This window comes from Python bivittatus, unplaced genomic scaffold, assembly GCF_059951505.1.
Source record: "Python bivittatus isolate LINGU-HERP-01145 unplaced genomic scaffold, Pbiv_v1 ctg000810_np1212, whole genome shotgun sequence".
NCBI classification, from domain to species: domain Eukaryota; kingdom Metazoa; phylum Chordata; class Lepidosauria; order Squamata; family Pythonidae; genus Python; species Python bivittatus.
Window position 1 is genome coordinate 2963555 of NW_028277111.1, and position 57667 is coordinate 3021221.

Here is a 57667-nt window from a genome sequence, read left to right on the forward strand (position 1 = left end):
CAGGCCCAGATTATCAAGAGGAAATGGGATGCGATTCCACGATATAATCAGGGATGGAAGATCTACCTGGAAGAGGAATGCATTGAGTGGCTGGAGAAGTACCTGTCCTACGGGAAGGAGATGCTGATGAGGAAAGGTGAGCATCTGGGCCCAGGCTGAACTTTCCTCCTTTATGGCCGGACACCTTGCACACATTCGGCCCTCTTTGGGTCCCTGCTCTGCAGCCTGGTGCCCGGGAGGGAATCCCCCTCCTCCCCTTCCTGCCTCTCCAGGACGCGGGAAGCCCTGCTTAGTTCCCATTGCCAGGCAGCCATTACATGGACCAGGAACCGCAGCCTCTGCCCTCCCAGGCCGTAGGTGTGGCTGGCCAGAATCGAGGGCCTGGAGGGTGTCTGTGTGGGTCAGGCAGCAAAAGCACTTGGGGTGTCCCTTGCACATCCCACGAGGAGGCAACAGGGCCACTTGGGGTTCTTCAGGGAAGCCACCATTAGCCAAAACATGGCCAAGTGTGATGCGCGGCCTTGACTTCCTCCCAGCAACTGTCCTTCCCTCCCCATCCCACAGGGGGCTCCCTCCCTCCCTCCCTCCCTGCCTTGCACCCCCCACCCCCCGGCTCTCCCCCTCTGGAGGTTTTGGTGTCCCTTGAAAGGGGCCTGGAGCAGCCCAAGATTTGGGGGAGCGGAAGAGGACCCAAAAAGTAGGGAGAAACCTCTGTGTGGTTTTTTTGAAAGGGAACTTATAAGAGCAGCTCCAGTTGCTATGGGGATGTTTGTGATAAGGGGTTCACAATCAGCCCAGTCATACCAACTTCAAGGGTGCTGCACATTCCTTTATGTGTCAATTTTATTAAGGCGATCCCATTCATCTGAGGCCTCTAGAAACGTGCTTCTTTTACCCAAAGATTCACCCAAAGATATCTTTTCCTCATTTTCCTCACATTTTTTTGAAAGGGAACTTAAAAGAGCAGCTCCGGTACCCTCCCCTGAAGGGAACAGCCCAAGATCAGTCAGAGTTCAAAGCAGTCCATGAGGAATTTCCTCGGACCCTCAATTTGCTGGCAGAGATTTTTCAGACTGAGTCACTGGGAAGGACTCAAAATCAGGAGTCCTTGTGGCTGAGCCTTTTCCAGATTTGGAGCATTTCCCAAAATTATTGGAGAGGCTGCAGGTCTGGAGTGTTAATTCCCTGCGTTAAGACTAAGTAGTGGGAGCCTTTCCTGCCCGTCAAGTTTCTCGTCCCCCTTCCGGGCTCTGGAGGGGCTCAGAGTTAATTCCGGGGGTGCCGTTTCTGCAGATGCCCCAGTGGTGACACTGAGCAGCAGGACGGAGGCCGATGATGGGATGGAAACTCACTTCTGCCGCGTGGATGGCTTCTACCCCAAAGAGATCGATGCCTCCTGGAGGAGGGACGGGGAGGTCTGGCTGCAGGACACCTTCCGTGGGTCTGTGGCCCCCAATGCAGACGGGACCTACCACTACTGGCTCAGCCTCCGGATTGATCCTCAAGAGAGGGACCGCTATCGGTGCCACGTGGAGCACAACGGCCTGCAGGAGCCTGTGGACATGTCCGTGAAGGGTGAGAGGCTGCAGGGAGGGAAAGGCTGGACTCTTTTTCAGGCTGGAGGATCGTGGGAGGAAATTTGACCCCAGCTGTGTCCAGATGTAAGCATCCTTAAGCTTTAATCCAGTGGTTTTCCCATGTTTGAGGTTTGTGGACCTGCAGGGAACAGTCCGTAGAATCGGCTTCTGGTTCTTGAAAGGAAGCAGCGGAGTCCCACCCCAATGGTTGGCCCATCCTGAGGAAATGCACCCAGATCCTCCCTTAGCTGCTCTCCTCTCCTGTTTGCTGCCTCAAGCAGAGCAGGAGCAGTTATGTTGTGCTCCAGAAAGAGGTTTCCTTTTGTTTAGAATTCCTAAACTGCAGGAGGAGTCGTGTAGCCCCTTTTCTGAATACCAAATTGCATTAAAATTTGTGAACTGCAGCCTGGTGAGAGAGAGTAACAGAAGGAAAGGATGGTTGAAGGTGAATTTTCACCCTGAGGAGGAAGAGGAAGGACAGAGTTCAATGGGCCCTTCTTAGGCCAGCCAGAGTTGGGGAAAGTAAAATGACGTCATCACGTATACAGTCGTAGGACTGCGCTGCTTTCACTGCTAATTTCGGGGGGTGAGAGATGATGGGAAAGGTAATTCGTCATGGCAACTAGTGCATTCATGCAATAATTGAACAACAGCAGGGAAAGAATACAGACTTCTTGGGTTCTATTAAGGAGGGTGTCATAGTGACCATCTAAGCTTTGGGGCAGTTTTCTTGTAACGTTCAATGATAAGCAGTAGCAGCCTTTTGTCTGTAGAGGAGTTTTGGATTTGTGCCACAGATGAGGGCTGGGAAGTAGGTCAAATGCTGCTCTAAAGTCTATAACGGCTGTACAGAGTGAAGCCTGTGGTTTGGAACTGCTTTTGGAACTGGATGTTGTGGAACTGGAGCACAATCAAAGAGGGAGTGGCCAGTTTTAAATCCAGTTTGTTCCAGTATGTTGTTCTCTGAATCCAGCCAGTCCAGGAGCCTAACAGCAAAATGCTTAGTGTGTATCTCGCTGGTGAGGCTGAGGGGTTGATGGGTCAGGAATTAGCTGGAGGATTCCAAGGGCCTTTTTTTAATAAATGGAGACTATTAGGGCAAAACCCCAATCATTGCTTTGCACTCAATACATGTAAACAAAGAAGTGAGTGCTGTTGCCAAATACATTTTAATATTTTCCATTCTGTTGGCTGCCATGATTTTCTCTCAATAGGTATGGTTTCTCTTCAGTTATCTGCTCTTTCTCCCAATTCAGTTCCAGAATCCAACCTGGGGCTCATCATCGGCTGCGTTGTGGGTGCTGTTGTCCTTGTGATTGCTGTGACTGCTGGGATCTTGGTATATCACAGTAAGTGTCCTATAACTACCTTTGCTGGGTGGTTGTGAAGGAAGGTGGGGAGATTCCTACCAAGCCTCTCCCTTTGGGAGCTCCTTCTGGGCTTCCTTCTTCCCGGTTTTCTCAGCCCTCTTTGGGAGCATCTGAAATGTCGGACTCTTGCTGGACTCCAGTCTTGACTCAGCGGAGTCTGAGGTCCGGACAGTCCCGTCTTCTTCTTAGCTGGGAGGAGGCATCGTGGTTCTGTCCCTTCCAAAGGCTTTGGTCAAAGACCAGCAGAGGAGGATTTCAATGAAAATCTTCCTCCTCTCGCAGCTGCTGCTGCTTTCCCCATTTCCCTCCATCCATCTCAGAGGCAGAAGGTCTCTCTTGGAGCAAATCTGGTGGTGTCTTTGCAGTCTGAAGGTCTTCCTGTGTCTGTTAATAGTAGTTGCTGGGAGAGGTTGTGACTAAACAAATGTGAAAATACCTCCTGGGGCTCTTCCTCCTACAGAGGGAGAGATTGGATGATCTCTGATCTTTTTAGCTTTGACTTATTTTTGTCCTTGCAGAGAAACATCAAGAAGGCTACGAGGCAACATCAAGTGAGTGATTTGTCCTCTTTACGTGTTAGCTGCAATTCAGAGCAGTGATCAGAGGTAGCATCAGTTGAAGGGGGGGTGGTGTTTGTGTGTGTCAAAATACAAAAGCAGCTCATGAAGCTTCAGCGTTGTGCTATCTTCCTCTTCTTCCCTAGAACCAAGTTGGGGGAGGTGGGTCCCCTTTCATTACAGCCAGGCTGTCCCTGGGAGTGGAGACCACAAGGGGAAACATCTTGTACAAGGAAGTCTCAGGAAGGTGAGAAGACCTGGCTGGGTGGAAGATCCATCTGATGGAGAAGCTGTTCTCTTTTCCAAGCACGCGGAAAGGAAAGGCTTGGCCATAATCTGGTCAGGAAGCTCCGTAAAAGTAGTGAACAAAGAAGGGATTTAGGAGAAAAGGAGCTTTGGTAGATGCCAGCTAGATCTCCTCTTGGTCTGCCACCACAAGGCTCTCAAAGTATGAACTGACTGGAATAAGAAACTTTGCAGCCATCTGTATCCTCACCTCAGCTGCAACCTGTACCTGGAGAATTGCTGAAATGTTGCTTTCTGTGGATAGATAGATATATCTATAAATGTTAAGAATTCTTTCCTATGTCCCTTAGCTAAAGCAGTTTGGTTGAAACTCTGTGGGTGTATCTGTGCCTCTATGTGTGAAGGGGAGAGGGAGCTGGGGTCAGAAAGAGCTGAGTTTCTCCACCTCTTCCCATCCAGGCAAGGGACTGACCTCTCCACCTTCTTTTGTTTCTTTTCCAGTGAGTGATAAAGGATCCGACAATTCAGGCCCAGGTAAGCCGCTCCTGAATGAAGAAGAGCAATTCTGCCTCTTAACAAGAGTGCTCAGGGTTCAGGGCGGGGGGGAGATGAAAAGAGGGAGAGCCCGTTTTTAAAGGGCCCCTAATGCACACTCCTTGTGTTTCCTCTGTGTGTGGCTCTGGTGAAACCAGGATTTATTTGGACAGAACTGGAACAAAGGATAGATAAATCTACTGAGATTTAAATTGATATTGTTGCCCTTTCTATGGACTCTTTTTCACATGGTGTAATATCTTAAATGTGGGTGGGAGAATTATGGTTTTTCTCCTGTTTACTTAGATGGCAAGTTGTTCTTGAACAATTAAAATTATTTTACATCAATATATGAACAGAAAGTATCAGATTGGAGAAGTGGTTTCTCATTAAAGGGGGGGCTTAAGGAAAGTTACTGATTTTTTGGCTTGTCCCAAGGAGTTACCAAAGTCTCTCTTTTCTTTCAATTTTAATAATTGTGTTCTCTCACTTTCCTTGTTCCTCCTTTTACTCTGTACAAAATCAAGTGCTTCACTTTTCTCCCATCTCATCTCCTTTCCTAGATTTCTAACACAGTTACAAAATTCACTTTTCTCACACTGCTTTGTGCCTGCAGAGGAAAAAGGGAAGTTCTCTCCTTGTTGGATTTCCAGCTTAATTCATTCAGGCAAGGAAGACAACTCCATTGCCTGCATGGCGGAGCCTGGCCCCCTTTGGCGCAAAGAGCTCCTCAGCTCTGGGGTGGGAAATAGAGAAACCATCAGAAATGTCATGAGCCCCATGGGTTAGCGACTGTTCTGGTTGTACAGCCTGGTCTCCTCTGAGAGGTTCATGGAGCTGAAGAGGTTTAATCTGAAGAGAGAGATGCCTCCTCCTTAGAGGATCTGGAGAAGGGAGAGACTCACTCTTTGTCTTTCTTCCCAATGCAGGGAGCAAGGAGGCTATTTAGCAGCCACCTGGCAGGTGAGTGTCCCCGGTGGGGGCTGTATTGGGGGGGAGGAGGAAGGGCGGTGCGGGCTTTCAGGTCAAAGCATCCATTGATGGTGAAGATCCTTTGGGAAAACCCTCTTCTCTCTCAGCTCATCTCATGCACTGAAGGGTGAGGAGTTTGGAGGAGAGGTGGTGGGGGTGTGGGGAGGGGTCAGCTAGGAACAGAAGGGGACCTGACCGCTCCTTGTTGCTGAGCAAGGAATGCACCCTGTCCTCCTCCTCCTCATCTCCAGGAAGGTCCCTTCCCAAAGCAGGAGGTGGGGTTGGCCATTCTGTAGGGCCTAGACTGTGGCACTTCCCAGGGTCTGATTGTCTTACATTCACAAGGCTCAGAGACCTGCAGAGATCAGAGTGCCCCCAGTGCAAGGGGGAGGGGAGGGGAGGGGAGGGGAGGGAAGGGGCAGCAAGGGGACTTCCTTAATGTCCTACAGTCATGGATGGAGAGAAGGCTTCTCTCCCCTCCTTGTGTCCATCTGGGAATCCAATCCTCCAGATGCTGAAGGAAGACCTGGCCATGAAACAATTTGCACTTGGTTCCAGGGGCAAAATTGGGTGAGAATTGGGTTTGTATGTTTGAGCGGGGGAGGGGATCTATATTTTATATAATTTGTGAATGAGGTTCCCCACCCCACCCCACCCCACCCCACCCCAACAGCCATTCACAGCCCTGCCCTTCCCTTCTTGTAACTCAGAAATCCCACCCAGCTGATTCCTCTCCATCTCCATCTCCCCCTCTTGAGGCTGCTGATTCTGTTCTTTGCTTGATGATCAACACTGGTCCTCCAGCCTGGACCCTGGACTTTCTCGTCTTGGCTTCCTCTCCAGCTAACCCTCGTTTTTTCTGCCCTCTTTGTAGCACAACTTTGGGGCTGCAGACTCCCCATGTAGGGAGAGAGGAAAGAAGAGTGATCAACCTTCTGAGTTACGCTGTTCTCTTAGGAGGACCTCTTCAGGCCCTTCCAGCCGGCTGTCACTAGGATGTATTTTGGGTCTTTCATGAGTGCCCTTGTCCAGATTTCTGTCTGGGAATATCAGGGTTTTTTCATCTGCAGGAGTAATTCTAGGAACTCCCCTGAAAAGGAAATGAAGTTGATTCATCTGGAGAATGAAGGAAGGCTTTGTTTTTATGTGTAGAGTAAACGTCTTGCAAGAAAAACCACCTTGGAAGGGGCATTCTGTCGATTGATGGAAAGGGAAAATGCCTCTTTCAGCTGCTATTTCGAAAGTGTGCCTTGAGATTTCTTCCAGAAAAATAGTTAATTTTTTAAAAAATTAATGTGTTGCCCAATTAATTGGATTATATATTTGATTATTCAAAAGTTTAACAAATAACCAATATACTAACTGAGGGCAGCCTTCAGACACAGAAAATGGTACACCTTTTCTACAACTCAGTTAATGGATTTAATAATTTAGAAAAATGGAAGATGACATCAGCTGTGCAGCCAGGCTGCTTCCTTCCTAAGTGCTGCAGTTTCCTTGAGATTTTGGGGGATGGTTTTGATTCATCAAATTAATTGTTCGGTTTTGCCCAGTCAAGAAAGCAAATAATGTCTCTTTGAAACTGTGGTTACCTATAAAAAAAAATTAATATGCATTCAAGTATTTCTTACCCTCTTTTAATAACTGTGATGGCTAAGTCACTTGTAGTTTTGCTTTATATAACATTTCTTTACACACATATTGTAAGATTGCCAAAATTGCTTACTGAGAATAAATGATTTTGTTTTCCTCTCACCTCAGTTGCTGCCTGTTTTGGGAGGTTGGAAATAGGGGGGATTTGACCCACCTTGTTGATCAGAGACCCTGATTTCACTTTGAGTGGTAGGAAGGGGGGAGCCAAGGCGAACTTGGAAGGAGGGAGAACTGGAGTGGCTCCTGTCTGCTCCTTTGAGGAGGCGGCAGACATTTTGCTTCTGTGTCCAGGTGCTTCTGTAGCACCAACTGATCTTCTGCAAAATGCCTATTTGGTTTTGGCCTGGTGGTTGCGGCTGTCAGGTTCGGTCAGCACGAGGTTTCAGGGAAGCACGGGGCTGCAGGGAAGCTCGCAACCAGACCACGCGGAATCCACCGGCGGTAGCTAGCGGGGAAAAGAGGAACCGAAAGCGCCGCTAATTAACGAGCCACCTGCGGCCAGCTAAACAGGAAAACCGCAGCGGAAGCTTTTAATTACGAACTGATAACGGCGCGAGCAAGCAAGGAACGGGGCCGCAGGGCAGCGAAACAAGATCGCAACGCAGCACAGAACCTGCGGTCTGCACGTAGCAGGGAGGGGCCAACCCAGCCGGAGGGGGACTGGCAATCAAGGACAATGGACTCTGACCGACCCTGCCATCATGAACGATCAGGGGGACATTGGGGGCCTAATAGCCCACAGCCGCAACGCGATCACGAGGCGGGAAAAAGCGCGGGAAGGGGGAATATAACAAGTGATGCAATTGTACCAAGCCAGTCCTGGCTTTGCTTGTGACTACTACGTTACGCATGAGTAAACCTTCTTTGTGAACCACACGTGTCACGAGAGTTTCTCTGTCGAACGGGGCAAATCTCACATAAAGCCAGGACTCACCGTCAGCGCTACCCGGTACCACCGAGGAGCGTTTTCTTTCTCAATACAGGCATGACCAGCGACGAGGAATCCGTGGGTCAGCTGGAGCGCGAGGGATCCAGGCTCGCGGAAGGGCGGTCGGAGCCGCCCGGGAGCGACGGGGCAGCGGCCAGGGCCGGGCGCACTCCATCCGAGCGGTGGTCGATGGGCGTGAATCAAGGACCAGACGATTCGGGCGTTACGATGACCCGGGGTTCGGGGTTCCGGAACCGTGAGTGGAGCGAGAAATTCGCCCGACTAGAGGAGAGAGTCGAGCGACGCCTAGACGCCGTGGAGGCGATGCTCCAGACCCTACTACAGAGAGTGGGGCCACCGGCGGTGAACGAGGAGGCGAGCGACAGGGGGGCGGTCCGACACCCCCGCCGGCACCACCCACGGCGCCCCGGTCGGAGGACCAACGGGCGGCAGACGCCCTGAGACTTCGAGGTATCACTGGGAAGTTCTCAGGGGACCCCGAACAGCTGCCGCACTTTCTGACGCACGTCAGGGGGTTCATGCAGAGGGGTGGTCACCTATTCGCTAGAGACGAGGACAGGGTATCCTACGTGGCCGAGCTGCTAGATGGCCAAGCCGCCAGCTGGGTGATCGGGCTGTACGATGCCAACGCGGCGGAACTACGGAGTTTCCCGGACTTCATGCAGGCGCTCCGGGACAGATTCGAGGACACATTGAGCGCCAAGCGGGCGGAGGACGACATCCTACAATTCAGGCAGCGGGGCAAATCGGTATCGGAATATGCCCTGGAGTTCCGGAGGTTGGCCGAGAAGCTCGCGGACTGGCCGGAGTCCCTGAAGGTGAAGTATTTTAAGAGGGGACTCAACCCAGAGATCCTGGAACGGGCACTGGGGCGGGACGACCCGGCCACAGTGAAGGATTGGATCTGGCTGGCCGGAACGGCGGAATCGGCGTGGCGGCAGATCCAACAGAGCACAAGACGACGGGACCAGACGAGGGACCGGCCGAGGGAGAGGACCCCCGAGGAGAGACGGAGCGGTCGACGGCAGTCCACCGGGAGGCGAGAGGCGACCAGAGCCCCGAATCTGTGCTTCCGATGCGGAGGCAGAGGCCACCGAGCGGCGCAGTGCCCGACGGAGCGGGAAGGCGCCCCACCACGGCCCGAAGTCAAAACCCCGCGTGCGAACGGGAAAAGGACCGGTGACCGACCGCGGAAGGGGGCAGTGGCGGCGGTGACCGAGAAAGGACGCGGGGGTGGTCGACCCCGGAGACAGCATCCTCCGGAGAGGACTCGGAGCCGGCGGGAAACGAGGCGCGCTCGCACTGAACGGCGTCCCAGTGCGAGCAGGGGAGTCGAGGCGCGCGGACCCAATAGGAGACGAGGACTGCCCACCGTTCCGGGTGAGGATACACGTCCGGGGGTGAGATCCGGAGGGGAGGCGCAGCTACGGGCGCTACTGGACTCGGGCTGCACCCACTGCTTGATGCACCCAGCGGTGGTCTCGGGGCTCGGGCTACAGCTGAGGCGCCTCCGGGAGCCCATTTCATTCAGCCAGTTAGATGGCACGCTGGCAGGGGGGGGGCCAGCTCAGTATTACACCGAGCCGGTCCAGATGACGATCGGGAGTCACCGGGAAGAACTGAGGTTCATGGTGGTCCCGGTGGCCGACTACGCGGTGGTACTCGGCTTGGCGTGGCTGCGGCGGCGGAACCCACGAGTCGACTGGACGGCGGAGGCAGTGCGGTTCGGGGTCGACAGACCGGCGAGGGGCGAGAGCAGAGGGGACCGAGCCGTGGAGACGGAGGCAGCCGCAACCACCGGCGGACAAGCGGAGGGTCCGGGACACCGGGAGACGGGGCGAGAGCAGATGGGGCCCGAGACCCGGGCGGCAACAGCAACAGCAGCAGCAGCAGCGCCGGGACCCCGGAGACCCGCCACGATCCCGAGGCGAGGGGAGGCAGCGGCGACTGGCGAGGCAACCGCAAAGTGAGGGGCCGGACCCGGGGAACCCCCGACGGGCGGCGGAATCCCGAGGCAGTATCGAGACCTGGCGGCAGCGTTCGGGGAGAAGGAGTCTGACCAGCTCCCACCACACCGGCCCAGTGATTGCGCCATCGAGCTAGAGCCAGGAGCGACCCTGCCTAAGCCAAAAATGTACTCCCTGTCGAGGAGGGAGATGGGAGCCCTGCGCGAGTTCATAGACAAGAACCTAGCACGGGGATTCATCCAACCCGCGAAGTCACCATTAGCGGCCCCGGTGTTATTCCGGGAGAAGAAGGACGGCTCGCTCCGTATGTGCGTAGACTACCGGGGGCTGAACGCAATCAGCACGGAGTACAAATACCCCCTCCCCCTGATGAAGGACTTGATGTCGCATCTGTCGAAGGGGAGGGTGTTCACAAAACTGGACTTGCGCGAAGCCTACTTCAGAGTTAGGATCCGCGCAAAAGATGAGTGGAAGACGGCGTTCAACACCCCGCTCGGAAGCTACCAGTTTTCCGTGATGCCGTTCGGATTAAAAGGGGCCCCGGGGGTATTTATGCAGCTAATTAATGAGGTACTGCACGACCTACTCTACCGGGGCGTCCTGGTCTACCTGGACGACATCCTCATCTACACCGAGACCCTGGCGGAGCACGTGAGCCTGGTGCGCACGGTGCTCCAGAGACTGCTGAAGGCACAGCTGTACGCAAAGCTCTCAAAATGCGAGTTCCACCGAGAGCAACTAGACTACCTCGGCTACCGAATATCCAGCCGGGGAATTGAGATGGACCCGGCGAAAGTAAGGGATGTCCTGGGCTGGGAAGCGCCGCGAACCCGGAGGCAACTCCAAAGCTTCCTAGGGTTTGCGAACTTCTATCGTCAGTTCATCCCGAACTTCGCCCAAATCGCCCTTCCCCTAACCGACCTGCTAAAAACCAAGGGCACTGGGAAACACCCCAAGCCCAGCATGGCACTCGCGTGGACTGCAGAATGCCAGGGGGCGTTTGAGGAACTAAAACAGCGGTTCACCGCGGAGCCGATCCTGCGCCATCCCGACCCAGACCGGCGGTTTATAATCCAAGTGGATGCATCAGACGTGGCAACGGGAGCAGTCCTGCTCCAACCCAGCCCGGAGGGCGCCATCCACCCGTGCGCCTACGCCTCCCGCAAATTCACCGAGACGGAGAGGAGGTGGATGGTGTGGGAGAAAGAGGCGTACGCGGTCAAGTGGGCGCTGGCCACGTGGAGGCATCTACTGGAGGGGGCAACTGAACCGTTCGAGGTGTGGACGGACCATAAGAACCTCGAGGCCCTGAAGACCCCGCGTAAGCTATCCCCCAAACAGGCACGGTGGTCCCAATACTTCGGGAGGTTCAGGTTCACACTGAAACACATCCCCGGGAAGCGCAACTTCTTAGCGGATGGACTGTCTCGCATGCCCCAGCACGCCAGCCTATGGGAGGAGATCGTGGACTCCGTCATCCCCGCCAGCAGGCTGGCTGCAAAGGCGGTGACCCGAAGCCAGACCAAGGGGGAGCGACGGGACGCGGCGTCTGAAGTAAGGCAAGGGTTCGCGGAGGCAGCGGAGCGGGACGGTTGGCTCAAGCAGAACCGAGAGGCGCTAACCGGCCAAGAGGGGTTGTGGTGGCACGAAGGAAAGCTGTACGTGCCCAAGGGTTGCCGACGGGAGGTCATGGAGAGAGCCCACGACAGCCGGAGCGCGGGGCATTACGGCTTCGTAAAGACACTCCACTTAATCCGGCGGCAGTTTTGGTGGCCCACGCTCCGGAAGGACGTGGAGGCGTACTCGGGGGTTGCCCGGTGTGCGCAACAGCGAAAGGAGCCAAAGGCAAACCTAGAGGCCTACTCCAGCCGGTAGCGGAACCCGACGGCCCTTGGCAAGAGGTCGCCATGGACTTCATAGTGGAGCTCCCGGAGAGTAAGGGGAAGACCGCCATTTGGGTGGTCACGGACTTATTCTCCAAACAAGCGCACTTTGTAGCGTGCCGGCGAGTCCCCACGGCCGAGGGGCTGGCGAAACTGTTCGTGCAACATGTCTACCGACTCCACGGCGCACCTCGACGTATCGTCAGCGATCGGGGCGGCAACTTCATCGCGCGGTTCTGGCGGGAGTTCCTGAAGCGGGTGGGGACGAAACAAGCCCTATCCTCCGCGGCGCACCCGCAGACGGACGGAGCCACGGAACGCCTGAACGGGGGCTCGAACAGTACCTGCGCTGCTACGTGGGGCACCAACAGGACGATTGGGCGGAGCTACTACCATTCGCGGAGGTGGCATACAACAACGCCGTCCACAAGAGCACCGGGTTCTCTCCGTTCAAAGTAGCCACCGGGAGAGAATTCGTCCCCATGCCGGAGCTGCCTCAGCCGGAATCCCAGATCAACTCCCTGGACGCCTGGTTCGCCCAAATCGACGAGACCCGGCGAGCGGCGCACGCGGCATTGCAAAGAGCCAAAGCCGACTACAAGAAGCACGCGGACCGCAAGAGGCTCCCCGAGGAAAAGTGGAAAGTGGGGGACCAGGTGTATCTGTCAACCAAAAACCTAAAGACGCACCAGGCATCGAAAAAACTCAGCCCGAGGTTTGTGGGGCCGTTCCCCATTTCGGAGATCATCAATCCGGTGACCGTCAGGCTGACGCTCCCGAAAAGCCTCGGGAAGATCCACCCGGTGTTCCATTGCAGCCTGCTAAAGTTGCACCAGCCGGGGAACGCCTGGCACAAGGCGGAGGGAGTACCACCACCCATCATGGTCGGGGGAGCAGCATTTCGAAATCAACCGGATACTGGACGCCCGGAGGCACAAGGGGCAGACCCAGCTCCTAGTGCAATGGAAACATTTTCCCAAGTCCCACAGCGAATGGGTGAGTAAAACCCACATAAGGGCGCCGGACCTAGTGCGGGACTTTTACAGTAAATACCCCGGGAAGCCGAAATAGGACCGAGGGGGGGAGTTGTCGTCAGGGGGGCGGCATGTCAGGTTCGGTCAGCACGAGGTTTCAGGGAAGCACGGGGCTGCAGGGAAGCTCGCAACCAGACCACGCGGAATCCACCGGCGGTAGCTAGCGGGGAAAAGAGGAACCGAAAGCGCCGCTAATTAACGAGCCACCTGCGGCCAGCTAAACAGGAAAACCGCAGCGGAAGCTTTTAATTACGAACTGATAACGGCGCGAGCAAGCAAGGAACGGGGCCGCAGGGCAGCGAAACAAGATCGCAACGCAGCACAGAACCTGCGGTCTGCACGTAGCAGGGAGGGGCCAACCCAGCCGGAGGGGGACTGGCAATCAAGGACAATGGACTCTGACCGACCCTGCCATCATGAACGATCAGGGGGGACATTGGGGGGCCTAATAGCCCACAGCCGCAACGCGATCACGAGGCGGGAAAAAGCGCGGGAAGGGGGGAATATAACAAGTGATGCAATTGTACCAAGCCAGTCCTGGCTTTGCTTGTGACTACTACGTTACGCATGAGTAAACCTTCTTTGTGAACCACACGTGTCACGAGAGTTTCTCTGTCGAACGGGGCAAATCTCACAGCGGCAACAGAGGCTGCGTTTCCCTCAGATCCACCTTTTCCTCAGGCTGTTGACCAAGTGACTGGTCCTTGAGCCTCATCAACTGGCACGTTGGGGAAGAGGAGTGCAATGACCAGCACAGCCATCCCGGTCTCCTTGGGAAAGGGCAGATTCTCCTGCTTTCCTGTTTCTGAGAGATCCCACTCCGTGCTCTTCAAATGCCCAATATGAGGCTGTGGCCCAAAAGTGGGGAGACCCTTCATTTATGGGAAAGACGTCCCTCATACTACAGTGGATGCTTTTTGGGCAAGGAGGAGTGACAAGGGTGGGGTCTTTCATCCCCTTGGGCTTCCCAGATGCCCTCAAGAGCTGGCCATCTTTGACAGCCTAAAAAGGAGACTTCAAAAGCATTTGGTGAGAATTCAGTAGGTATTTGAGCCTCTTCAAAATTCTTAAAATTTTATTATTTGATTTCTATGGCTGCCCATCTGACATACCCAGAGTGACTCTGGGCAGCCAACACAATAAAAACATTAATACAATAACAGGATGCAATAAATACAACACACGAAAATGGGCACCAAGGCTAAACCAGTCAGCCACAAATTGATCTCCCAACTCCCGTGCCTGAAAGGAAAGCCACATGTTTACAGGAGGTGTTACAGAAAAGGCGACAGTCCTATGTCTCACCAGATGACACTTGAATCAACAGGACGCAGAGCATGGCCCTTCTGATGGGTGGAGACCATAGGGGAGAGGTGGTCCCCCAAATAGCCTGGCCCCATGCCCTGAAGGTCTTTGTAACTAACAAGCAGCACCTTGAGTTGCACCCAGAAGCCTGCTGGGAGCCAGTGCAGCTCAGGAACCCAAAATAACGGGGATGCCGGACAGGCCCAGAATTGCCGGTGCTGCTGCATTCTGGAGCGATTGCAGCTTCCAGATGTTCTTCAAGGGCAACGCCATGTAGAGTGTATTGCCGTAGTCCAATTGGGAGGTGACCAAAGCATGAATGACTGTGCAGTGCTGCTTGATCCAGGAAAGGGCACAATTGGTGCACAACATGGAGCGGTGCAAGAGCCATTCTGGCCGTGGCTGCAACCTGCTCCTCAAACAGGAGTTGTGAGTCCAGGAGGGTCCCCAAATTGCTCACTGGTTCTGTCTGTGGCAGTACAACCCCATCCAGAAGTAGATGGAAAATCACTGGATCCAGCAAGGCTAAAACCCAGAGCCACTCAGGGTGAACTGAAGCCAGTTCTTCTCCATCCAGACTCCCATGGCCTCCAGACACCAAGGCAGAACCTCCACAGCCCCCCTTGGCCAGGCTGGGACGGAGATGTTACAACTGGGGATCATTAGCACACGGATGGTGCCTCACCCTGTGCCATTGCATGGCCTCACCCAGCAGCTCCCCAATCAAGGCCACCTGGAACCTGCCCCAGAGGAAGGAGGAGAACCAGGGCAAGACGGTGCCCCCAACTCTTAACTCACGGACCTAGTCCTGAAGGACACCAGGATCGATGGTATTCAAAAGAGCCAGAATGGATGCACTATTCCCATCCCGCTCCCTCCAGAGGTGGTCCACATGTGCAATCTATACAACACAATACCTAAAGAAGAGGCATCGTGAAACCCCTGAAACAACTAGTGATGACTGTGGTGAGATGTGCCTCATCAGGGCAAGGAGGAGCGAGAAAGAAGGTCCAGATCTGAGTGAGGCCTCAAGGCTAAAACTCTTTTGAACAAGGACTGGGGGGGGGGGACAGGGGGGTTACTCGAAGCATGCACTTAACAAAGGAAGACTCTAAAATCATGATTTGTCTTTTCATGATGAAAGATGGAGAGAATGAATGAAGAATACAAGGATAATGAGAAATTCTGAATGTGGAGATACAATTTTGACAGTGCCAAGAATGGATGTAGGGAAAAAATGGGTAAGGAAAAATTAAGTGAAAGAAACTGTAGTGAAAGTAGAGGAGAAGCAGAAGAAAGCAAGGGAGAGAGCAGCAGTCAAGGTTTGTGGAAAGGCCAAGAACATTGTCCTTTTAAAGGAGCATGGGTGCCTGGGAATAGTAATAGATATTCTAGGGATAGAATAGATGATAACAGAATTCTGTGTCTCCTATGCAAATTTTCAGGTATGGAGTTTTTGCTTCCTAAAAAATCTGGAAAAGAATATTTCCTTAAGTCAAACTCTCCAGGAGAGGCTCCCGGTTACAGTTGTTAAGTGATCTCCCAGGGCGTTAAGCGAACAGAGTGAAAGAACTCCCTGCTGAAGAATTTCAGTTCGAAGGGTTTCTCCTCCCCTCCATGAAAGGAGGGGAAATCCTTCATGGGGCTGGAAGAAGAGAGTGCAAATGTTCAGGATTTGAGCTCCATACCTGCACACCACTGAGAGGTTTCAGTCCATTTTCTATTGACTTTCTGGGGAAGCCAGCAGAAAAGATTGCGCATAGTGATCACATGATCCCAGGATCGCAGAGTGCTTGACAATCGGTCATAAATGCGAGCCGGTTGCCAAGCACCTGAAATGCGCCCATGTGACTCTGGGGGAGGGGGACAGCGTGACGTTTTATGACAGCCAGAAGTGCTTTACGAGCCATAAAGCACCCTTTCCAAGGCCATCATAACTTGAACCGTCATTAAAGGAATGGTTGTTAAGCGAGGACTACGTGTATTGTACTTTGTACCCCTGACCTTTTCCCATAGGAAATACATGTCTGTGCCTTTAAGATGCCACAAGAGCCTTTGAACATTCACTTGGGGTTTCTGACCTCCACCTTATCCCCGGCTGCGAGGGGCTCTATGGAGTCTAAAAGGGACATGGCCTCCCTGCCCCTTACCTGCGCCCCCTCCCCGGCCCAGATAGCCCTCCCGCTCTTTTGAGCCCCGCAGTTCTGCCCTGTGTGCAAGTGCAGCTGGGGTTGCTGTCTGCGCTTGGGAAGAGCAGCTGCAGCCAGGCAGAACGGCCTCCCAGTCCACTTCTCCTGGGCTCAGCCAGTTCACACGTTTTCCCAGAGGAAAAACTCAGACAAGGCAGCCATCCACAGGCTAACAGAGATAAGCAACATCTACACACTATTCAGAAGAGACAATAAAAAGGAAGCAAAAAGGCCAGAACAGCTCCTCGCCAGCAATCAACACCCAGATAAGTAGGTGTTTGGGTCCAACCAATTTCCAGCTTCGGGACTTGGTGCGAGGTGAACAGAACACCAAGATGAAAATCAGACTTTTTCTATCCACTTTATTTTAGAGCTCTAAACAAACTGGAGACTCCCAGCTAATGGAGGGAGTCCTGATTACAGATTTTACATAGCTTATATACTTTTTCTTTGCAGGATCCACGTGACAGTTTAAACAAAGAAACTGGTTAACTTCTTACAAACATCTGCAGGTGTTTCTTCTAAAATTACCTACTTTACCAGGTCACTGTGACTTCAATCAAAAATGGGTTTCTGTGTCCTTCACAACCTCCTCTTGCTATACATTAATTATTACTCATTATCTATCTTAAGCTTATCTTAACCCCAACCCCCTTCCCCTTATCCTATCAGGAGAATAAGATTATAGGCTTATAGATCTTGTATGTTCTGTCAGTTGACCAAGCCATGACCCACCTCATCAGACCGACCATAGCTGGTCTCTTCCATCTCTGCTATAGGATCAAGGAAATCACAAATCATACAATTACTTTTATCTTCAAGGATACAATGAAATCACTAAACAATATAGTTATATCTAAAGCTTAAAGATTACAAAAACAAGCAAGGGGGTTGCAAGGAAGCCATAAAGCACATAACTGTCTTTAAAAACTGCATAGGCATGTCATTGGGACGGAATACATCACCCTTGACAAGAACACTGAGTACAGTTTCTATCACAGATGCACACATTCTCATATGCCAGCCCACCACACATGTCTTCATATGCAGGTTCAACTTTCACATTCTCAGGTTCACTATCAGATTCAGCTCCCATGCCCGTTCCTACACAGGGATCAACATCAGGTCTAACACCAGACAAACAGTTAAGCAGCAAACAACAGCCTCATCAAGGAACTACCAGGAACACCCCCCCCCCAACACTGGCAGGGCAAGCCACTGTATATAAACAGAGAGCAACCCCCCCTCCCTTCTAGCACTGAAGATGTTACCTAGCTGGGTAACGAAACGTCTGCAAGAAAATGACCAACCTCAGAGCACCCCAAGGACTCCACCGTTCAACCCTGAGCTACAGATATTCTCTCCTGTTTTCCCAAAGAAAAGCCCAGAAGAGATGGGCTCATGCGTGCATTCACTCACTCACTCACCCACTCACTCACTTCCTGGCATTTCCACATGAGGCCCAGAGGCAGCCTCACCCCGCCCAGGCCCTCAGCTTGCAAAAGCAGACGCTGAGGCAGAGGGTGTGTGGCGTGTAGGAGAAAAGGAACTAAGAGGGCAGCAAGCAGAGGGGAACCGGAGGCACGTCTGGGGTCGGCAGCTATTACTGAGCAGCGTATCCTGGTGGGATTCCTGCCTGGAGCTTGGCTTGGGAGCTCAGCTGGAGCGCTCAAAACAAGCCAGCCTAAGAGCAGAGCTTGGAGCTCGGCTGGGACCTGGGCAGAACCAGGAATGAGCAGCCCCACTGAGGCAGCCCCTCATCCCAACCCGTGCAAGAACTTCTGGAGGGAGGCAAAGGCTGTATGCCGCTGTATAGACTTTTGTTCCGACGGAATATTAAAGGACTGAATATTAAAGACATATTTCCAGGGCAACAGCAACTTGCAGGTTCGGGAAGGATGGAGTTAACCCAAAGCAATGGCCTGTTGTTGAGGAAGTTGTGTGCTGCAATAAAGCACCGTGTGCAGAATTGCTGCGCTGTGGTGTGTCCAGTTTTTGCAAAGTAAAGAACACTCACGTGCCACCCCCCCCAAGATGCCCAATCCCTGCAAGGGGGGGTTTCCGACCGAACTTTCACTTCCCTTTTCCAGCCTGTCAGGCGGTGCCTGGACGTCTGCCTAGCAACCACTGACAACACGGGAAAGCTTTTTTTTTTGCTTGTTCTGAATTCCTGCGTTGTTGACCACCCACCATGCCTCACGCTTTGCCCGCAACTGAAGGGGAGCGGAGCGCGGGTGGAGGTTTGCAGACAGGATGGCTCTGCGCTGTCTGCCCCTGTTGCTTCTGGTGCTGGTGGCGGTCGCTCTTCCGGAGAGCTGCTTCAGTGAGTCCTCCGGGGGCGTTGGGGGTTCCCGACGGAACTTTCGCTTCCCTTTTCCAGCCTGTCAGGCGGTGCCTGGACGTCTGCCTAGCAACCACAGACGACACGGGAATGCTTTTTTTCTTCTATTGGTTAAGCCTGGCCAATTGCCGGCTCGCTCTGGATTGTTGCGGTGTCGCTCACCCGCTGCGCCTCCTTCTTTGCCCGCGACTGAAAGGGGGGGGGGAGCGCAGGTGGAGGTTTGCGGACAGGATGGCTCTGCGCTCTGCGCCCCTGTTGCTTCCGGTGTTGGTGGCGGTCGCCCTTCCGGAGAGCTGCTTCGGTGAGTCCCTCTGGGGGGTCGGGGGTTCCAGGCCCTTTTTCTGCTGGTGGGAATTCAGGAAATCTCTCTCTCTCTCTCTCTCCTCCCCTCCAAAAGATGATCCCCAGAAAGAGAACCCTGATTTGGTCCTCTCTCTAGTCCGCTCCCCCTCCAGCTCTTGCTACTGTCAGAACAGGCCCCAAAGCGTGGGTGGGGCTCTGCTGCCGCTCTTCCCCCCCCCCCCCAGGAGAGCCACTCCGGGAACAGGTCAGGGCCCCCCCTCCAGCTGCCAGCCGAGTCTCCCTGGGCGCCCCCGGGCGCCTCCTTCCCGTCCCTGCAAGCGGAGGGGGTCGGGGGGCAGCGCTCGCCCACCCGTGGGCAGGTCCGTTCCGCAGAGCTCCCGGCTGCCCCCGCACGGCCCCTCCGCTCGGCCGCCTCGCCTGCCTCTGGCGGCGGCTGGGCTGCTCCTTCGGGCTTCGGGCGCTGGGAGGACCAGCCCGTTTCTCGGATCCCCGGAGCTTTTTTTTGGATAGTCAGGGATTTGCCTCTTGAGATGCTCCTTCTTCCATCCCAGAACCTCTCAATGTGGGACAGCTTACATATTATTACTTAATTCAGCTTGCAGAATTAAAAATATTAAAAAGTCATTTAAATACTGAGAAACTCCAATCACGTGGACTTTTTTGTCTTAATCTGCCTGAATTTCACTGGGCCAAATGGCCAACACTGTGCTTTGCTTAAATTCTTTCCTGCAACGGAAGAGGAGAGCTGTGTTAGTCCACGTGTGGTCACAAAAAATCCGAGGGCATCTGAGGGAGGGAGCTCCAGATTCAATAAACTTTGTTCCTGGGAAAAGGACTGCCACATTCCTCCTAATTTCTTGCAGTGCCTTCTTAGGCTCCAGATTTCCGCAGAAGGACAAAAGGTGTCTCTCCTGTATGGTGGGCTTTGAATCAGGGCCAGGATGCCAGAATTGGGAGGGGGGGACGACAGAGTCTCTACTACTGTAGGTCACCCCCCATTCCAGAAAAAAAAGGCAAGATCTCCCTCAGATTGAACTCAACTCCCGTGACTTCAAGGATCAAGGACTTACCCGTGTTGCTTTTTAGTAACAACAGAGAAGTGATTTTCTGTTGCCATCTTGTGGGATGTTTTTGTGAGTTTCTAGCCTCGCCTTCAGCCCCTGAGATTTCCCAAGACCGTGGCTCCGTAGCGCTATATCCAGAGCCTTGGCACAATTGCATCTTGTGCCCCATTTCTGGAAAATGAAGTTTTGCTTGCAGTCCTGCCCGCTCTTGTCACCTCGCAGCTGACTACTGCAATTTGCTCTGCTTGGGGCTGTCCTTGAAGACCGGTTGGAAGCATCAGCCGGTTCAGCAGGCAGCAGCCTGGATAGTTTTGGGTGCACCAGGGTTTGCTTGCGTAACACCATTAGTGTGGGAGCTGCTGAAGCCTTCTCAGACCCCCCAGAACAGCCGGTCCCCAGATATTGGGGCCACCCCCAAGGGAGGTATCTGGGACACCTAAAGATCTCACTGCCCAAATGGTGCCATGTCAGGCCCCTCCTGCTGTTAGGCTAGATTATTCCACTTTATTCAGACCCTTCAGAATGGAGCGGCAAATAAACAAAGTCATGAAGAAATGAATAAAAATGAATAAATCATTGCTTTGCTATCTTGCCAACAGGTATAGGGTTTTTTTCCCCCTTTTTAATTTAAAAAAAGCTGACAAGGCATCTTGTTGGACTTTAAAGGTGTGACTGGTATTTGGCAAAGTGTTCTGGGGATGATGTCATGAAAACAGCCTAGATCATTTAAAAGGAAGGATATTTGGGTGCCTGAGGGGAAAATGTGGTTTTCTAAGAAAGCAAACGCTCCATTTGCAGAGATAAAATCTCCTCTTCTTTCGCCCCTTTTCACGAGCTGGCCGAGGGAGAGCAAACCCGGGTCTGCTGGCCAAGCTGCCGTGTCACTCCAGCTGTGCCTCAGCGCCAGGCCGGTCCCGCTTGTTGGCCGATTGATTCAACCCCAGGTCTCTTCAGCTGGACTATGGATGCCCCACCTGGGGAGGGCCGGACTTTCCTTGGGGGGATTCCCTGCCTGTGGACCTCCCTACAGCCGCAGAGTTTCACTGGGCCCCGTCTTCACCGGCGTCCAGGACCCCTTGGCCCCTCTCCTGGTTCCAGGCAGCCCTGGGCCCCTCTGCCGAGTGAGTTTAACTTACTTGTTAGTGGTTTTCTGCGTGTTCAGAACCTCCCAGAACAAGTTGCTGAAAACTCCAGATGTGGTCTTGCTGTTCCACATTGTGGCATTTTGGACTTCATCATGGTTCTCCCAGTTGTCCAACAACTGTGAGGAAAATATATCTTTGGGTGAAAGAAGCAAGTTTTTAGAAGCCTCAGATGAATGGGCTGGCCTTAATCAAATTGAAACATAAAGGAATGTGCAGTGCCCTTGAAACGTGTCAGAAGTTGGATTCAAAATCTTCAAGCTGCGACCGGAGACGACAGCAGGGCACCCTTCGGGGTGAGTGTTGTGGTGAGCCTGATCCCATGTCCCTTTCCCGCTGCCATGTAAGGGCACCGTTTAGGTGTGTGTGTGAGGCAAGAGTCTGTGTCTAAAAGTCTATTTTGGCTAGGGAGGTTTGTCAGTGCATGGCCATGCCAAACTCTCAGCCGCCCCTGGCCTTCCTGCCAGCTTAACTGTGATGACCGGGAGTGTCCAGAAAGCAAGGGGGAATTTGGTCTGGGCAGAGAAATTGTGTTCCTCTTGTGTCGAGGAGGGGCTGACCCCGAGACTCTTGAAGGGCATTATTTTAATACACAATTTTATACTTTACATATATTTCACATAATGTATGAAATAGTGCATTCTATCTTATAAAAGGTTAACTTGCTTTTGCCTTCTAAAGAGCACAGTGTTTCTTTCCCCCACCTTATCTCTGTGTTGAATGCCTGATTGTCTTTGAATGAATAAACAATTAGCTTGGTAAAAGTTGCAAAGAGAGAGGCCCTGAATTCTACAAGAGATACGGGCGTGCTAACGTGTGCTATTCCGTTGGTAACAGGAGAAGAGAGTTGAGCTCACTTTCTTCTTCTGGGATCCACCCTTTTTTCCCCCTTAGACCATCCCTGCATTTCCTTGTATGGGTATGAGGGGATGTACTTTCTGATTAAAAGTTTGATACATTTGTGAATGCCTATAAATTTCTGATGCTTGTTTTGAAAGGGTGTGGCTTCAGTCAACATTCAATTATCGAGGTGTTGATTGGGTTCACCCAGCTGTGTCTTGATCAAAATACATCTGTTTATTTTAAAAGAAGTCTTGTCTCAAGTTTTTTATTTTATTTGGCTCTTTAAAAACTTGGCTAATAAAAGGTGCCTTACACTCTGCTCAAGCTCCCTTTTCCTGCTGTTTTCTTTGAATGAAGTTGCCTTAAGCTGCTAATAGACAAGGAGGGGAGGGTCTCCCATGAACCCTCGGTGGGGTCCCTCTCCAGGACATGCTGCCTAATAAACACTGCAGTGAAGCCTTGATTATTCTGCATTTGTGTCCTGCATTTTGATTCCACACTGCAACTGTCTATCCTACCCCCCCCCCTTTGGAAAACTGGAATTCTCTTTCTTTTATTCTCCGTCCCACCCCTTTTTTTCTTTCGTTAGCATTTTTTCAGTTTGAGTGGCCTCTGTAAATTTTAATATCTCCAAGGAAGTTGGAAAACGTTTGGAGGTCTCCACTGACTGCTGTGAATTTCCACCACCCCTCTTTGGTTTATTCATTTGTTTATTTGATTTGTGAAGGCTGCCCAACTCCAAAAAGACTCTGGGTGACTTACCGCATATCCAATATATTATGTCTGAAAAATACAGCTAAAACAACATGACAGCCTGGGCTTCCCAAAACCAGAAATATTTTGCTTCTGATGTTCGTCTAATTCTTTTTCATGTCTCCTCACTGGTGTTTTTAAATTGTAACTTGCATTGGTGTTCATAACAGTTTTTATGACTTGCTCTTGACTAAAGCAAGATAAGATTTCTTTAATGATGATGATGATGATGATAAAAATGTAGATTGGAAAGCAACAGCCTGATGCAACTTTGGGAGAAACTGGATTAGTGAGTTTTACTTCTGTTGTGAAATAGTTCTAGTATTAAAGTTGTGTGGCTCAAACCATTTTGAACATAAATATGAAAAGAATTTATAACTATGAAATTGTAACATGTAGGAGTCAAATTGTGCAAAGGGGAAGCTCCCCTCCCCCATCATTGGAAGGGTTCCCCCTTCTGGCTTGGGCTCAGCATGTTTGCGTCCAGGGTTGGAGATCTGGGGCCAATGCTGGCTTCTGGGTCTGAGTTGGCAGTGAGTAGTCAGGAAAAGGGTCCTTTTCCTGTGGGGAGTTCTGTCAGATAATTATAAGAGACAGGCTGTTTTGAAAACAACCCCAGATCCCTTGTTTTTCAGTAGAAGAGGTACTTGAGAAGGGCTATGATCAGGCAACGTTGCTTACCAAGCAGTGCCTTATGGGCATGGAGCACGAAACCCATCTAGGCCAAGCCTCTAAAAGGCCAGTGGATCAGCGCATAAGCGCCTCCAGAGATCTGCCTCTCGCCTTACCCCGTTGGTTTATTCGGGGCACAGAAGAGCTCTCAGCCTGGCCAAGTGGGGGGCTCTTCTTTCGGGGGGCTCAAGGGGAGGGACAGAAAAGGCCCCTCCCCAGAAGGACTGCACCCCTGTGGGAGGGGAGGGGGAAACAACTCGCTTGTGAATATTACAGCCGCATGCAAAGCCCCTTTACCTCACCGTGGCTAGCAGACGTCCCAAGAGTTTCTACGCATCTCTCCTGCTGTCTGATGGGAGCTCTGCTGTCACGCAGAACGTTGCCCGGTTTTTCTCCTCAGCTGGTTTAGTATATTTCAGAAAGGATAATTTTATAGTAGTTTTAGATTTGTCCATACTTTATTTATTTCTGCTAAGGTTTGGTTTGCCTATTATATATCTTTTTTAAAAATATTTTTATTAAAGTTTACATACATACATACATACATACATATATACATACATACATACATACACACACACACACACATACATACCTAATACAGAACTAAAAAACCTACAAAGGAAAGGAAAAGAAAAGAAACAAGGGAGGGAGGGAGGGAGGGAAATATAAAAGAAGACTTCCCCCTCCCTCCGAACAGTAATTTAACACCTTCTCTAATATTACTAAAAAAAAAAAAAACCCTCTTCATCCACTTTCTCATCCGTAAGCAATAACCAAATTATAAAAAATATTCAACAATCAATCTAACCAGCAAAAGCATTAAGAGTGCCAGCAATAATAAACTCTATATTTCAAGCTTAAACAATAGGTCTATTTTACATTTTAGTTTCTAAGTTTTTTCTGAGAAGTGAAGCCTACAATTGTGTGAGAAAGAAAGTACACCTGTTTGAGTTCTATGGTTTTACGTATCAGGACATAATAAAAATCATCTGGTCCTTAGCAGTTCTCCAAAGTAGATAAATTCAACCTCAGATGAACAACAACACATGACATATTACACCATGTCATCATTTATTTTACAAAAAGAAAGCCAAAATGGAGAAGCCATGTGTGAAAAACTAAGTACACCCTTACTGCCTGATTGCCTTCCAAGAGAGCGCACCATTCCCCCACCCCATTTCCTTTAGAAGCAATTAGCCAGATGCCTGACTGAACAAGTAAGCTATAAATTAGATTCGTACTGGGCAGGCAGAGACACCAAATTCCAAAGAAGTTAGGTATTTCCTTGATAACCAGAAGAAAAAGTTAAACTTAGATTCACCTCTTTAGGCCCACCTTTACTTTTCCCTGGGTCATCCCCAAATTCCCTTGTATGGATATGAGGGGATGTACTATCTGAATACATCTGAATATGCCTATAAAATCTTTGTTGCTTGCTTTGCAAGGTGTGGTTCTGGGCAACACTCCTGCCACGGTGTTGGCTTGAGCCATCCAGAAGGTTTCCTTGGCCAATAAAACCTCTGTTAATTAAAAGCCTCATCTCAAGTCTTCTTATTTGGCTTTATTGAAACTTGGGAAATAAAAGGTGCCATACATTTTTGGCGAGCCAGCCAGGAGTCCCGAAGGCAGGGATTCCTTGGGGAGACTGCTTTTAGCCCCTCTCTAAATTGCCTTCACTACAGCGGACGGAGGAAATCGACAGGGACCTTTAACAACGTCAAGTGCGCGCCTGGAAAGTTTTCCAGTGACCTTGTGCTGGGCACCGTCGGCTGAACCTGAATGCTCAAAATTGAGGCTTTTTCTTTTATATCTGTTGTATAAAGTGGATTTGGGGAAACTGGAAAAGGGTGAGTATGTTTTTATTAGGTGGGGAGAGCTGCCTTGAGAGTGCGTGAGTGAGACGTGGGAAATTCCACTAGGGGCTTGCCTACAAAGTGAGTGCAGTATGTGTGCTTGTTGGAATATATTGTCCTAGAGGAGGATTTTGTATTAGATGAACCCACCGTTTCATGGAGAAGGATTTCACATTAGGGAGGGTACACTGGCCAGACCCTGAGCTGATTAAAGGAAAAATCGGCCCGAGAAATCCCTAGAAATTCCGAGCTGAACCCCTGCATCGAGGGAAAGGCGGACAGGGAGAAAATAAAGAGCCCGAGAAATTCTCCAGGTGAAGTTCACAGAAATCCCGAGTTGAAGGAAAAACCCGAGAAATCCTCTTGGTGCCAGAACCCAAGCCGAGGGAAAGGCTTAGGAGAAAAAAGAAAAGAAAAACAAAAGAAAAAGAAAAAGAAAAAGAAAAAGAAAAGAAAAAGTGGCAAGATTTTGTGTTCTTTTATTTTGCTATCAATCTTCTTATCATCAGAAGAAAAATGCCAAGTGCTTAAAGCAGCTACTGACGCTTACACAGCTGCAAAAGAAACTTGGATGCACAGGCTGGCCGCCCACTGGGTGCCTGGCCAGCCGCCCAGGATGTCCTGGTGCCCAGTTATGAGGCTAACCCCAATACCCCAGATAGAGCACTTGTTTTGGAAAGGGTTAGAACTGCTTTCCTTCAGAGAGTGCGATTGGGTGTGCTAAAGACAGTGAATTTTCATTGTGTCCATCAAATTGTTCAGGAATCTAAAGAATCCCCTATGGAATTCCTGACACGCCTTAAAGATGGCCACCGCCGCTTCACTGATCTTGACCCAGAAGCCCCTGCCAATGAAGTTATGATCAAAGCTGCTTTTGTTGGCCAAAGTGCTCCAGATATTAGGAAAAAGCTCCAGAAGTTACCTGCCCCATCAACCCAAAATTTTGAAACTCCTATCTAGATGGCTTTCACTGTTTATTCTCAGAGAGAGCTCGAAGAAAAAGAAAAAAGATGAAAAGAAAGAAGATAAGAGAATGCATAAACAAGCATCTCTTCTTGCACTGGCCATTTGCCCACAAAGCAAAGGGAGGCAGGAATCCTCCCCCTCAGAGGCTCATATAGAAGGATCAGTGTGCAAAATGTGAGCAAATTGGCCACTGGAGAAATGAATGTTTGTGGAATGCCAAGCCTGATGCCCAACCTTCAAGGGCCATCAGAGGCTGAAAAAGATCAACACTGCAAGACCAAAAACCACAGAGAGGCAGACCTCAAAACTCCCAGCAGAGGTCTGGACCCCTTTTTCTTTTTTAAGTGCTCAAGCCTCTGAATTTTACCCTGAGAACAATTCATATTGTTCAGTCCTCTCCAGAGGACTTTTGTTTTCCCCGATCCTCTGGCTGAGTTAAATGCCAACCCTATCATTTTCTCATTGATACGGGTGCAACTTATAGTGTTTTAAATGACAAAAATATTCCTTGCCTGACCATTTCCTCTGCTCCTGTAATTGGTGCAACAGGAGTTATGGAAATGGCACCAATCAGCTAACTTTTTTCAGTTGTTGCTCCCAGGGACCTCAGCTGGATCATTCTTTTTTGTTTATGCCACATTGTCCCATCAATCTTCTTGGTTGGGACCTTTTAGGAAAATTAAGAGCTACCATTTAATTCAATGATCAAGGCTTGAGTCTTCACATTCCCCCAGAACAGGCTTATTTTTGTTTTTATCCAAGCCAACTGAAGCCAGCCCACTTGATAACACCCAGATTGACCCACGGGTGTGGTATCAAGGGAAACCAGGGTTTGCTCGGTTTGACAAGCCCCACATGGCTCAGTTGTTCCCTGAGGCACAACCCATCTCAATCAAGCAATGTCCTATCAGATGGGAAGCATGCCTGGGAATTAAAATATTAATTGACCACCTTGTCTAGTGACCAAGTATGGTATACAGTTATTGAAAAACAAGGATGCATATTAGGAGTCCTTACCCAGAAATTAAGACCTGAAAAGGATTCCTATTGCTTATCTATCCAAAAGTCATGGATGCTGTGGTAAAAGGCTGCCTTCGTTCAATTGCAGCTACCGCGCTTTTAATTCAAAAGATGTCTGCACCCCCCACTCTGTTCAAACATTGCTGGAACAAAAACTTCCTGCATGGGCTACTTCAGCCCGATTGACTAAATATGCCAGCTTAATTTTGGAAAATGATTCAGTTAAACTGTTTCGCTGTGAACAGCTCAACCCAGCCACCCTCCTGCCTCAACCATTAGAGGAGGCTAGCTCATCAGAAGCCCCCCATGACTGCCATCAGGTTTTAGAGACTATTGTTGGAATTCGCCCTGACCTCCAAGTTGAACCTTTTAACTTGGCAGAATGTCAGTTTTTGGACTGATGGTTCTTCTTTTGTTGAAAATGGGGTCCGCCAGACAGGTTTGGCTGTGGTCACCACTGATGGACCTATTTTACTACGTAAGTTGCCCTTTCACTGGTCAGCCCAAGCAGCTGGACTGTTAGCTCTCATAGAAGCTTGTTATCTTGCCAACATTTTTACTGACAGCCGCTCACACACGTGCTGCTTTTTGGAAGGCCCGGGGATATGTGGAATGGAAAAGCTCTGAAAATGAAATCTCTTTTGGATCTACGCAATTAGCAATAGTTTATTGCAGAGGCCACCAGACTGATCGAGGTGAAATCTCCCAAGACAATCGTGCTGCTGATTATTGGGCAAAACAAGCTGCTTGTGGGGGTGATGTCATGCCTGCAGAACCTCACCAACTTTTGCCCCTCATTCCTATAGAGCCTGATCACCCATTTCCCCTCTCTATGATTAGAGAGATCATCTTGATCCACAAGGAAAGTGGAAGGATGGGTGGTGGATTGTTAACAATCGTGTTCAACTACCTCTTCAAATCCTGTGAAAGTGGCTTTCTCAAAGATACAGCAACAAGAAGCTGAGGCACCTTTGCCAATCAGCTGTAGCTCAATGCACTGTTTGCCCCAGAAATAACCCAAAGAGTGATAAACCTACCCCTCCAGGCCACCTCTGTACTGCTCAATACCCAGGAGAAGCCTGGCAAGTGGACTTTACTGAACTTCCCAAAAAGGGACCCAAAAATCATCTTTTAATCTTTGTGGATTTGTTCTCCAGATGGCCTGAAGCCTTCCCTGCTTCCAGCATGCAGGAAAAGTGGTTAGGGCCTAGTGGAGCACATCATTCCAAGATTTTCGGTCCCTAAAGGGTTAAATCAGATAACAGCCTGCACTTCACCTTTGAAGTCATTCAGCAAGTCCGTGGTAAATTCCTGGACATTCCTTGGTATTCACATTCTAATTACAAGCCTCAGGTTTCAGCCAGGGCTGAAGACATGAAAGGGGGCTGAAGATCGTACTTTAAAAGCTCAGCTTGCAAAGCGACTCAGTTGCCATGGCCCAAAAATACTGCCCCTTGCTTTAACACGTATCAGGGCTATGCCCAGAGGGCCACTATTGCTGTCTCCCTTCGAAATGCTTTATGGGAGACCGTTGTACCCCATGAAGTGCAAACTGCATGGACAGGTGAAGTTGGCGCACGTTCCATATTTCCCTGCAGGTCTGAGATGCCTTGCCAGTCGCTCCTGATGTACCACCCATCGCCCAGCCAGGCCAGTGGGTCAGAGTGAAGGAGCTGTTCCCATCCTGCACTGATCTGAAGTGGTCCGAGCCGAAGCAAGTCCTACTGAGCATGTCAACTGCTGTAAAAATCGAGGGCATCAAAGCTTGGATGCAGGGATCCAGGATCGAGCAGGTGAAGGAACCCCCTGACATTTGGCAAGTTTCCTCGGTTGATAGACTCAAATTAAAATTGCAGCGCTCTCTAGCTTCTCCAACAGATCTTTTCAAAGACTGATTAGGTCCACCGGTAGTGACCTAATTCAAGAACAACCAGAAGATTTGGCATCATAGATTCTATCAGCCACACGACCCCTAGACGTGCTGGCTTTGTCACAAACTAAGTTGTGAAACTGATATTGTTTTTATTGTGTTGATTGTTTGTTCTGAAATACTTTTCCTTTGTTGTTGGCTTCCTCACGCCTTTTGGGGAAGAGAATTACTATTTATTGAAGGGAAGATGTCTTAATGGCCTGGATGCCCAGGGACAGATCAAAGAGTGTTTGTTTGAAAATTTGATCATAAGCCTATTGATAATTGAAATGTTCCTCTTGGTTGACAATATTGATGCTTATATCCAAAGGTATGGAGTTTGGAAACCACCCCGCCTGCACTGACTTATAAGGTAATACGTAGAAAGGATTCAAAAAGTTTGTGTCCCGTTTATGGCTTAATAAGACATATAATCCATACTGTGATTTTGTCCCAAACTCGGCTGCAGGAAGGCAACCCCAAAATAGTAAAGGATTGTTGGATATGTTTACCTATAGCCTCAGGGGTTCACTAAGCCCTTCCTGTCCCAGCAGAATGATGGTACAAAATCAGGACTAAGTTGGTTTTCACTGGGAAAAGACCCCAGAGTGGAATTGCTCAAGCTTATTTTGATACACTTAAGTGGATGATATTGGGAATGGGACTGAAACAAGCCCCCCCCCCCCAGATGGGCCTATTGCTATTGGAGTAGAAATGTTGGATAAAACCACCAATGTGTTCAGCAACATGATCCTCATGAACTTAAAAAAGGAGTGGAAGTGGGAAGAATTGATGTGAATGTTTGTTCTATGGTGATTTCAATGGTTTGTAATCATACCCTCACGATGATGAAAGCTATGTATGCACCTACAAAACAGATCAAAAATGTGTATTTAACCAAAGGATCCAGAATAACTTTTCTGCAAGGAAAAGTGAGAGAGAACTGGTGTCTGGATAAACCTGTCTACACCCAGTTCGATCTCCTCCCTTGGTTCTTAAAGAGCAAGAAAAAAAATTGTTTTCCCTATTCCCCAAAGGTCCCAAGAGGGACAATGGGAAGACTCCTCATATTTTATAAACCTTTTATTGCCAAGAGTGGTAGTAAACAAATCAATGGAAGCCCCTGTGAGCCCACAAGAAGGGGTCCAACCATTGGTTGGAATGTATGTGACTGAGACTTTCACTGTGAGGCTCGGTAACAGTTCACAGGAAAAAGATTTTGAATCCACTTTGAGACCATGCCTGGAAGAGGGAGGAGTTTTCTTTCTCTGTGCGGACAAGGTATTCCGATGCCTGCCCCTTGACTGGGAAGGAATATGTAATTCCTGCCTCCTGATATTGGGGTTATTGTAAATAAGCAAGACCCGCTAATCCCTTTGATAGGACATATTCGGAGGAAGAGAGTCCCACTTCTTCTTCCCTTGTTAATAGCTATAGGAGTAGCCACGGGAACTGGGATTGCCGGAATAACCCACTCTGCTATCACATTTCAACAACTGTCAAAAGATTTCCAAAGTAGCCTGGATCAAATTGCGCAAGGAGTACTCGAACTCCAGAACCAACTGGATTCATTAGCAGCTGTAGTTCTCCAAGACAGACGAGGCCTGGATCTTCTCACAGCTGAGAAAGGAGGCCTCTGTCTCTTTTTGGAAGAAGAGTGCTGTTTTTATGCTAACAAATCAGGAGTAGTTCGACAGGTTGTTAAAGACCTGCAAGAAAAAGCTTCTGAAATAAGACAAAGACTTACAAATGCAGATCAATGGTTATCCTGGTTACCTGAAAGCTCCTGGATAAGACAAGTATTATTTTTGCTCTTATGTTCATTTGCTGGATTAATATTCATTCCATGTATAGTTCCTTTAGTAAGAAAATTAGTGATGTCTGCAGTAGCTGACATGGCTGTGGTGGCTTCCCCCACCACAGTTTTCAGCTAACAGACCAGCAGCAATATTGTTCCTTAAACCGATTCCCAAGGACTGTGTTCCATTGATGAAGAACTCATAGACATTAACTGCTTGTTTGCCTTTGTCCCTTTAAGCTTTTGCTGACATACTAACCATTGAAACTGTTAATGATGTATCTTGTCTAATTAACTGACTACATAAGAAGCATATTATGTTCAAAAGCAAAGGGAGGAAATGAAGGGCATTGTTTTGATACACAATTTTACACTCTCTCATAATGTGTGGGCATGCATGTGATAGTGCACTCTATCTTATTTACAAAGGATTAACTTGCTTTGTAAAGAGCACAGCGTTTCTTTCCCCCACCTTATCTCTTTGTTGAATGCCTGATTGCCTTCCAAGAGAGCGCACCATTCCCCCACCCCATTTCCTTTAGAAGCAATTAGCCAGATGCCTGACTGAACAAGTAAGCTATAAATTAGATTCCTACCAGGCAGGCAGAGACACCAAATTCCAAAGAAGTTAGGCATTTCCTTGGTAACCAGAAGAAAAAGTTAAACTTAGATTCACCTCTTTAGGCCCACCTTTACTTTTCCCTGGGTCATCCCCAAATTCCCTTGTATGGATATGAGGGGATGTACTATCTGAATACATCTGAATATGCCTATAAAATCTTTGTTGCTTGCTTTGCAAGGTGTGGTTCTGGGCAACACTCCTGCCACGATGTTGGCTTGAGCCATCCAGAAGGTTTCCTTGGCCAATAAAACCTCTGTTAATTAAAAGCCTCATCTCAAGTCTTCTTATTTGGCTTTATTGAAACTTGGGAAATAAAAGGTACCATACATCCTCTTTCCGCCCTCTGCCTCCTGTCCCTCTTCCATGTTCTCACCCTTTCCTTCCCCCTTCTTCCTCTCCCTCCAGCCCCCCAGGTCTCTTTTTCCTCCTTCTTCCTCCCCAGACCCTCAAATTGGGGCCTTCTGTGCCCCATAGCATCAGGGTCCCTCAGCTGAACCCCCCTGACTCTGCTCCTCTGGGTCCCTTCCAGGCTCCTCCTCGCACTCCCTCAAGTATTTCTGCACTGCCGTGTCAGAGCCCAGTCAGGGGTTGCCCCAGTTTGTCGCTCTGGGGTACTTGGATGATCAAGTCTTTGCTTACTACGACAGCAACAGCAGGAAGGAGGAGCCTCGAGTCTCCTGGATGGAGAAAGTGGGGAAGGAGCACCCCCAGTACTGGGACATAAACACCGGGGTAGGACGTCGCAATGAGGAGTGGTTCAGAGCGGACCTGGAGACTCTGAGGACTCGCTACAATCATAGCGAAGGTGAGTGATGGGTCTGGTGGCTCCTCCTGCCCCATATTCCCCCCCAGGAGCAGGAAGGGGAGAAAGAGGCTCCCTCTGTGAGACTAGGCTGAAGCTGCCATAACCTAAAGATGAAGCAGGCATATAAGCAGAGAGGACAAAAGCCAGGAATCTTATCTATGAGATCCCTTCAGGGAGGTAGATAAGAAGGAAGCAAGTCGTTAAGGAAAATTAAGGAAAAAACAAAGGACCTGAACCAGAAAGAGGAGGTTGGGCCTGAGCACATGGAGGCGCTCACCCCAATCCCATCAACTTGTCCTTTTGGGGATAAAAGGGGTCCCAAGGCCCGCCCACTCTGAGTCGTCTTGGTCATCTGAGTCATCCAGACTTGGCGGCTTCGTCCCTCTAGCTAGAGCCTGGCAGCCTAGTTGGGAAGGACGTGGGTAAGTGTGTGTGTGTATGAGGAAGAGCAAATATACCGTGCAACCAGTAAAGTTTTGTTGTTACTTTAAATTCACTGGGTCTCCGTGTATTACATAGAACCTCTTGTGCCTCAGTGTTCGGTTGGAAGTGATTTGTGTGTGTCCCTAATTATTTCCCGGGTGTTGACCAGGGCTGTGTGTCTGCCTGCTCCACCCGCACCTATCTGGAAGACCCAGGTAGAAAGCAAGGGGGGCTGACAAGATCCGCGTACCTCAACAGGCTGTGAGTGTGTGAGTGAGTGACCATAAGCCGAACCTGGGAGCAGCGTCTGTAACACCTCCCAGGGGAAAGGCCGCTCCCACGCTTTTTAAAAAGGTTATTTTAAAAGTATTTTTATTGCTTTAAAAAAAATAATATAATTTTAACCTTGTTCCATAACTCAGGTTCTCTGCACAGAATACACTTACTAAAAACATTTTTAAAGTAAAAAAAAGAAGAGGCCAGGGATGCCAAGTGGGGTTGGAGCTTCCTTCCCATCTGCGCGGGGGGGGGGGGGGAGAGATAAAAGGAAGAGATACCCAATTTGAACCGGTTGAAGCTGCCATGTCTTCCCAGCTGTGGTCCACCAGCGCTGGACTCCTGCACTGCCCTTTTAGTGGGGCTGCCCTTAAGGGGGGAAGCCGTTCCTCAGCACCCTTCCTTTTGCCATCTTTGCAGGCACAAGATTCACTTTACAGGAACCTTATTTAGGGGAGGGCTGTGAGCAAATGTGCAACTGTAGACTGTTTTTTGCTGAGGTAAATCTTCTCCACAAGCATAAGCCATTTCCCCTTCTTTCCTTACAAGGACCTGCTGTCCCACTTCTTCTGTCCTTCTCTTGCCCCCCCCCGCAGGAAGACACGAGAGCTTTGCTAGTTCTGCCCCTGCTCCCGGGAGGGTCTCCCCAAAGCCCTTCCAGGTCCCCTCCCGGCCTCTGAGAGACCCAGAGACCAGCCAGAGCTCCCCCTGGTGGAGGGTGGAGGACAGACATGCCTGAGTGGAGGACAGAAGAACCTCAGCAGTGCCCTGCTGGATCGGACCCCTGGCTCCTCTAGTCCAGCAGTCTGTTCCCCCAGTGGTCCACCAGCTGCACCAGGAAGCCCACTGGTCTCCCAGCAGATGGCCTTCAGAGCCAGACCCACTGCCATGACGGCTAAGAGCCATGCATCCCCTCGACTTGCATGAATTGGTCCAACCTTCTTTTGAAGCAGCCCAGCTGGTAGCCAGCACCAGTCTTCATGGTAGCGAATTCCAAAGTTGAATTATGGGTTGTGTAAAAAGTCACCCTCCTCTGTATCTTCTCTAGCTCCCTTGTATCCTTTCTGAGGTGTGGCAATCAGAACTGCAGACAATATTCCAAATGTGGTCTCACCCTTGATTTCTGTAAGGGCATTATGATATTAGCCTCTCTGTTTTCGAAGCCTTTTTTATTATCCCTGGCACACTGTTGGCCTTGTTTATCATGGATGCACATTGTGTCGACACCTTCATTGAACTGTTTCCCTTTACTCCAGGTTCTCTTTCCTCGTTTGTACCAACTAGCTCTGATCCCATTAGCTTCTATGAGGAGTTAGGATTGTTGGCCCCAGCATGTATCACATGGGCTGACCTCTACTGTTTTGATGCCCACTCCCCTAATGGGCAGACAAGCTTTGGAGCTCTTCGCGGTCCCTTAGGGTTTTTACCACTCTGAACCCTTTAGTGTCATCAGCATATTCGAGTAGTTAGGCCCGATTCAGGATCCTGGCTCGGCCTTATCCACATGTTTATTACCACCCTCAAAAACTCTAGCAGATTAGTTAGACAAGATCTTCCTTTAGTTGAGCCATTCTGGGTATCCTTGAGCAAGACCTGGGTTTCCAGATGATTGGTAATTCTATCTTTCACAGGAATTTCCACTATCTTCCCCACAACAGATGTTAAGTACACGTCTATAATGTCCTGGGTCTCCCCATGAGCTCTTCTTAAAAACTGGAGTTACGCTGGCCACCTTCCAGTCCTCAACTCTGGAGGCTCTGCAGGTTGCCTATTTTGATGAGAAAGTCCACAATCTCAGCTTCAAGCTCCTTCCTAACCCTCAGGTGGATCTCATCCAGGCCTGGTCATTTGCTGAGGCTGAGTTTGTCCATAAGGCCCAGCGCTGCTTCTCTTGTTACTGCTCTGAGGCTCAGCTCAGCTGGTTCCCCTCCTGAGAACAGAGCAAAGGCTCAGGGACTCCCCCAATTTGTCTCCTGTGAAGATGCAGGCAAAGAAGACCCAGCCAAAGGAGAGATGCAGAGGGTGGAGATGCAGAAGTTCAAGGGGGGGCCTGCAGTAGAAGCCTGGAGAGAAAAGTAGTGTGAGCCCCCTGGGGGGGCTTTGGGCCAGTCCCACCTTTTGATCCCAACCTACCTCACAGTAGGGGGAGGAGGGTGCACTCTATGTGCTGCCCTGAGCACCTGAAGGAAGGGCAGTTTTTATAAAGAAATAAACAAATAAATAACAGACAGATTCATAAATAGGATGAGACCTACAGCAGTAAAACAGAAATAATCTAGGAATAATTCTATAAGAATATCATATAAAATAGGCAGATATCAAACATTTCAACCATAAAACCCAAAACGTTTACTGATTTAAGAAATTTTTCCCTGCATTGATCATTTCCATGGCTTGTTGTCTCTCGCTGAGTCTGGGCTCCATCCGGCCATTTTTGGTCTGAAGCTCCTTCTGCAGCTGATCTCCCAGCCGAGGAAGCGGAGTCACTCCAGTCGCTCTTTCTTGAACGTGATCCTCAGCTCCCCACTTAGATCCGAATCACGGAATCATAAAACCCCCATGTGAATGTGTCAAAGGGCCCATGAAGAGGCGACATTAAAAAAGAATTAAGCTTCAAAATCCATTTAAAAGGTCAATGACACTTTGGGTGTGCAAGTCGCTCTTTGAGATGGGTGGTGACTAAATTTGAAATAAAAGTAATATTTGGCCACTTACTACTATTCCTAAAGAAAATATTTCTTTGTGGCCTTTCGTGGCTTCGTTCCCATATTACACGAAGCCATGGTTTGTTTCTAGTTAGCTCAAAGTGGGGACCAGCCCTTGTGACTTTGCACTATTTGTGAATGCAGACCATGATTTATGGTCACAGGATCCCTGCCAGCTTCTTCCCAGATCGACCGGATCCCCTTTGAGGCCACAAGGTTTTCGGTCCCTCTTTGCAGCTGCAGATTCAGGCAACTGTTTCTGCGCTGGGATCCCTTCCCTTCCCCCCAAGACTCCCCCAACAGAGGAGCGGCAGAAAGAAAGATGGCGGAGGCTCTGTCCCTCCGTTTCTTCTGCGCCTCCATATTTTCTTGGTCCCCCAGGGGATCCTCCACTGCCTTTTCTGATCCCAGGAACCTTGACATGGGGGTTGGGGGCCCCCTCTGCCCCTCGCCCCCCTTCTGGCCATTTGTCTCTGTGTTGAGCCTCCAGATGGAGGACTTTGGGCTCTGCGGATCCAAGGCCAAGATGGCGCTGCTTGTTCTGCCTTTTGCCCAGAAGGAGACTTTGGGGGAGGGAGAAGATGGAGGGAAACCGGGGAGGGTTTGAGGTGGGGGGCAGCTGGGTCTGGAGACCCTCAAGGTCCAATTTGGGGGCAGGATGAGGACCTTCATGGGGGAAAATGTATTTCTTTCATTTTCCAACCATTATTTATCCCTTTTCTCGCTGCCTCCCTCCTCCGTCAAAGTCCCTGCAGGGAGGGGGTCTCTGTCTCTACTGAGGACTCCCCAAACCATCTTCCTGTCCCTCTTTCAGGCCTCCACACCTGGCAATGGATGTACTGCTGTGAGCTCTGGGGAGACGGCAGCAAAGGAGGGTTTGAACAGTTTGGCTATGACGGGAGGACTTTCATCACCTTTGACAAGGAGACCCTCACCTGGGTGGCTCACAACCCCCAGGCTGAGATCACCAAGAGGAAATGGGACTCTATTCCAGGATTAAATCAGAGACTGAAGACCTACCTGGAGGAGGAATGCATTGAGTGGCTGAAGAAGTACCTGTCCTACGGGAAGGAGATGCTGATGAGGAAAGGTGAGCATCTGGGCCCAGGCTGAACTTTCCTCCTTTATGGCCGGACACCTTGCACACATTCGGACCTCTTTGGGTCCCTGCTCTGCAGCCTGGATGCCCGGGAGGGAATCCCCCTCCTCCCCTTCCTGCCTCTTCAGGACGCAGGAAGCCCTGCTTAGTTCCCATTGCCAGGCAGCCATTAAGTTGTGCAGGAACCGCAGCCTCTGCCCTCCCAGGCCGTAGGTGTGGCTGCCCAGAATCGAGGGCCTGGAGGGTGTCTGTGTGGGTCAGGCAGCCAAAGCACTTGGGGTGTCCCTTGCACATCCCACGAGGAGGCAACAGGGCCACTTGGGGTTCTTCAGGGAAGCCACCATTAGCCAAAACATGGCCAAGTGTGATGCGCGGCCTTGACTTCCTCCCAGCAACTGTCCTTCCCTCCCCATCCCACAGGGGGCTCCCTCCCTCCCTCCCTCCCTGCCTTGCACCCCCCACCCCCGGCTCTCCCCCTCTGGAGGTTTTGGTGTCCCTTGAAAGGGGCCTGGAGCAGCCCAAGATTTGGGGGAGCGGAAGAGGACCCCAAAAGTAGGGAGAAACCTCTGTGTTGTTCTTTTGAAAGGGAACTTAAAAGAGCAGCTCCGGTACCCTCCCCTGAAGGAAGCAGCCCAAGATCAGTCAGAGTTCAAAGCAGTCCATGAGGAATTTCCTCGGACCCTCAATTTGCTGGCAGAGATTTTTCAGACTGAGTCACTGGGAAGGACTCAAAATCAGGAGTCCTTGTGGCTGAGCGTTTTCCAGATTTGGAGCATTTCCCAAAACTCTTGGAGATTCTGCAGGTGTGGAGTATGAAATCCCTGCGTTAAAACTAAGTAGTGGGAGCCTTTCCTGCCAGTCAAATTTCTCATCCCCCTTCCGGGCTCTGGAGGGGCTCAGAGTTAATTCTGGGGGTGCCGTTTCTGCAGAGGCCCCAGTGGTGACGGTGAGCAGCAGGACGGAGGCCGACGATGGGATGGAAACTCACGTCTGCCGCGTGGATGGCTTCTACCCCAAGGAGATCGATGCCTCCTGGAGGAGGGATGGGGAGGTCTGGCCGCAGGACACCTTCCGAGGGTCTGTGGCCCCCAATGCAGATGGGACCTACCACTACTGGCTCAGCATCCGGATCGATCCCCAAGAGAGGGACCGTTATCGGTGCCACGTGGAGCATGACGGCCTGCAGGAGCCTGTGGACGTGGCCATGAAGGGTGAGAGGCTGCAGGGGGGGAAAGGCTGAGCTCTTTTTCAGGCTGGAGGATTGTGGGAGAGCAATTTGACCCCAGCTGTGTCCAGATGTAAACATCCTTGAGCTTTAATCCAGTGGTTTTTCCCATGTTTGAGGTTTGTGGACCTGCAGGGAACAGTCCGTAGAATTGGCTTCTGGTTCTTGAAAGGAAGCAGCGGAGTCCCACCCCAGTGGTTGTTCCATCCTGAGGAAATGCTCCCAGATCCTCCCTTAGCCTCTCTCCTCCCCCGTTTGCTGCCTCCAGCAGAGGAGGAGGAGTTACGCTGAGGCCAGAAACATGTTTCGTTTTTTGGGCATTCCTCCACTGCAAAAGTCAGGAGGAGTTGGGTTGCCCCTTTTCTGAATACCAAAATGTATTAAAATTTGTGAACCGCAGCTCTCTTCAGGAAATGCATAGAGTGGCTGGACTGGTGCATCAGTAGTCAGAAAAGGGGCTGCCAGCTTGATATTTTGCCATGATAGATGAACATGGTTTCCTCCTGTAAAGAACAAAACATCACTGTGTGTTGCTGCTCTAGGAAAGAGGCGCACACATTATTTTATGATCAATGATCTGCTGGGATTCCTGAGGCTCAGCCTAAAACCAGAGGAAAAAGCCTTGTGTCAAATTGGAACTCTGTGTATGCTCATACACTGACATTTTTTTACACTGGACTTCTAAAACTGCAGAATACCAGCCTTTATTGGTGATAGCATTACAATTATACAAAAAATGTTAAAATTTTATTTTTATGCTGATATCCCAGGTACAATAAAATATTCCTTTGGTTTCTTTACCAATATCAAATGACAATCGCCATGGCTGCTATTCAATGAGGGTCATGAGTTCTGTGCAAGAGAAATGTAAAGTTCTTTTATTCTCTTTTATTTGTTGTTGATCATAATGAAATAGAAAACAGATAGATCAAGTGATCTCTGAAAGATGACAGGGTGATCTGGATGCTTCATGGGATTAAATTTTTATGGTAAATCAGGCATTTTGTCTGGTAAAAGCCCCATCTGGAGGCAGCCAGGGGCCTCTTCTGCGAATTAAAGGAGGTCAGATGGCCTGACAGTTAATGGGATCCACAGCTGGCTAGAATATCTTCCTCAAGGAGTGCCCATTGATGGTTTCTCATCAGGTTGAAGATGTCAAATAGGGTGCCAGAAGAATCAGCCCTGCATCCTCTATTCTTCAAAATTCCCTTTAATGACTTGGAAGAATAGGTAATAGTTATTAAATTTACAGAGGATCTAAAACTATCTGAGTGAGCTAATATCTTCAAAGAAAAAAGTAAAATTCAGAATGAGCTGAGCGCCACAGAATGTAACGGAAGAGAGACTTGAAAGGAGGCAGTGTCCAGGAAGAATGGGAAATCTCCAATGGGATACTAAAGGCACCGTCCCATCAGTCTGAATGCTTTAATGGATCCTACAGTAAGCAGGTGGTTAGACTAGCTGACCTCTTAGGTTCCTTCCAGCTGTATCATTCTAAGTGCAAAGTTCGTCACTTGGGAAACAAAAATCAAAGGGGCAAGTATTGGGTGGGGGATACTTGGCTTGCTAAAAGGATTTTGTAATAGGAATTGATTGGAGACTGAATATCAGCCAGAAGCATGAAGTATCTTCAAAGAAGGCATTTTAGCATACACCAAATCAACGATAACTTCCAAATTCTGAGGGTAATTTTCTCACGTGTTCTGGGCAACACCCATCAATACAGACTGAGAGCAATTGGAAAAGGTTCCCAGTAGAGCAACATGGCTGATCAGGGATAGAAACCGAATCCTCTGTAGATGAAGAGAAGGAGCTGAGCATGATTAGTCCTGAGAAAAGGATGGTGGTGGTATGTGATAGCATTTGTTGAATAAGCAGAATGCTGTCACAGAGACGGAGGACAAGATCTCTTCTCCCTCATCCCTGAATGCAGAGCATGGATTTAAATTACAGAAAGGCCTTCCTGGGGTCCTCCCCCCAACCCCGGGGTGTGTGTGAGGCAAGAGGGTTCCCACATCCTGGGCTGCCTTCCTGGCAGTTAAAAGCTTCAAACGCAGAGGCTGAAACAATTTCTATCATGCCACTCCCTGGACAGATGACAGAGTGTAGAAGTGAGGATTCATCCCTTTCTTTTCCTTTGGAGGAGAGACCAATCTTACAAGAGAGGAACAAAATGAAACTCTATACTTAAAAAAAAGAGATAGGTGATATGAACTCTTTTACTTTAAATCATTAAATGCAAATATTCAAGCTTAAGAAAAAAGATAGCATACGAAGCTGCCCAATTCGACCCAGAGTCATGACACATTTGGAGCAGCCTATAAAGCAACAAAAACGTTTTTATGGTTTCACTAATTTAGTTTATATTCTTGTGTTGTTGCTTTATTTCTGTAAACTGCTGAAAGTCACAAGGCTGCAAACTGCTGCTTTTGAACTGAACAGCTAAAGATGCATGTCAGCTGCCTTCATGCTGGGCTGGTGTGAGACGAAGGCAGCGTCATGAGGACACATCCTCTAACCATGGTTAGCAAGGCGTCTTCATGCCACAATTAGAGGGACATGAAGATGAGCCCTTAGACTTTTTAATTTGGGGAATTTCCAGTCTTTTGGCTGCATTAGGTCTCTCCCCTGCTTGGAGTGATGGTTTGGGGTTCTCCTTTGATTATCTGCTCTTTCTCCCAATTCACTTCCAGAATCCAACGTGCGCCTCATCATCAGCTGCGTTGTGACTGCTCTTGTCCTGGTGATTGCTGTGATTGTTGTGATCTTGGTGTATCGCAGTAAGTGTCTTGTAACTACCTTTGCTGGGTGGTTGTGGAGGAAGGTGGGGAGATTCCTCCCAAGTCTCTCCCTTTGGGAGCTCCTTCTGGGCTGGCTTCTTCCTGGTTTTCCCAGCCCTCTTTGGGAGCATCTGAAATGTCGGCCTCTTGCTGGGACTCCAGTCTTGGCTCAGCGGAGTCTGAGATTCAGACAGTCCTGTCTTCTTCTTGGCTGGGAGGAGGCATTGCGGTTCTGCCCCTTCCAAAGGCTTTGGTCAAAGACCAGCAGAGGAGTTGTTCAATGAAAATCTTTCTCCTCTCGCAGCTGCTGCTGCTGCTTTCCCCATTTCCCTCCATCCATCTCAGAGGCAGAAGGTCTCTCTTGGAGCAAATCTGGTGGTGTCTTTGCAGTCTGAAGATCTTCCTGTGTCTGTTAATAGTAGCTGCCAGGAGAGGGTGTGACTAAACAACTGTGAAAACATCTCCTGGGGCTCTTCCTCCCACAGAGTGAGATTGGATGATCTTTTTAGCTGATTTATTTTTATCCTTACAGAGAAATGTCAGGAAGACTACAAGGCAGCATCAAGTGATTTGTCCTCTTTACATGTTAGCTCCAATTCAGAGTGGGGATCAGAGGTAGCATCAGTTGAAGGATGTCTGTGTGTTTGTGTGTGTCCAAACACAAAAGGATCTCATGAAGCTGCAGTATTGTGCTATCTTCCTATTCCTCCCAAGAACCAAGTTGGGGGAGGTGGGTCCCCTTTTCATTACAGCCAGGCTATCCCTGGGAGTGGAGACCACAAGGAGAAACATCTGGTACAAGGAAGTCTCAGGAAGGTGAGAAGACCCGGCTGGGTGGAAGATCCATCTGATGGAGAAGCTGTTCTGTTTTCCAAGCATGCGGAAAGGAAAGGCTTGGCCATAATCTGGTCAGGAAGCTCCGTAAAAGTAATGAACAAAGAAGGGATTTAAGAGAAAAGGAGCTTTGGTAGATACCAGCTAGATCTCCTCTTGTTCTGCCACCACAAAGCTCTCTAAGTATGAACTGATTGTAAAAATAAACTTTGGAGCCATCTGTATCCTCACCTCAGCTGCACCCTGTGGCTGTAGAATTGCTGGAATATTGCTTTGCGTGGATATATATAAATGTTAACAATTCTTAGCTAAAGCAATTTGGTTGAAATTCTGTAGATGTATTTGTGCATGTTTGTGTGTGTGTGCATGAGTGTTTGTGAAGGGGAGAAGGAGCTGGAGTCAGAAAGAGTGGAGTTTCTCCACCTCTTCCCATCCAGCAAAGAGACTGACCTCCCCACCTTCTTTTCTTTCTTTTCCAAGGAGTTACAAAGGATCCGACAGTTCAGGCCCAGGTAAGCCGGAGGGAGCCGCTCCTGAATGAGGAAGAGCAATTCTGCCTCCTGGCAAGACTGCTGGGGGTTGGGGGGTGAAAAGTGGGAGAGCCCCCACCCTGCCATTTTTAAAGGGCCCCCTAATGCACAGCCCATGTGTTTCCTCTGTGTCTGGTTCTGGTGAAACCAGGATTTATCAGGACAGAATGGGAACAAAGGATAGATAAATCTATTGAGATTTAACTTGATATTGTTGCCCTCTCTATGGACACTTTTTGGCATAGTGTAAATGTGGGTGGGAAAATTGTTTTTCTTCTGATTACTTAGATGGCAAGTCGTTCACAAACAATTAAATTATTTTACATGAGTATATGAACAGAAAGTATAGGATTGGAGAAGTGGTTTCTCATTAAAGGGGGGCTTAAGGGAAGTTACTGATTTTTTTGCTTGTCCCAAGGAGTTACCAAAGTCTCTTTTTTCTTTCAATTTTAATAATTTTGTTCTCTCACTTTCCTTGTTCCTCCTTTTACTCTGTACAAAATCAATTGCTTCTCTTTTCTCCCACCTCCTCTCTTTTCCTTGAGTTTTAACACAGTTACAAAATTCACTTTTCTCCCACTGGTTTGTTCCTGCAGAGGAGAAAGGGAACTTCTCTCCCTGTTGGATTTTGAGCCTCATTCATTCAGGCAGGGAAGGCAGCTCCAGAGCCTGCATGGCGGAGCCTGGGCCCCTTTGGAGGAAAGAGCCCCTCAGCTCTAGGGTGGGAAATAGGGAAACCACCCGAAATGTCATGAGCCCCAGTGGTTAGCGACTGTTCTGATTGCACAGCCTGTCTGTCCTCTGAGACGTTCATGGAGCTGAAGAGGTTTAATCGTGCAGAGAGAGATGCCTCCTCCTCAGAGAATCTGGACAAGGGAGAGACTCACTCTTTGTCTTTCTTCCCAATGTAGGGAGCGTCAAGGTCATTTAGCAGCCCCCTTGCAGGTGAGTGTCCCTGGTGGGGGCTGTATTGGGGAGGAAGGGAGGTGAGGGCTTTCAGGTCAAAGCATCTGTTGATGGTGAAGAGCCTTTGGGAAAACACTCCTCTCACTCAGCTGATCTCAAGCGCTGAAGGGTGAGGAGTTTGGGGGAGAGGCGTTGGGGCTGTGGGGAGGGGTCAGCCTCTCCCCCTCCTCCCTGGGTTCCCTCTAGTGCAGGAGGCTGGGCTGCTTCCACTTTCTCTCCTGCCTTTGGAGGAAATGGCAGGTGACCGCAGCTAGGAACTGAAGAGGCCTGACTGCTTCCTGTTGCTGAGGGAGGAAGGCAGCCTCTCCTCCTCCTCATCTCCAGGAAGGGCCCTTCCCAAAGCAGGAGGTGGGGTTGGCCATTCTGCAGGGCCCAGACTGTGGCACTTCCCAGGATCTAATTGTCTTGCATTTGCAAGGGTCAGAGATCTGCAGAGGTCAGAGTGTCCCCAGTGCAAGGGGGAGGGGAGGGAAGGGGCAGCAGGGGGACTTCCTGAATGTCCTACAGTCATTCTCTCCCCTCCTTGCGTCCATCTGGGAATCCAACCCTCCAGATGCTGAAGGAAGACCTGAACTCTCTGGAGGCCATGAAACCATTTCCACTTGGCTCTGGGAGCAAAATAATTTGGGTGGGAACTGGGTTTGTATATTTGAGAGGGGAAGGCATCTATACTTTTTATAATTTGTGAAGGAGGTTTCCCACGCCACTCCAGCAGCCATTCGCAGCCATGCCCATCCCCTCTTGTAACTCGGAAATCCCTCTCCCTCTCATCTCCTTCTCTTGAGGCTGTTGATTTTGTTCCTTCGCTTGATGATCCTCCAGCCTGGACCCTGGGCTTCCTCATTTTGGCTTCCTCTCCAACTAACCCTCCTGTTTTTTCCGCTCTCTTTGTAGCACAACTTTGGGGCTGCAGACTCCCCATGCAAGGAGAGAGGAACGAATCAACCTTCTGCTGAATTACGCTGTTCTCTTAGGAGGACCTCTTCAGGCCCTTCCAGCCGGCTGGAACTAGGATGTGTTTTGGATCTTTCATGAGTGCCCTTGTGCAGACTTTTGTCTGGGAAGATCAATGTTTTTTCATCTGAAGGAAAAAAGGAAATGTGGTTGATTCATCTGGAGAATGAAAGAAGGGTCGGATGAGTTCCACGCACTTCCACGTGGCGAGCACCAGGCCTCGGTCGCTGCTGCCAGCTCCACCCCTCGGATGGCTCCCGCCGCTGCAGTGGTCGGAGGAGGACGGGTTCGGGAAGCAGCAAAGCTCCTTGGCGCTCCCGTCCCCAGCAGGAGCTCACTGCCGGTCCCGCAAAACGTAGGCATGACAAAGAGAAGAGCAAAGCACAGGAAGACCCCAAGAGGCACTGGAGGCAGGAACAACAACCCATGGTGATTGTGTCCCCCTACCTCGCTCCCCACTTACCCTCGGGCTCAGGGGCGGGACCGGTCCCCACCCCAGGCCCCGGACCACTGTCGGACCTGAGCGCTCCCTGGCCCCCGGCCGCCGCTCCTCCCTCCTGGATAGGAGCCAAGCTCAGTGGAACCCGCGGGGAGGAGGGAACACCCTCCCCGTTGGAGGAGAGAAGTGAACGAAATGAGGAGGGAGAGCTGCCAGTGCCCTTGCGCCCCGCTTTATCCTGCACGGGGGGGGCAGTCCCACCGGGGGACGAGAGGCTCCCGCCGATGGAAACCCCCCCTCTCCCTCTTCCTCCCCCTGGGCGGGTGAAAGCACAGGCCCCCCCTCCCATCGCCAATGGCTCTGCCACGCCTGACCCCAAGCCAGCAGCTGGGGGGCGACCATATGGGTCTGCATCAGGGCCCGGGCCCGGCTTCTCCCCCGGCAGCCCCTTAGCCGGCATAGGGGCAGGGCCTAACACAGGGGTAAGAAGACACTCCCTGTCATCTTCCACCACGGCCACGAGAGTCGGTGAGCCAGGGAACTGTGCCAGGGACCCGCCATTGGGAGCCTGCTCCCACCGCCACCAAGTCTGCTCAGAGACCCGCTGGTCAGCGGGAATGACGTGGCCTTCCCCAGGGGCAACAGCCAGGACCGCAAAGCTGTTCGCCCCAGCCCACTCCAGATGGGCAGACGTGTGGGACTGGCCCTCAGCCGCCCATGGCGACAGCCTGAAGCACTTCGTGGCCGCCTCCCCAGCACTGACCCGCCGCCGGCGGACCGCGCAAAAAGCCCCTCCCTCGATCGTGTCCATCTCCTGGTCCTGGTCCTTCCCTTCTGCCGCCTCCTCCCTTGACGGCGGCACCAGGGCTACGGGTTCTCCCACCAGCCGGGATCCAGACACCCCACGAGCCCCGTCTCCCCGCGGTGCCGCTGACAGGCCGTCTTGGCCCGCCTTGTGCCATGATGAGGGCTGCTCCTTGTCTGGCACCTCCTCCTCCTCTGGTGGCTCCCGGCCTGGCCTCGCCCGTGATGCCCGGTTGGCCTCCGCCCGCAGGCAGCCCGCGTACGTATGGCCCTGCGCCCCACACAGGTTGCAGCAGACCTGAGTCTGGCAGGCCGCCACGACGTGGTCCCATGCCCCGCACCGCATGCAGAGTGGGCCCACGCACGCCCTCCACTGGTGGTTGTAGGCGCTGCAGCTGTAGCAGGCCGGGGGTTGCCCCGCGTACCGGGTCACGCCCCCGTCTCCCCCCAGGTAGAAAAACTTGGGGAGCCGATGAGAGCCCTCCAGGGGGAAGCGGAGGATGGCCTGAATCTCCCCCATCCAAATGCCCATCTCGTCCAGCACTTTTGTGGGTGCGGTGAGAAGCGACCCGAAGCGGCTCAGCCATGTGGCCACATCCTGCAAAGGAACGAGGTGGGATCGGAAAAAGACGGTCACTGTCCTCCTGTCCCCCTCCACCACCGAGGAGACTCAGAAATCCCGAAAGAGCTCCGGACGGAGCCACCCCTCCACAAAGCAGCCATAGATGAACTGCGCGAAGACGGCGAACGAGCTCTCCTGTGCCTTCACATGGAGAGGAGATTCCTCTCCTCCGACCCAGAGCTCTATTAAAAGGCCCAGAATCCCAGATCTGTTGGAGGGTGGGAACGCGGTTAGTTTTCCTACCCCCACACAGCTCCAATGGCTCCAGTATGCAGGGCTTTGTTTCACCTGGTAACATTCTGAACTGGCTTTAAGTATAGATACCAAACCGTACACCAGCACACATGCCTCAAGAAGAGAAATGAAAAGGAGAAAAGGTCAGTTACAAAAGAGAAATACACAGAAATCAAAGTACAAGAGGAGGTCTCTACAAAAGCATACAAATAATAATAATAATTTTAAAAAAAGATTAAATATGTGGCATGTCAGGAATGCACGTCACCAACAAGTACAGAATTCTAGTCATTATTCAGATTTTATTACCCATTGCTTTACTTGGTGGTGCCCTTTCCTTTCCTTTTTTCCCCCTAAATTGATTCGATAGGAATTTGTGGAGCAACCAGGGGCAGAGAGGAAGACATAAATCAGAAGGGCAAGATCAAGGAAAAAGGGGCAGCCTTACATTCCTGAGAGCTGAAGGAAAGGGGAGTACACACAACCATGCACGAACACACACAGCTGTGTTTGGAGTAGAAACAAGCAGGAGGCACACACAAAAACTTATCTAATTAGCCCCAAGAAATTCATGGTTCAGAAAGACAAATGGACAGAACACACGTGCACACACAGATTGTTGTTGTTTAGTCGTTAAGTCGTGTCCGACTCTTCGTGACCCCATGAACCATATTGCGCCAGGCCTTCCTGTCCTTCACTGCCTCCCTGAGTTTGCTCAGTTTCATGCTCATTGCTTCAGGCACACACAGATACGCTTGATTAAAACACAAAACGAGACAAAACTACTGGCAATTCTCAGTTCTCAGAAGTGTTGTCCACAAAACCGTGGTTTCAGCCCAGCCCTTTAACCCGATGAAAGACTGGACTCGAGAAACTCAGTCACTCATTTATTAAGGCACCTTAGTAATTGAGGACTCCTTCCCAAGAAGAGAGCCCCGAAAATAGAAAATATGAATCTTTTATACTTTTCAAAGACAGCATCACCACCAGAGAGTACATGATTGGTTACACACCTGAGCATGTGCATTTATCCCAAAATACCGTCACACCTTTCCAAGCTATAGGTGCCTGTGTCCGTGATAATGTTTCTTCAAGTCTTATCTAGCTTCACATCTGCTTCTTTTCTTCTGTCTTTTCCTCCTCCGGATTCCCCCTGGGCTGGACAGCTATTTACGGCTATTTACCTATCTAATCAACATCTTCCCCGCCTGGTCAATCAGCAGACTTAAAACAGAGATTAATGACCCATGCTGTTGTGGAATGTGAGTCTAATAGTTTATTGCATGTCCAAGTGAGGACCGCTCTGTTGTGGAATGCAAGTCTGCATGTCAAAGTGAGGAGTGTAGCTCCAACAATTTATGACCTCAGTTTAATTCCAATTTTTATTCATTAGCTCCACTTTCGCTGATCTCACAAGCCTGGGTTGCAGATATTTGTCCCAGTGATTACAGTTGCTGTATTCCTAGATGGGGCTGTTTGTTGGCCAGGCAAAACAGGCTGAGACTACTTGCAGCCGTTTTCTCAACAGTTTTTTTGAAAGAAAAATTCTCATCTCTGTTAAGGAAGATCTCCAACAGCTGCATCAAGACTCCCCAAGATGGGTTACGGCTTTCAAGAATGGCCTGCGGGGTCCTAATGACCATCTGCGGGTCCTTCTGAAAGGGAGGAGCGTCTTTCTTCCAAATTACCAGATCAGGCGGGTAGAAAGGCACGTGGGTAAAAACAAAATCTAAATTATTTTGTGCTCGGTCAGGTAGGGGATTCTTTCATAAAGGCGCCATTCAATTTCCTTGCAGTTCCATCCAAGGCATCCAACTCAGGATGGGCTGGGGGGCACCGGGTGCGGTGGAATTGAGAGTTGGACTCCTGGGATGAGAAAGTCCTGCCCAGCAGGAGCCACAAGGCAGGTGAGAAGGCTTTACTTTCAATCTCAAAGGAGTTTAATATGGCATAGTTGAAGGTGCCCATTCCAGGTAAGGGAGTCAGAGTTTGCCTGTTGTCCGGGAGAGGTTTGTTCTGATCAGTTTTCTAAAGATGTTGCCTTTGATTTATGGTTCTGTATCCGTTTTCTTCGTGCCCAGTTTGTCACATGCATCTGACTCGTAGCTGGTGACTGAAGACCAGCTTTTCTGAAGGGCCATCTGCATCCAACTGAATGTCCTTGGAACCCTTTCTCACAACCCTCCCCACCCAGTCAGATCAACCTGATCCAGGTTTTATCCAGAAACAGGCAGCTTGATGAAGGGGGAGACCTCTTCTCACCAGTTCCTTCAAGGCCTGCATGACTGGCTGGTCACTGCCGGAGTTCACACTTATTTGGGGGGTTTCACTTACCATGACATGTGAACCAGGCCACTATGACTTATTCATCAAATTATAGTTAAAGCAAATCATGGTTTACCACATTTCTGTTCCATCTTGGAGAAATGTTAGCTAATAATAATAATAATAAGGGGGTGGGGGATTCCTGAACTGAGTGAGTTTTGTCTGCCTGTGTCAGAAGCCTCACAATCAGTTAACTACATTATTTGCCAACTTGCTTGCTTGCTTCAGTTCTGCCATTAAGAGACATGGGGGGGATGCTGGAAGGATCTGGAAGGATGGATGGAAGAAATTACTGTTAGAGGCAGATGGGCTGTTATCAAAGACTGAGGAATGCTCAAGGTCATACCAACGAGTAAGTGTGAGAAGACTGGTAGGTTAGGGGGGTGCAAGGGGGAAAGAGAAAAAAGGTAAAAGCAACTTTTCGTGCGTGTGGGCTCAGTCTTAGCAATGGTTTGGAACTGTACACTTGTTCTCAATAAATGAACTTTCTTTTGAACCATTACTGGTTGCAAGGAGAGTTACTGAAGTTGGCAGATGAGTGGCAGATCGTTACAGCCGGTCTGTGAGAAATTGTTGGAGGGGGTCAAAAGAAGGAGAGACATTCCCATGAAAAAGGGGCTCTGTTTTATCTCTGGTCAGGGGGGTCCTTTTGCAGTTTCCAGGGCAGAGCCGCTGAAGAGCAAAAGTGGGGGGGCTGGGCCCTCTGGATTTGCCAATAATAACAACAGTTTATTAAATTTCTATGTCGCCCAACTCCCAGCAACTCAGAGGGCAGAAAGAGCTGGGAGAGCTGATGATATCCGAGCACAGGTCTTCTCAACCTTGGCCACTTTAAGTTGTCTGGACTTCAACTCCCAGAATTCCCCATTGCCAAGGATGAGAAACACCGTGTTAGGAGACAGGCATTCAAAATGTTCTCAAAGAGACAAATAGGCTGAAAATAACACGGCGAGTACTTTTCTGCTCTCACAAGCACCTTCCACAGTTCCTGCCCCTTAAAGAGTTGCCTGCCAGGGAGACAGTTTTAACTCAGGTTGCTTTTCTCAGCCATCAGCAACCTGGAGCTCCCCAGAGGTGCTAGACTTCAACTCCTATCCTCCCCTACCACCAGGACCCCAGCCAATCCCCACCTCTGTGTCTGGAGGTGGCTTTCTGGAGCCAATTGGCCTGCTGTGAGATGTGTCAGCTGCTAACAAAGCAGCTCTGCAAGCAGAACAGAAAGTGAATCGGGGCATCCAGGCAGCGAGGTGCCCCCTTTCAGGGAAGCTAGGCCAGAAGAGAGAAGCGGCTTTGCTCTCTGGAGCAGCAGGGGGCCCTGCAGCACAACCCACACCCAGGCAGGGTGGTGGGGCAGTCCTTGCACCAAAGTCTTGGAAACTGTCCCACCTTTGTCCGGAGAAAAGAAGAAGTTGCAAGGCTTTTTGATGGCTTGGGAGCCTCGCAAGAGAAACACGCTGTTCCCTGCCCTTGGACTTCCGTTTGAAGACAGGCCCCAGAAGCGCCCAGGTCAAAGTTTCCCCACTTGCCCTGGCCTTTCCCTGCCGGGACCCCTGGTTGTTCTGATGGAAGATCCGGGCTAGCCAATGCTTTTGGCCCAGGTGGATGGGAGGCTGTAAGGTTGTAGACCTGAATCTTAAGGAATTCAATACCAAGAATTCAGGTGGAGGCTTTTAAAAAGAAAACAGCTCTTTAATTGGCTGAGTGAAGCAGCTGGGTGGGCAGCAATCCCAAAACACAGGCAGCACGTGCTGGGAGGCTCCACCACACCAAGAAGATTTCAAAGGCAGTTTTTATAGCATTGCAAGGACAATAAATTGCAACTAATAAGGTAATTTAAGGCAGTTTGAACCAGTGTCCCCCCTTTACCCTCAAGACCTTTCCCCCTGCCCTCTCCCCCCTCAAGGTCTTCTGTGTACATGTCCTTCAGGCAGTTTTTTCCTAGTGCAAGCGAAAAATACAGAAGCGAGATAGCAAGAGCCAGGCTAAGAAAATTCCCCCTTTTCCTTCCTTTCAAGACGATAGCCCAAATAAAGCAGAGCAAGACTGGGGGATCTTTCGGGGGGATCGATCATGTTCGAGGAGGGCGGGGGAGAACCCTGACCCCTTCTCGCCCTGGAAGCCTCCAGCTGGGAGGAACAGTGAGGAAAGACCCACCCCATCCAGTTGGATCCAGTTGGGGAGCAGAAAAGCCTTTGATGGGCTGGTACAGCTGGCTTGAGCCAGAGTAGCCCCATTTTGTCCATTTTTGTTCTTGGGTGCTCCCCTTCGGGCCCCTTTACCCTGCACAACAAATTCCTGAAATGATCATGTGGTTGCTCTTGTGGGAGAGCTCTGACCATCTTAACCCAGAGCAATAGTAGATTCACGGCCAGCTCCCTTTTCTTCTTGTGGATAAACTAGCTAGAAGTTTTACATGCCAGCCTTATTCAGCCAGGGAAAGATAGAAGGGAAGAGTCTACAAGACTTAGCAAGGAGCCCACGTCTTGGGGGGTCTCTGCCCAACTGGGGGTCTGAATAATTGACTGCTGATTGCCTATTGCTTGCTAATGATCACATCCTTTTCTTTCTACATGTGTATAAAGGCTATACTAATCTACATATTGTTGGCCACAAAGGAGTGGCAGGTGCATCCACCTGACGCGCTGAGGTGGGGAATCCTTTATTCTTTTTACTGAAGGACTTCAGCAAAATGCTTCCCATCTCTCCAAGGAGGGGAACCCTGAGCAAAGTTACATCAGTCTTTATACTTTTCAGAAATAGGGAAGTAGGCATGTAAAAAACATGATTGGTTACATTGTTGCACAGATGCACTTGATTCCATGTTACCTACTAACATCCCATAATAAGTTTAGCACATTCGATGTTTTCTAAAGTTTCCACCTGAGGGGTGAGCCCTTTACTATGTTAATTAGCTTTTGGTTACACGAGGGTCGTAGGTGGTCTCATAACTGGGTCACTCGGTGGTCTCTGAATACCTCAAAACCAGTCCTCTTCCCCTATTCAAGGTGCGACTTTTCTACTTGTCAGACATCTGTTGCGCAACCCACATCCTCTTGAAGCTCAACCACAAGCGTTATACAGTGTGTTCTAGTAAATATGCCCTCTAACAATATTCTGCCACGGGGCCCTCAGTAGAGGGGCTCTCAGCTTCTGACTTGGGCCCCGAGAGTGCCTCTCGATTGCTGGACAGAATCAACAGGTTGCACTTTCCCCACTTGTGTGTGATTTTTGGCTCTTCGCGCCAGGTGAAAGGATCCCAGCCTTTGACTGGGCCAATCCATCGCTTGGCCAACCCTTCTGGCCAGCCTTCTCTGCCTGATCCTTCCGGAGAAGCTGCTTTTCAACTCCAGGAAATTCTCCCAGGTTTTAAAGTCCTTCCTTCGCTTTCCTTGCTCTGGTGACAGGAGCTGCCTCCGGTCAAGCAGAAAACAAAGGCTTTCCCTTTCTTTGTGGAACTCATCCTGTCTAGTTGCCATTAAAATTTTGGGAATTGGAGATTTTTAGACACATATTTACCATACAATTTAGTAATAATAATAATGATTGATTAAACATGTACACTGTAGTGGCTGGTTAATTCTAGATCTTAGGGTAAAATGTCTTTGGGGTTGATGTCAACTTCTGCAACTTCATAGACACGTCTGTGAAATTTTGGGGACAGGAGACAAATGGTTTGACCCGGTCTTTTTCGACAGTGTTGATTCCACTTCCTGGTCCGGCCTCCAGCCTGGCTTCTCCTAGTGGCCTCCCATCCAAGTCCCAATCAGGTCCAACCCCATGAGGTTGGCCAGGAGCTGCTGCTATCAGAGTCCCGACCTCCCCCCTCTCTGCACTGGAGTCTTCCTCAAACCTGCATATCATTGTGGTGCAATAAAACTCCAAGCAGTGAATACAGAAAATGGTATTTGATGTCTTTCCTGCCTAAATCCAAATCAGACTTTGTCAGGAGGGTTGGGACTGCGGCTCCCAGAATTCCTAGTCAGCATAGCCAAAGGCCAGGCCTTCTGGGAATTCTGGAGGTTTTGTAGTGCCAACCTGGTTGGAAGCTGATCCTGCAGAAAGCTAACCAAGATGACAAAAGTTTCGACTGGGAGGTGGGGAGGAAAAAGAAGGGAGCCCATTCAGGTGTGTCCAAAACAGCCCAACAATTCCCCTGATTTGAGGAAACTAAACTTACAGTTTCCCACAATAAAGGCTGTGTTTGGGCACTTTTGGCAGATTAAGCCAGGAACTGTAGTATTGCAAACACATTGAGAGTTTTGCAATGTTGAAATAGTCTTTCGGTCATTGCATGATATTCATCTCCACCACCTCAAACGAGCAAGATGAGAGGAAGCAGCCCTGGGAGAGGTTCTCTCTCTCTCTCTCTCTCTCTCTCTCTCTCTCTCTCTCTCTCTCTCTCTCTCTCTCTCTCCCTCTCTCCCTCTCTCTCTCTCTCTCTCTCTCTCTCTCTCTCTCTCTCTCTCTCTCTCTCTCTCTGGCAGGGGATTGTTGGAAGAAAAAGTGATCTTACCAAGTCCGTTTCTGAGCTGGGAGTAAAGACATTGACGAATTGCATGAAGTTAGGAGATTTATTCTTCACCCAAGTGCAGAAGCAATGACAGCAAGCAGTTAGGTGGGCGGCTGCACTGGACCCCCGCCATACAGCATATTATATACCTTTCGTTACATTCAGACCTACATTATTCCATTCATACATGCATACACATACATACACACACACACACACACACACACATACACATTTTAGATATTTTGTAGACATTTTGGATATTTGGACATTTAGATGTTTTAAACACTTGCCTTTACCTGCTTGTGTAACATGAAGTAAAAGGAGGCCCAGCATACATACACACACATATATATATATATATATATATATATATATATATATATATATATATATATATATATATATTAAAAAAATGCCTATATGTCCCAACCTTCTAACAGGATCCCAGCATGTAATTAGAGAAAAGGGGAGAGCTGTGCAATGCCCCTGGGGCTTTCCAGCCTCACTCTGAGGTTTTTTCATGGGGTGGCAGAAGAGAGAGAAGGAGATGCAGCCAGAGCCACAGCCGATGGGAAACTCTCTGGTGCAGGACGGGGGATCTGCCCTCTGGAGCTCCCCGACACACAACAGTTGTGCAGGTTGTGAATTGGGGGGCTGCCTTTGAGGAACTTCCAGGCAACCTCTTTCTTGGCTGTTCTGTCCATGGGAAGGCTTTAGCCGCTGCCACCCAGCTGGCCTACCTTAGAGGGTTGTTGTGAGAGGAACAGAATGAGAATATTTGGACCCCTGCCCTGCAGAGATGGAACTCAACCAAGGCCTGTTGGTTTGCAGAAAGATAGACCTGGTTCTTGCCAGCAACCACAGTATCAGAGGAGATGCTAATTAGGAGATGCCTAATAAACATGATACTGTAACCTTTAAGGACATGAACATGTTCAGCAGATGCCAAACTTGGGCTGTGTGCATGTCCATCTGTTTCTGTGTCCATGCATGCATGCAAGGGGCAGCCAACAATGTCTTTCTGCTCAGGGCCCATTTTGCAGCTGGGGCTCCTCCCCCCATGGAAACTGGTCCAGCACGGAAGGGAGGCTAACTGTCCCCCCAACACAGAGGATCCCCAGCCTTGGGATGGGAGGACCAGCTCAAAGCCTGGCCTCTCCAGATAGACCAACCCTCCCCACACTGGTGCCCTCCAGATGGGCGGGACTGGATATCCCATCATTCCTAGCCAACATGGCCCTTCCTAGGATGATGGGAGTTGAAGTCATCAACTGCTGGAGGGAAAGGCTGGTGAAAATTATTTCAGGCTCAAGCTGAAAACTCGGGAAGGAGCCTGGAGGGGTGGGGGGTCTGGAAGGGCCAAGGGCCTCCCGAGATGAGGCAGCTTCGGGGAGGGCTGTGCCTGGAGAAAGAGGCCCCCAGTGCTTGGGCAGAGTCCTGAGAGGCTTCAGCCTGTCTCACGTTTGGCTCCTTCCAATATCCTGGTTCAGGAAGCAGCCGGCATTTCGTTTGCGGGGATTCTCCAGGCCCACAGAGGCCGGGTTCACACAGCAGATTTAACCGGGCCAGCGATACTCCTGGGAGGTGCCTTTGCACAACTTCTCACACCGGGTTAGTGGCAACCTTGGTGAATTTTCCCCTCTGGGACTCAAGTGTTTTGTGTATGAATCCCCCTGTTTGCACAAGATGGTGCACCAGAAACTAACCAGTCTCTGAAAATAAACAAGGTTAAGCCTGCTGTGAACCCAGACAGAACAGAGTATCTGAAGCTATGCAGAACAGAGTATCTGCAGCTGATACACAGAAATGTATTTTCCAGAGACCCATCCAGCAATTGGAAGGTCCCTCTAAGGACCTTATAAATAGAGACCGTGAAAGGGAGGCAGAATCTCATTTCTCTTCCCCACAGGCACGGCCTAATTTCCACTCTGGACATGCTCTGTGGAAGGCTGACAGCAGAAGAAAGCAGGAGATGGTTCAAGCCCTGAAAAGACAGTTGCATCTTACTCATACTTTGCTCGTCATAAGAAGTGTAAAAGCAGCAGCAGCAGCAGCAGCAGCAATTCATTATCAACTAAATTTGGCTATCGTCATAACAACTATCATAACTGGAATAATGGTTTACTATTTTAGTCCAACATTCCCTAGAAGAACCACCAAAGGAGGGAGCAGCCATCTTAGTTTATTGCAGGAAAACCGAAGAGCTCTGAAGCTTCCTGAAGATTAATGTCTTCGCTGGAGAATGACAAGAAATGGAGAATTAGGGTTTTTTGTACCCCTGGCCTTTTCCCATGGGAAAGACACGTCTTCGCCTTTAAGGTACCACAAGAGCCTTTTGAGCAGAACCAAGTTTACTTGGGGTTTCCAACCTTCACCTCACTTAACGACCACAATTGGGAGATAGTTCTCACTCACAATTGGGACTGGAATCACAATAGTTGAGTGAAGCGGTCTTAAGCAAGACACCCATGTGACTTTCGCTCAACGACTGCAATCCAGGCACTCCCAGTTGCAGTTGTTAAGCGATCTCCCAGGGTGTTAAGCGAGCAGAGTGAAAGAGCTCCCTGCTGAAGGATTTCAGTTCAAAGGGTTTCTCCTCCCCTCCATGAACGGAGGGGAAATCCTTCATGGGGCTGGAAGAAGGGAGTGCAAATGTTCAGGATTTGAGCTCCATACCTGTGTTGGAAGAAAAAGTTATCTTACCAAGTCCGTTTCTGAGCTGGGAGTAAAGACACTGACGAATTGCATGAAGTTAGGAGATTTATTCTTCACCCAAGTGCAGAAGCAATGACAGCAAGCAGTTAGGTGGGCGGCCGCATTGGGCCCCCTCCCCACAGTACATTATATACCTTCTGTTACATTCAAACCCATGTTAAGATGTCATGACCCTCTGATCCAATCACAGCCAGTTACCTTGATCCATACTCCTCCCTTTACCCAGGACCCTTTCTCTGGTCCTGATTAAGATTCTCCCTTCTTGTATGTAAATTAATTTCTATCACCTTGATTGTTTACAGCCATATGTAAAGTATCCTTTATCACTCTCCTTGTTCACCGGGCGCTGTCCTGATCTACATCCCTAAGAAACAAGGTCAGGACCGCTTATCTCTCTTTCTGAAGGGTCATCTGAACACTTTTGATAATTTAAATAAGGTCAATTACTGTGAGGTCAACCATACATACAGGAAAGGGAATATTGGCATATTGCTGGACCTGCTTTTACTTACTGCTTTTACTTCAAGCAGGTAAAGGCAAGTGTTTACAACATCTAAATGTCCAAATATCCAAAATGTCTACAAATATCTAAAATGTATGTGTGTGTGTATATATATATATATATATATATATATATATATATATATATAAAGCCTATATTTCCCAACCTTCTAACACCTGCACACCACTGAGAGGTTTCAGTCCATTTTCTATTGACTTTCTGGGGAAGCCAGCAGAAAAGATTGCGCATAGTGATCACATGATCCCAGGATCGCAGAGTGCCTGACAATCGGTCATAAATGCGAGCCGGTTGCCAAGCACCTGAAATGCGGCCATGTGACTGTGGGGGAGGGGGACAGCGTGACGTTTTACGACAGCCAGAAGTGCTTTACGAGCCATAAAGCACCCTTTCCGAGGCCATCATAACTTGAACCATCATTAAATGAATTGAGTTTCTGACCTCCACCTTATCCCCGGCTGCAAGGGGCCCTATGGAGTCTAAAGGGACGTGGCCTCCCTGACCCCTTGCCTGAGCCCCCTCCCTGTCCCAGATAGCCCTCCCGCTCTTTCGAGCCCCGCAGTTCTGCCCTGTGTGCAAGTGCAGCTGGGGTTGCTGTCTGCGCTTGGGAAGAGCAGCTGCAGCCAGGCAGAACGGCCTCCCAGTCCACTTCTCCTGGGCTCAGCCAGTTCACACATTTTCCCAGAGGAAAAACTCAGACAAGGCAGCCATCCACAGGCTCACAGAGATAAGCAACATCTACACACTATTCAGAAGAGACAATAAAAAGGAAGCAAAAAGGCCAGAACAGCTCCTTGCCAGCAATCAACACCCAGATAAGCAGGGGTTGACATCAGTTTAATACGAGACAAACAATCAAGCAGCAAAGGACAGCCTCATCAAGGAACTACTGTACCAGAAAAACAAAACTCACCCCTGCCCCCACTGACAGGGCAAGCCACTGTATAGAAACAGAGAGCAAAGCCCCCTCCCTTCTAGCACTGAAGATGTTACCTAGCTGGGTAATGAAACGTCTGCAAGAAAATGACCAAGCTCAGATCACCCCAAGGACTCGACCAAGCTCAGATCACCCCAAGGACTCCACCGTTCAACCCTGAGCTACAGATATTCTCTCCTGTTTTCCCAAAGAAAAGCCCAGAAGAGATGGGCTCATGCGTGCATTCACTCACTCACTCACTCACTCACTCACTCACTCACCCACTCACTCCCTGGCATTTCCACATGAGGCCAAGAGGCAGCCTCACCCCGCCCAGGCCCTCAGCTTGCAAAAGCAGAAGCTGAGGCAGAGGGTGTGTGGGCATGTAGGAGAAAAGGAGCTAAGAGGGCAGCAAGCAGAGGGGAACTCTAGGCACATCTGCAGCTATTACTGAGCA

The 57667-nt window shown here is 49.8% G+C and overlaps 2 protein-coding genes and 1 long non-coding RNA gene across 8 annotated transcripts in view; 2 read left to right on the forward strand and 1 right to left on the reverse strand.

Moving 5' to 3' along the window:
* Positions 1 to 1528, reverse strand: part of LOC148213935 (uncharacterized) — a 5231-nt gene extending 3703 nt beyond the window's left edge. The window contains exons 1-2 of the long non-coding RNA XR_015793666.1: positions 1353 to 1528; positions 1 to 66 (exon numbers count right to left, since the gene is read on the reverse strand). The exon at positions 1 to 66 is cut by the window's left edge and continues 19 nt beyond it. This is a non-coding gene — a long non-coding RNA (uncharacterized LOC148213935). The remainder of the gene's footprint in view (positions 67 to 1352) is intronic.
* The window catches only part of LOC103054229 (major histocompatibility complex class I-related protein 1-like), a 25185-nt gene extending 18174 nt beyond the window's left edge, over positions 1 to 7011 (forward strand). For 2 of the 3 annotated variants that reach the window (XM_088129703.1, XM_088129705.1), the window contains 7 exons: positions 1 to 136; positions 1294 to 1575; positions 2834 to 2926; positions 3466 to 3498; positions 4252 to 4284; positions 5214 to 5247; positions 6131 to 7011. The exon at positions 1 to 136 is cut by the window's left edge and continues 140 nt beyond it. In XM_088129703.1, the coding sequence (XP_087985829.1) occupies positions 1 to 136; positions 1294 to 1575; positions 2834 to 2926; positions 3466 to 3498; positions 4252 to 4284; positions 5214 to 5233 (597 nt within the window). In that variant the 3' untranslated portion in view covers positions 5234 to 5247; positions 6131 to 7011. Of the gene's footprint in view, positions 137 to 1293; positions 1576 to 2833; positions 2927 to 3465; positions 3553 to 3650; positions 3752 to 4251; positions 4285 to 5213; positions 5248 to 6130 lie in introns of all 3 variants that reach the window. The other variant, XM_088129704.1, reaches the window with a different exon arrangement.
* Positions 7012 to 17859: 10848 nt separating this feature from the next.
* On the forward strand, positions 17860 to 44200 carry LOC103053971 (major histocompatibility complex class I-related protein 1-like). 4 transcript variants are annotated; one of them, XM_088129644.1, is made up of 8 exons: positions 17860 to 18878; positions 32173 to 32330; positions 36549 to 36824; positions 37763 to 38044; positions 40752 to 40838; positions 42153 to 42184; positions 43114 to 43147; positions 44063 to 44200. In XM_088129644.1, the coding sequence occupies exons 1-8, from the start codon at positions 18490 to 18492 to the stop codon at positions 44122 to 44124; spliced, it is 1320 nt and encodes a 439-aa protein (XP_087985770.1). In that variant the 5' UTR covers positions 17860 to 18489; the 3' UTR covers positions 44125 to 44200. The 4 variants fall into 4 exon arrangements, 1 of the variants encoding a protein (XP_087985770.1); XR_015793635.1 differs by having other exon boundaries at positions 40752 to 42184; positions 44063 to 44136; XR_015793636.1 differs by having other exon boundaries at positions 36729 to 36824; positions 40752 to 42184; positions 44063 to 44136.
* The last annotated feature ends 13467 nt before the right edge of the window (positions 44201 to 57667 follow it).

Excerpts from the sequence above, each read along its gene's own strand:
- LOC103053971 (XM_088129644.1), top strand. The coding sequence starts at position 18,490 with ATGGCTCTGCGCTGTCTGCCCCTGTTGCTTCTGGTGCTGGTGGCGGTC. Across the intron at positions 38,045-40,751 it reads TGTGGACGTGGCCATGAAGG|AATCCAACGTGCGCCTCATC; the intron begins GTGAGAGGCTGC and ends ATTCACTTCCAG. Across the intron at positions 43,148-44,062 it reads ATTTAGCAGCCCCCTTGCAG|CACAACTTTGGGGCTGCAGA; the intron begins GTGAGTGTCCCT and ends CTCTCTTTGTAG.